Source organism: Lactuca saligna, chromosome 3, assembly GCF_052625555.1.
Source record: "Lactuca saligna cultivar CGN05327 chromosome 3, ASM5262555v1, whole genome shotgun sequence".
In the NCBI taxonomy this organism is placed as follows: domain Eukaryota; kingdom Viridiplantae; phylum Streptophyta; class Magnoliopsida; order Asterales; family Asteraceae; genus Lactuca; species Lactuca saligna.
In genome coordinates this window covers 199,528,822-199,600,910 of record NC_136419.1, presented here as the reverse complement: position 1 = coordinate 199,600,910, position 72,089 = coordinate 199,528,822, and the positions used below count along the sequence as shown (strand labels likewise).

General features: G+C 37.4%; 4 protein-coding genes across 4 annotated transcripts; 3 read left to right on the top strand and 1 right to left on the bottom strand.

Moving 5' to 3' along the window:
* The first annotated feature begins 27,253 nt into the window (after positions 1-27,253).
* On the top strand, positions 27,254-33,095 carry CHR24 (chromatin remodeling 24). The gene is made up of 24 exons (XM_078986435.1): positions 27,254-27,393; positions 27,550-27,624; positions 27,776-27,910; positions 28,171-28,299; positions 28,387-29,132; positions 29,217-29,347; positions 29,433-29,487; positions 29,563-29,682; positions 29,769-29,876; positions 29,983-30,038; positions 30,122-30,212; positions 30,331-30,468; positions 30,572-30,649; positions 30,744-30,953; positions 31,070-31,141; positions 31,230-31,310; positions 31,378-31,496; positions 31,612-31,723; positions 31,805-31,873; positions 31,974-32,068; positions 32,163-32,288; positions 32,379-32,444; positions 32,525-32,660; positions 32,749-33,095. Exons 1-24 carry the CDS (start codon positions 27,261-27,263, stop codon positions 32,896-32,898), a joined length of 3,231 nt encoding a protein of 1,076 aa, XP_078842561.1. The 5' UTR covers positions 27,254-27,260; the 3' UTR covers positions 32,899-33,095.
* A 1,434-nt stretch (positions 33,096-34,529) lies between these two features.
* LOC145037730 (pentatricopeptide repeat-containing protein At2g13420, mitochondrial-like) lies at positions 34,530-37,030 on the top strand. The gene has a single exon (XM_078986434.1). The coding sequence runs from the start codon at positions 34,970-34,972 to the stop codon at positions 36,566-36,568; it is 1,599 nt and encodes a 532-aa protein (XP_078842560.1). The 5' UTR covers positions 34,530-34,969; the 3' UTR covers positions 36,569-37,030.
* Positions 37,031-38,784: 1,754 nt separating this feature from the next.
* LOC145037728 (beta-1,3-galactosyltransferase 7-like) lies at positions 38,785-41,992 on the top strand. Its single transcript, XM_078986433.1, has 11 exons — positions 38,785-39,057; positions 39,246-39,336; positions 39,435-39,481; positions 39,671-39,882; positions 40,030-40,093; positions 40,395-40,467; positions 40,580-40,700; positions 40,791-40,878; positions 40,974-41,099; positions 41,318-41,427; positions 41,516-41,992. The coding sequence occupies exons 1-11, from the start codon at positions 38,960-38,962 to the stop codon at positions 41,668-41,670; spliced, it is 1,185 nt and encodes a 394-aa protein (XP_078842559.1). The 5' UTR covers positions 38,785-38,959; the 3' UTR covers positions 41,671-41,992.
* Positions 41,749-50,105, bottom strand: BGAL10 (beta-galactosidase 10). The gene is made up of 19 exons (XM_078986432.1): positions 49,819-50,105; positions 48,490-48,585; positions 47,925-48,037; positions 47,766-47,832; positions 47,533-47,625; positions 47,124-47,267; positions 46,650-46,738; positions 46,441-46,546; positions 46,247-46,334; positions 45,741-45,859; positions 45,092-45,256; positions 44,733-44,941; positions 44,545-44,654; positions 44,341-44,450; positions 44,129-44,236; positions 43,458-43,568; positions 43,002-43,210; positions 42,439-42,754; positions 41,749-42,067 (listed from the first exon to the last, which is right to left on the bottom strand). The coding sequence occupies exons 1-19, from the start codon at positions 49,999-50,001 to the stop codon at positions 41,957-41,959; spliced, it is 2,547 nt and encodes an 848-aa protein (XP_078842558.1). The 5' UTR covers positions 50,002-50,105; the 3' UTR covers positions 41,749-41,956.
* Between the last annotated feature and the right edge of the window lie 21,984 nt (positions 50,106-72,089).

The window sequence follows — 72,089 nt, the reverse complement described above, 5'->3', positions numbered from 1 at the left end:
TTCACAATATCATTCTCAGTAAACTTCTCATTCTACAAACTTAGATCTATTTCTCTCATTTCCCACAAGCACTAAATGAAATTAAGGTCTTATGATCTATGTATCTTTATATTATATTTCATTCTAGTTTCAAATATATTCACACACTATTTTGTGTTTTAAAACCATTAGGAACACGACATCTTTCCCGTAATCTAGTCTGAATGTCACCGTTTCTATTTTGTATTCAAAACCGTTACCACACATAAGGTAAGTTCATACCCCCAATATTTTTCTAAGCTTTTTCAATGTTTTAGGGGTGGGGGAGGGGGAATACAAGTGAAACACAAGAAATTGTGTGTTTAAAAGTATAATTTACTTATTATGTTTTCTTACCGTTAATTATGACTTCCGCCTTACTTCATGTTCCTTGTTTGGTTGTGGGCTTAGGGCAGATTCATACATTCAACTGTCTATTCAATATGTATTATATATAATTTTTATTCCCTAAATGATTGCAGAAGGAATAGACACGGTCATTGTCACAACTAGCATTTTAGCTAGGAAATTCTATTCTAGTGTAATCATCCAACTATTGTAAAACATATACTCTAAGTAAATATCACTCATTGCTCATTTAAATTCACCTCTCATGTTCAACAAAGAGTCTGAAACCCTAAGAACCCTGGTTTAAGTCCATTATGGACTAGAATTTTCTTATTGGGCCTAATGGACCAATAAGCATTTAATTCAACTATATTGGGCTTAGAAACCCTATTTGGATTCTAATTGGACCCAATTCATAAATCTATAATATTTTGGATCATTTGGGCCTAGAATGATTCATTCTAACCTGATGGGCCTTATTGGGCCATAAATGGATTAATTAGCCCTAATGGGCCATAAACTCATTCCTTTATACCATATTGGGCCGTGAACATCAATGAATGCCCAATGGGCCGAAAATTATTATTGGGCCTAGGAAATTCGAACAAAACCAAGAAATTAAGCCCAACACCATTTTTCCTTCATTCCATTAGGCCATTCTCGGCCCAAGCAAAAAAAAAGGAAAAAAAAGAGAAAAGAGAAAGGAAGGGGAGGATTTCTTAACCCTTTACACATAATCTTTATTTGTTGGGTATCCATGCAAGGGTGCATGTACCCATGCACCTATCACACCACCATTAATCAACTCCATATCTCTCCCCTCTCTTCTTCTACTCACGACTGAGAGCAAGAAACACACACACACACACACATCTTCAATATTTCTTTCAAAACTCTCTCAAACACTCAACAACACCCTCTTTCCTTCCATCCAAATTTTCGAGAATTCCAAGTGTTTCAAGAAGATCTTCACCAAAGATCATCAATCCTAGGTAAGTCATCGTCACATCCAAGCAAAGTAACTTCATTATTATGCTAGATCACTCCTTCTCAACATTTTTTTGTGATCATACTCTTAGAAAACCCCCTAAGTTCAAGATCTACTCAAGGAAGACTTGCTAGGGCCAAAACCTCCATCTTTTCTTCACCAAACCAAGAACAAACAAGCAAGGTGAGTTCATACCCCCTTGTTTTCGGTTTTCATATGATTTTTGGGCGAGAATGCAAGTAAAATGTGTAGATCTATGTGTTATATGCATCTATTGTGTGATTTCTTAGTTTATTTTGTAAAAATGTGTTAGATCTTAACAATCTCGATATTTTAAGTAACCTTGAGCAAAGATCCATGAACTAAGACACTTTATACATAATATTATTTCTCCTTCTTGTCTTATCTTGAAAATTTTGTCTCTTAGGTCTACCGGGTGTCAAAATTCCTTCACAAACGTGGAATATGATGTATATATTCCATTTGTAAAGTAATACCCAAACTTATATTCATGTACATTCACTGTGAAAGGAGCATCTGGTCGCTTTCCTGGCAAAATATCCTTGAATATTGGTTACTGATCAAGAACATTTACATCGTTGTTGGAACCTGCAACCCTAAAAAAAAGTATGCCAAATCCATAATTCTTGGGAAGTAATAACCTCTAATACCAACAAAGGCGTTCCATGATGATCACTTTATTATTGGCCTTTCCACACCATGGGACAATTTATCCATATCCACTTTGTGAAATCAATGCTTCCAAGAATACTTTGAAAACTCTGTCTTTGTTTGTGCGCCACATATAGTTGTTTCATATCATTCAATGGCGATTTGCGCAACTATTTATCATCAAAGGTTTCAACACCTCTTTACAATCTATACAAACTTTCTCAGGCAATTCTCTCGGAAACTCTCATATAATCGTTAAGTGAATCGGGTGACTCCCCCATATCCATAATCTTAATCGTCGAAACACATTTATGTAACCATGTGAAACCTCACTTACCTCTAGCATCGTACCTCATTTGGAAAAGTTCATACTTAAGCATATATTTAATAGGTAAAAATGTGTATTTATTTTATCAAAAAGCTACATTATAATTTACAAAACTTGAAAGAAACAATACCAGCTTTCCAATGTGTTGACTATCCGTTCAAACACATTTTTTCGCAAACAAACCTTCTTTTGAAATCGCTAGGTTGGCAGACACAATTATCCGAAAAATAATCGTTAACTAGACATCTATACCCTTCTTCATGATCTCAGTTTAACGTCGCACATCATGTAATTAGTGGAGCGTGATCTAGTTGTAGAATACAAGTACATCATAGTCGCAAAGATATTGACATCGTGGTTATCATCTTTAAACGTTTGAAAAGGATCAAATGGATCCATTTTTTATTTTGAATAATTGAAAGTTTATATGAAATAGAAAGAAAGAAAAGAAAGTGGTAAAAATTGGTATTGTTTTTATGTCTTTATATGTGAGTTAAATTGAAAAAAAAATTACTTTGTGATCGTTCCTCAACGGTCTAAATTGTGACCGATTGCAAGCCAATTTCAATTTGTTGCCTCTCGTTTCCACGAAAACACACAACATAAAGGCTAAAAATGCCCAAGTGGGCGATGTTGCACACTATAACGTCCACATATTCAGTTTAGTCAATTTAGAGACAATAAACGTCAAAAAATGACTTTTCAATGGAAGAATGCTAAAATCCGAGGTATAACGAAGAAGTTATGACCTGTCGAAGTTTTGCGGCAAAATCGGCACGACTCTGCATAACGTAAAAAGTGAGTTTTTGATAAATTACTTTTTAGCCTTATAAATCAAAACTAAAGTCGTAGTATACTTTAAACCGAGAACTTGCATAAAAACGTCTAAATCTAACTTCATATAAGGAAGTTAAGATCTCGAAGTCTATGTGTTATATGCATGTCTTGTGTGATTTCTTAGTTTATTTTGTAAAAATGTATTAGATCTTAACAATCTCGATATTTTAAGTAACCTTGATAACTATCTTGACTTCCGAATGCTTATCTTTCTGAATCCGTGACCAGACTCATCGAGTCAAGAGGCAACTCGACGAGTAGAAGCCTTTTATGGGTGTTTTCTTTCTTCTTTCCACTCTTGAGCTCCTAACCGCTTCTCTTGCTTCCTTTCGCTTCCGAGCTTCATCTTTGGACTGAAAAACATAATTTAACACTTTTAAGTACCTTTTGTCCATATCATGCAACAATTTAGCTAATATATGAATAATAAACTACACTTAATACACACTAAATATGCACATATCAAAATACCCCACACTTGTCTTTTGCTTGCCCTCAAGCAAAACTGAATTTTAACACATTAGAATCACATATAATAACTCCAATCCAACCCAGCCATTATGCCAAGACCGCAACGCATGCATTTGTGTCTAAAATTCCTAAAAACCCCCCATACTTCAAATACTCACAATCCTCATAAACATTCGCCCACTCACCCCGAACTATGCTCATTTTATGCAACCCTCCGAATCCATCCTCAGAAAACCTCTTTACCCTCAAGGTATTTTTAATTGAGCAACCCAAGCATACATAATCTAGAATTACAACTTCTCGATACCACTATAAAGCTCTTCGGAATTCTTCACTTCTTTGATAATTTGATCTTTAATATCTTTGAATTCACCACCTTTGTTGTTTGATTTTTGGTATCTTCAACTTTTTTGGATTCTTCGGAATTTTCGATCTTCATATTTGATATTTAACTTTGATGCTCCAAAAATTCTTCAAACTTTTTCTTGTAATTCTCTCTTTTTTTATTTATTACATGTATACCTCACTTTTTCTCACTCAAATCCCTACATGCTTAAGTAGGGGCGCTCAATCTCAACCTTTATTGGCTAATGATAAAAATCTTCCTGGATACATTTCAGGTTTAGGCTGCTAAACATATTGCATCCCTCAGGCTGAGCAAGGTCGTGTTTTTGTCTCATTATTTCACTGAAATAAGGAAGCCACAAATGCACTAGAACGTATATAGGCTCAACTAAACATTTGGGTTGTCATGCAATTATTAACACAATTCTAACATGGAATCCTAATTTTCACCAAAATTTCCTAAATTAAATCCTAAATAATCCTTTTGGTACGCAAAATTTTTAAAATTGACTATTATGTAACCAACCCCCTACCCCACACTTATGTGATGCAATGCCCTCATTGCATATTATGCATAGAAACAGAAAAATAAAGAGGGAATTGGAACAAACTCCCCTGGGATAGCAGTGGATAGGTTGATCACTCTCATCTAAGCTCCATCTTCAATAAATGTCATACATGGAAAAATCTCATCCATGCCTCGTGTGGGTCGCTCTAATATGCGAAAATCGGCATAAGATCTTCAAGAATGGATATGGAATTAGAAGGATGCAAGTGGTATAAGTATTAGCATCAAATCAGCAGTCGTTCGTCTCAAAAAATGAATGACTCGTCGAGTCTAATGATGGACTCGCCGAGTAGCAGCGCGCCGTCTCCAATTAGCTGGAAATACAAAGCGACTCGTCGAGTCAGCTTAGTGCACTCGACGAGTTGGCACCTGAATGAAAAATCTTGGGATGTGGCAACTGTTTTAGCCTCTCACAACTCCGTTAACCCTTCCTCACATGCGGACTCAATCGCTCATACCCCTAAGACCGGACTTGACACTTTGACGTTAAAAACTCGCTTCCTTGACTCGCTCTCACACGTAAAAACATCCATGCTTTACCTCATCCTAAGCAAGCAATCAAAATGCAATCCTGAAAATAACTAAAGCAAACAACTATTAAACAAAATAATATCTCAAAGCATACACACCAAAAACAAAACAAAATAAAAATTTCAAATTGTTTGAACACAAAAACACAAAAAATCAATCATCATCTTCCTCCTCATCATCGTTGGCTCCACTTCCCCCAGCTCCGCTTTGGCGTGCACTAATCCTCTCGTCCCACGATGGAATGTATGGATAATTCCCACCATCAATATGTGGAATATTGAAGTGGTCAAAAAGTCGTATGTGGGATTGGTTGCTAAAATTTAGCCCCCTAGCCATTTGGTCTTGCATCCGCCTCATCTCTATATTGTACCAATCCAATGGTACGTCTTCAGTCTCTACCGGAATCACTGGCGGCTCATCCTCCACATCCCTTTCCCTCCGCGATCTCACCCTCCTTCCCGGTGCTTCGGGACCTACAACTGGGTCATCATTTGGGATGGCATAATGGCCACCACCATAGTCTTCAATGATTCGTGCTCTGCGGAAAAGAATGGGATTAAATGGGGGTGTCGGGATCAATGTCATGAGGTTCCAGGCACCACGGTTCATCAACCCGAATGAATTAGCCAATCGAGTGACAAACATGCCTCCATTGATACGCGATGTTTTGCGATCTTTGACCGCACCCGCTGAGAGGTATGAAGCAATGCACCACGGGATGTTGCAAAAGACGTCGGGCGTGATAATGCTCCAAAGGTAGAAAACATCAAGGTTGGAAACCTTGTCATCGTCCTTCCTTTGGTTGATGGTGGAGGAAATAAGGCGGTGAATGAGGCGGTGGGTCGGGGATCGGATGCTCTCTTCCTGCGCGGACTTCGGGATATAAACTTTATTCCCTATAGTATTCCACCAACCCGTGCTAGTAACCCCATCGGGAAACACCATGTGAGTGGTTGCCAAAAAGGCCCGAAAGAGGTTTGTTGAAACCAAAGGTTGATCATAAATCCCTAGTCGGCAAGCAAGATCCACCACCGAGCATTGACGATACTCGCCCCCAAGACAAAAAGTGAAGCTTGTCGGATGATATACATCTACTCCACCGGTAAATGATACCGTGGAGAAAAACTCCAAGCAAAGCTCCAAATATACCGGCTCTTGTATGCGGAAGACCCGGCTCCAACCATCACATATCATTGACTCGCCGTCATGTTGAAACTCCTTTAAAAGGTATGGAGCTAATTCTTCTTCATATCGCACATTTTGCAACCATTCCCAATCAATTCTGTTCGGGACATAGACCTCCTTCTTTTTAATATCGGAAAGCTTCTTCTTCCACTTCCGCATTGTTGAAGCGGATTCGATTTGTGGGAAATTCAACCATGGAAATTCCCCTTGGCTACCACTTGAAGATTGTCCTCTTCTAAACATGATTCCTGGAAAACATATAAACCATACCCAGAAAACACAGAATGTAAAAAAAAAAAAACGAACTGTTTCTGCAAATCGACTGGACTCGTCGAGTCCATGCCCGACTCGGCGAGTCAGTCGACGGGTCTCACAAAATTGAACCATGTAACCTTTAAATTCTTGCAAGGGTTTTGTTCATGGACTTCCTACTAAGTAATAAGGCCACAATAAACGTTCAAAACAACAATATTCATCACAAAATCGAAAACCTAGAATTTAGTCACTATTTCAAAAACGGGTTTTTTTCATGAAATTGCAAGTGTAGATGACCTTATAATCACATTCTATCTAGAAATCAAGAAGAAAGTTGTTACCTTTTGAGTTTAAATCTTGAGAATTTGGAAGAAAGGTTGAAGAACACTTGAATGTTTGAGAGAGAGTTGTAGAGAGAGGAACCCAGCGAGTGTGGTGTGGAAACTAAGTTTTTAGGGTTAAAACCCTATTAGATGTAAAAGTAATTTCGAAAATGTTTATTTTTTTCTGTAAATAAAATCGACTCGTCGAGTCAGGGTCAGACTCGGCGAGTCCAATCGCGCAGTTAAAATTTTTTCTGAAATCAGTATATACTCGTCGAGTTAGGGTCAGACTCGGCGAGTCTCTTGTAAATCATTACTAATTTTTAAAATTTTGTTATTTATTCAAAATCTTTTCACCCCACTCTTAAGCTAGGCGCTCCCTTAAGCAGACAAGTCCGATGATTTGGAAGATTAAAATTGAAACACAAAACAAAAAAATAAAGAGTAAAAGAAAGCAAACTCTAACGACGGGTTGCCTCCCGCCAAGCGCTTCTTTTTGAGGAGTCATTAGCTAGACTCCTTCCCATTTACGTTTTGTCATCTTCAAGCATCGGGAATGTACGCCTCACTTTTTGTGGTTTATACTTAGTCTTGTAGGCGTGAATCTTTTTCTTGTAAGCCCTTTTTAATTCGTCTCTTCTCTTTTTCGCTGTATCATCCTCAGCTGTTTGGGCCTCTCTTTTCCTCTTCTTCTTTTTCAACCCATGCTTTTTCACCAACTTTTGAACCTCCTTTTCTTTAAATTTGATAACTTCATATTGCATAGCGGTCCGTGCTCTAGGTTTAGTAGTGAATTGGTGATCAGCTTCCGCTCTGCTTCCATTTATGTCCTCATCCTCTTTTATGCTCGACTCTTCTCCAATTGGCATTGTATCAAGGCATGCCACATCGGCGTGTTGGGCCTCCATTGCTTTTACTTCTTCTTGCTTGACCTCTGGATTAGCTTTAAACATCACCGACTCATCACCCACTTTTAATGTCAAGGTAGACTCACATATGTCAATTAGGGCACCTGCGGTGTTTAAGAATGTTCTTCCCAAAACAATTGGTATTTCGGGGTCTTCTTTCATCTCCACCACCACGAAGTCTACTGGGAAAATAAACTTGTCCACCTTGATAAGGAGATTTTCACATATGCCTTGTGGGTGAATTATTGTTTTATTTGCCAAATGGATTCTCATATTTACCGGCTTTGGTGCTGGTAAATTCAGCTTCTTAAAGAATGAATAGGGCATCAAATTAATGCTTGCCCCTGAATCAGCCAATGCTTGTGTAAAAACTTCATTACCAAATTGGCACGGAATTACTATGTTACCCGGATCACCCTTCTTCTCAGGCAGCTCACTCATCAATATCTCCGCGACTTCAGCAAGATCCTTCCTAGCAGCAAACAGGCCCTTAAGCTAGTTAAAGTATTTAGGAGTTTGGAGCATTGTGTCCACGAATGGCATATTGACTTGTAAAGCTTTAACATGCTCCATGAAGGTTCTATAGGCTTGAACTTTTTCTGAAGGCATGGCTCTGGATGGGTATGGCAAAGGCGGATTGTATGGCTTCAGAAAACTGGCATTTTCTTTATTCCCGACTGGACTCGTCGAGTCCATTTTGGTAACTCGGCGAGTCGGATCAAGTTTTTCTTGTTCTGGTTTTTCTTCCTTTTCTGCCTTCTTCTTGGAAACTCTTCGTGTTTCTGCCAATTCTTCTTCACTGCTGGAGGTTATTACGCTCACGTTCTCGTCTCTTGGATTGGGTTGGGTGTCACTCGGAAGTTGGCCCGGTCTTCTTTCGTTTACTTGATGTGCCAGTTGGCCCAGCTGTTTCTCAATGTTGAGAATAGAAGCTTGCTGATTCCTCAACATGTTTCTGGTTTCTTGCATTGCCACATCATGATCATTATGTCTTTTCTCGGACGCGGTTATGAATTTTGTAAGTATTTCTTCTAAATTCGTCTTCTTGTCCGTCACCGGTTCTTCCTTTTGATAATATCCCCTCTCCCTTTGTTTATATTTCTCTTCTTTAGCCTTTCTGTACTCTTCGTATGGGAGCCATTCCTTCTTCGGTTTCCTCCAGTCTTCATCGTATCTATCGCCGCTGGAGTAAAATACTTGAGCCTTTTTATTTCCATTCTCGTCTCGATCACATTCCTTGGTAAGATGGGGACCGCCACAATTTTCACATCTAACCCTAATAGCATGGATCGTTTGATCCATTTTTGTCATTCTTCGGTCTAGGCTATCGAGTTTAGCTATCACCGCCGCCATACCATCGTTTACCGAATTTACTACTCCTCGACTCACTTCATTCCTCGGGTTGTGGTATTCTCTTGAGTGCCTGGAGAATTCTTCAATTAACTCCTTTATTTCCGGAGGTGGCTTTCGGGTGAGTGGGCCTTGTGAATCGAGTAGTTTCCTCGTGGTGACATTTACTCCATCATAAAAGATAGAGACCTCTTGTTGGCTATTGAGATCGTGGTGTGGGCAATTCCGAAGTAGGCTCTTGTATCTTTCCCAAGCTTCATATAGGGATTCGCCGGGTTGTTGCTCGAAGTTGGCAATGGCTTTCTTTAGCTTGGCTATCTTGGAAGGTGGGCAGAAGTGATCTATGAATTCTTCTTTCATTTTGGCCCATGTGGTAACTGATCCGGGAGGGAGTGACTTCAACCAATCCTTTGCAGCTCCTTTAAATGTGACAGGAAGCATGCGTAGTAGCTGGATCTCGCGGGGCACATTAGGTACATTGAAGTAATCCGCCACGTCATTTACTTCATCTAAGTGCCTATAGGCGTCTTCGTGATCTCTCCCGTGAAATGGTATCTCCTTGAGTTGAGCGAGAATATGGCCCTTTAGTTCAAACGTAGTGGTAGCGGGGATTGCGGGTTGCACAAGTCCCGGGCCGGTGTCATCACGCATCCTTTTCTTCCACTCCCCCATGGGGATTTCGTCAATATTAGCCATAGCGGTGGCTAAGTCTTCTTCAAACTCGGATGTGTGCTCGCTTTCGTCTTCGGTCTCGTAGTCGGTGTCTTTTGGGATCGGATCTTCGGTTGTCAACGATGCACTGGATGCTCCTGCTTTGCTGCTCCTCTTCTTGCTAAAAACGGTGAGTTCTTTGAAGAAGCGGTTTCTCCAACGGTTTTGCCCTTGTTTCTTCTTAATGCGGTTTCCGGATCTTCAAGAGGGGGAACTAGAGGCGTAGCAGATTCTCGGGTCATGAACCAACTGCAAACTTAAAACAAAACAAAACGCGTAAAAGAGAACAAAAATTAAATTTGATTCAGCGTCAGACTCGGCGAGTCGGGGCGAATGCACTCGGCGAGTTCAAGTTAAAATCAGCGATTAATAATTTTTTTTTTTTTTATTAAAACTTAAACAAAAAATGAACAGAAATTGACTTTGTATAAGATGAATCTTACACAAAGGATCGATTGAATTAGAATTTTAATGCTAATTTTAGAACCGTTCCCCGGCAACGGCGCCAAAAACTTGATGTGTGTAAAACTCACTTAGTTTTAATCCTACTTTAATTATCAAATAACACACAAAAGGCAGTGAACCTATCAATTGTGGTATAGCTAAATAAGCAGGGTATCGAACACAGGGAACGGCAAATTAAATTAAAAACTAATTCTATCTAAGTTGATTAAGCAAATAAGGGTTTTTTCTCTAGTTTTACAAGACTAGAAACTTACTAACTAAAACTAATTCAAGACTAGAAAAGAACAAATTAACTAGATTCAATAATGGGAAAGAAACTTCTGTTTAGTTCAACTCGGTTAACTTTATGGTTGATTTTAAGGTAATAGTGCAATGGATTAATTCTTTCGTTGGTTACCGATTCAAGTGATTAAGTTTGTGTTCACTCCCCTAATCCTTAGCAAATAAACTAATTCAAACAGTGGCCAATTGCTTAACTTAATTATATTTACTAGATTAATTATTCGGGTTAAGTTAGACTTGCAATAGCTAATTAATTCGTTATTCTTAATTAACCTCTTGTTCGATGGTCATCTTACAAGCTTGTACATGAGTTTACTCAATTTCCTTATTAATCCTAGTTTCATATTCATTAATCCTAGACATATGATATAGTGGTCACATATCATATGAGGTTGATAATCAATAGATGTTCATGCTAATCAATTATCTTCCTATTAACAGAGAATTAATTATCATTCATACACAAGGTTCTTTAGCAAGCTAAAATAACAATTAATCACCAACTTGGAATTAATCCTACCAATCAATCAAATCATATTGTCAACTTTGTATCCCCAAACAGAAGTCTAAAGAAATTAGTTCATAACTAAGGTAAATAACAGCAAACAAATAAGTTCAAGTTGCTTAATCATGTTGACAAAACAAAAGAATTAAGTAGAATGGTGAAATTACGCCTTAATTACTCCCGGAATTGGATTCTAGCCTCTTTGGTCGACTTCTAGGGTTCTTCTGGCTTCTTATTCGCAGCTAAGAACTTCTGAAACTTCCCAGAATTTTCCCTTTCGCATTATAGAGTTATCTTTATATATGCGTTCCGACTCGTCGAGTCATATGGTGACTCGTCGAGTCCCTCTCACATTAGTCGTAACCTGATAACTATCTTGACTTCCGAATGCTTATCTTTCTGAATCCGCGACCAGCCTCGTCGAGTCAAGAGGCAACTCGACGAGTAGAAGCCTTTTATGGGTGTTTTCTTTCTTCTTTCCACTCTTGAGCTCCTAACCGCTTCTCTTGCTTCCTTTCGCTTCCGAGCTTCATCTTTGGACTGAAAAACATAATTTAACACTTTTAAGTACCTTTTGTCCATATCATGCAACAATTTAGCTAATATATGAATAATAAACTACACTTAATACACACTAAATATGCACATATCAAAATACCCCACACTTGTCTTTTGCTTGCCCTCAAGCAAAACTGAATTTTAACACATTAGAATCACATATAATAACTCCAATCCAACCCAGCCATTATGCCAAGACCGCAACGCATGCATTTGTGTCTAAAATTCCTAAAAACCCCCCATACTTCAAATACTCACAATCCTCATAAACATTCGCCCACTCACCCCGAACTATGCTCATTTTATGCAACCCTCCGAATCCATCCTCAGAAAACCTCTTTACCCTCAAGGTATTTTTAATTGAGCAACCCAAGCATACATAATCTAGAATTACAACTTCTCGATACCACTATAGAGCTCTTCGGAATTCTTCACTTCTTTGATAATTTGATCTTTAATATCTTTGAATTCACCACCTTTGTTGTTTGATTTTTGGTATCTTCAACTTTTTTGGATTCTTCGGAATTTTCGATCTTCATATTTGATATTTAACTTTGATGCTCCAAAAATTCTTCAAACTTTTTCTTGTAATTCTCTCTTTTTTTATTTATTACATGTATACCTCACTTTTTCTCACTCAAATCCCTACATGCTTAAGTAGGGGCGCTCAATCTCAACCTTTATTGGCTAATGATAAAAATCTTCCTGGATACATTTCAGGTTTAGGCTGCTAAACATATTGCATCCCTCAGGCTGAGCAAGGTCGTGTTTTTGTCTCATTATTTCACTGAAATAAGGAAGCCACAAATGCACTAGAACGTATATAGGCTCAACTAAACATTTGGGTTGTCATGCAATTATTAACACAATTCTAACATGGAATCCTAATTTTCACCAAAATTTCCTAAATTAAATCCTAAATAATCCTTTTGGTACGCAAAATTTTTAAAATTGACTACTATGTAACCAACCCCCTACCCCACACTTATGTGATGCAATGCCCTCATTGCATATTATGCATAGAAACAGAAAAATAAAGAGGGAATTGGAACAAACTCCCCTGGGATAGCAGTGGATAGGTTGATCACTCTCATCTAAGCTCCATCTTCAATAAATGTCATACATGGAAAAATCTCATCCATGCCTCGTGTGGGTCGCTCTAATATGCGAAAATCGGCATAAGATCTTCAAGAATGGATATGGAATTATAAGGATGCAAGTGGTATAAGTATTAGCATCAAATCAGCAGTCGTTCGTCTCAAAAAATGAATGACTCGTCCAGTCTAATGATGGACTCGCCGAGTAGCAGCGCGCCGTCTCCAATTAGCTGGAAATACAAAGCGACTCGTCGAGTCAGCTTAGTGCACTCGACGAGTTGGCACCTGAATGAAAAATCTTGGGATGTGGCAACTGTTTTAGCCTCTCACAACTCCGTTAACCCTTCCTCACATGCGGACTCAATCGCTCATACCCCTAAGACCGGACTTGACACTTTGACGTTAAAAACTCGCTTCCTTGACTCGCTCTCACACGTAAAAACATCCATGTTTTACCTCATCCTAAGCAAGCAATCAAAATGCAATCCTGAAAATAACTAAAGCAAACAACTATTAAACAAAATAATATCTCAAAGCATACACACCAAAAACAAAACAAAATAAAAATTTCAAATTGTTTGAACACAAAAACACAAAAAATCAATCATCATCTTCCTCCTCATCATCGTTGGCTCCACTTCCCCCAGCTCCGCTTTGGCGTGCACTAATCCTCTCGTCCCACGATGGAATGTATGGATAATTCTCACCATCAATATGTGGAATATTGAAGTGGTCAAAAAGTCGTATGTGGGATTGGTTGCTAAAATTTAGCCCCCTAGCCATTTGGTCTTGCATCCGCCTCATCTCTATATTGTACCAATCCAATGGTACGTCTTCAGTCTCTACCGGAATCACTGGCGGCTCATCCTCCACATCCCTTTCCCTCCGCGATCTCACCCTCCTTCCCGGTGCTTCGGGACCTACAACTGGGTCATCATTTGGGATGGCATAATGGCCACCACCATAGTCTTCAATGATTCGTGCTCTGCGGAAAAGAATGGGATTAAATGGGGGTGTCGGGATCAATGTCATGAGGTTCCAGGCACCACGGTTCATCAACCCGAATGAATTAGCCAATCGAGTGACAAACATGCCTCCATTGATACGCGATGTTTTGCGATCTTTGACCGCACCCGCTGAGAGGTATGAAGCAATGCACCACGGGATGTTGCAAAAGATGCCGGGCGTGATAATGCTCCAAAGGTAGAAAACATCAAGGTTGGAAACCTTGTCATCGTCCTTCCTTTGGTTGATGGTGGAGGAAATAAGGCGGTGAATGAGGCGGTGGGTCGGGGATCGGATGCTCCCTTCCTGCGCGGACTTCGGGATATAAAATTTATTCCCTATAGTATTCCACCAACCCGTGCTAGTAACCCCATCGGGAAACACCATGTGAGTGGTTGCCAAAAAGGCCCGAAAGAGGTTTGTTGAAACCAAAGGTTGATCATAAATCCCTAGTCGGCAAGCAAGATCCACCACCGAGCATTGACGATACTCGCCCCCAAGACAAAAAGTGAAGCTTGTCGGATGATATACATCTACTCCACCGGTAAATGATACCGTGGAGAAAAACTCCAAGCAAAGCTCCAAATATACCGGCTCTTGTATGCGGAAGACCCGGCTCCAACCATCACATATCATTGACTCGCCGTCATGTTGAAACTCCTTTAAAAGGTATGGAGCTAATTCTTCTTCATATCGCACATTTTGCAACCATTCCCAATCAATTCTGTTCGGGACATAGACCTCCTTCTTTTTAATATCGGAAAGCTTCTTCTTCCACTTCCGCATTGTTGAAGCGGATTCGATTTGTGGGAAATTCAACCATGGAAATTCCCCTTGGCTACCACTTGAAGATTGTCCTCTTCTAAACATGATTCCTGCAAAACATATAAACCATACCCAGAAAACACAGAATGTAAAAAAAAAAACGAACTGTTTCTGCAAATCGACTGGACTCGTCGAGTCCATGCCCGACTCGGCGAGTCGCACGACCTGTACGAGTCGGTCGACGGGTCTCACAAAATTGAACCATGTAACCTTTAAATTCTTGCAAGGGTTTTGTTCAGGGACTTCCTACTAAGTAATAAGGCCACAATAAACGTTCAAAACAACAATATTGATGACAAAATCGAAAACCTAGAATTTAGTCACTATTTCAAAAACGGGTTTTTTTTCATGAAATTGCAAGTGTAGATGACCTTATAATCACATTCTATCTAGAAATCAAGAAGAAAGTTGTTACCTTTTGAGTTTAAATCTTGAGAATTTGGAAGAAAGGTTGAAGAACACTTGAATGTTTGAGAGAGAGATGTAGAGAGAGGAACCCGGCGAGTGTGGTGTGGAAACTGAGTTTTTAGGGTTAAAACCCTATTAGATGTAAAAGTAATTTCGAAGATGTTTATTTTTTTCTGTAAATAAAATCGACTCGTCGAGTCAGGGTCAGACTCGGCGAGTCCAATCGCGTAATTAAAATTTTTTCTGAAATCAGTATATACTCGTCGAGTCAGGGTCAGACTCGGCGAGTCTCTTGTAAATCATTACTAATTTTTAAAATTTTGTTATTTATTCAAAATCTTTTCACCCCACTCTTAAGCTAGGCGCTCCCTTAAGCAGACAAGTCTGATGATTTGGAAGATTAAAATTGAAACACAAAATAAAAAAATAAAGAGTAAAAGAAAGCAAACTCTAACGACGGGTTGCCTCCCGCCAAGCGCTTCTTTTTGAGGAGTCATTAGCTAGACTCCTTCCCATTTACGTTTTGTCATCTTCAAGCATCGGGAATGTACGCCTCACTTTTTGTGGTTTATACTTAGTCTTGTAGGCGTGAATCTTTTTCTTGTAAGCCCTTTTTAATTCGTCTCTTCTCTTTTTCGTTGTATCATCCTCAGCTGTTTGGGCCTCTCTTTTCCTCTTCTTCTTTTTCAACCCATGCTTTTTCACCAACTTTTGAACCTCCTTTTCTTTAAATTTGATAACTTCATATTGCATAGCGGTCCGTGCTCTAGGTTTAGTAGTGAATTGGTGATCAGCTTCCGCTCTGCTTCCATTTATGTCCTCATCCTCTTTTATGCTCGACTCTTCTCCAATTGGCATTGTATCAAGGCATGCCACATCGGCGTGTTGGGCCTCCATTGCTTTTACTTCTTCTTGCTTGACCTCTGGATTAGCTTTAAACATCACCGACTCATCACCCACTTTTAATGTCAAGGTAGACTCACATATGTCAATTAGGGCACCTGCGGTGTTTAAGAATGTTCTTCCCAAAACAATTGGTATTTCGGGGTCTTCTTTCATCTCCACCACCACGAAGTCTACTGGGAAAATAAACTTGTCCACCTTGATAAGGAGATTTTCACATATGCCTTGTGGGTGAATTATTGTTTTATTTGCCAAATGGATTCTCATATTTACCGGCTTTGGTGCTGGTAAATTCAGCTTCTTAAAGAATGAATAGGGCATCAAATTAATGCTTGCCCCTGAATCAGCCAATGCTTGTGTAAAAACTTCATTACCAAATTGGCACGGAATTACTATGTTACCCGGATCACCCTTCTTCTCAGGCAGCTCACTCATCAATATCTCCGCGACTTCAGCAAGATCCTTCCTAGCAGCAAACAGGCCCTTAAGCAAGTTAAAGTATTTAGGAGTTTGGAGCATTGTGTCCACGAATGGCATATTGACTTGTAAAGCTTTAACATGCTCCATGAAGGTTCTATAGGCTTGAACTTTTTCTGAAGGCATGGCTCTGGATGGGTATGGCAAAGGCGGATTGTATGGCTTCAGAAAACTGGCATTTTCTTCATTCCCGACTGGACTCGTCGAGTCCATTTTGGTGACTCGGCGAGTCGGATCAAGTTTTTCTTGTTCTGGTTTTTCTTCCTTTTCTGCCTTCTTCTTGGAAACTCTTCGTGTTTCTGCCAATTCTTCTTCACTGCTGGAGGTTATTACGCTCACGTTCTCGTCTCTTGGATTGGGTTGGGTGTCACTCGGAAGTTGGCCCGGTCTTCTTTCGTTTACTTGATGTGCCAGTTGGCCCAGCTGTTTCTCAATGTTGAGAATAGAAGCTTGCTGATTCCTCAACATGTTTCTGGTTTCTTGCATTGCCACATCATGATCATTATGTCTTTTCTCGGACGCGGTTATGAATTTTGTAAGTATTTCTTCTAAATTCGTCTTCTTGTCCGTCACCGGTTCTTCCTTTTGATAATATCCCCTCTCCCTTTGTTTATATTTCTCTTCTTTAGCCTTTCTGTACTCTTCGTATGGGAGCCATTCCTTCTTCGGTTTCCTCCAGTCTTCATCGTATCTATCGCCGCTGGAGTAAAATACTTGAGCCTTTTTATTTCCATTCTCGTCTCGATCACATTCCTTGGTAAGATGGGGACCGCCACAATTTTCACATCCAACCCTAATAGCATGGATCGTTTGATCCATTTTTGTCATTCTTCGGTCTAGGCTATCGAGTTTAGCTATCACCGCCACCATACCATCGTTTACCGAATTTACTACTCCTCGACTCACTTCATTCCTCGGGTTGTGGTATTCTCTTGAGTGCCTGGAGAATTCTTCAATTAACTCCTTTATTTCCGGAGGTGGCTTTCGGGTGAGTGGGCCTTGTGAATCGAGTAGTTTCCTCGTGGTGACATTTACTCCATCATAAAAGATAGAGACCTCTTGTTGGCTATTGAGATCGTGGTGTGGGCAATTCCGAAGTAGGCTCTTGTATCTTTCCCAAGCTTCATATAGGGATTCGCCGGGTTGTTGCTCGAAGTTGGCAATGGCTTTCTTTAGCTTGGCTATCTTGGAAGGTGGGCAGAAGTGATCTATGAATTCTTCTTTCATTTTGGCCCATGTGGTAACTGATCCGGGAGGGAGTGACTTCAACCAATCCTTTGCAGCTCCTTTAAATGTGACAGGAAGCATGCGTAGTAGCTGGATCTCGCGGGGCACATTAGGTACATTGAAGTAATCCGCCACGTCATTTACTTCATCTAAGTGCCTATAGGCGTCTTCGTGATCTCTCCCGTGAAATGGTATCTCCTTGAGTTGAGCGAGAATATGGCCCTTTAGTTCAAACGTAGCGGTAGCGGGGATTGCGGGTTGCACAAGTCCCGGGCCGGTGTCATCACGCATCCTTTTCTTCCACTCCCCCATGGGGATTTCGTCAATATTAGCCATAGCGGTGGCTAAGTCTTCTTCAAACTCGGATGTGTGCTCGCTTTCGTCTTCGGTCTCGTAGTCGGTGTCTTTTGGGATCGGATCTTCGGTTGTCAACGATGCACTGGATGCTCCTGCTTTGCTGCTCCTCTTCTTGCTAAAAACGGTGAGTTCTTTGAAGAAGCGGTTTCTCCAACGGTTTTGCCCTTGTTTCTTCTTAATGCGGTTTCCGGATCTTCAAGAGGGGGAACTAGAGGCGTAGCAGATTCTCGGGTCATGAACCAACTGCAAACTTAAAACAAAACAAAACGCGTAAAAGAGAACAAAAATTAAATTTGATTCAGCGTCAGACTCGGCGAGTCGGGGCGAATGCACTCGGCGAGTTCAAGTTAAAATCAGCGATTAATAATTTTTTTTTTTTATTAAAACTTAAACAAAAAATGAACAGAAATTGACTTTGTATAAGATGAATCTTACACAAAGGATCGATTGAATTAGAATTTTAATGCTAATTTTAGAACCGTTCCCCGGCAACGGCGCCAAAAACTTGATGTGTGTAAAACTCACTTAGTTTTAATCCTACTTTAATTATCAAATAACACACAAAAGGCAGTGAACCTATCAATTGTGGTATAGCTAAATAAGCAGGGTATCGAACACAGGGAACGGCAAATTAAATTAAAAACTAATTCTATCTAAGTTGATTAAGCAAATAAGGGTTTTTTCTCTAGTTTTACAAGACTAGAAACTTACTAACTAAAACTAATTCAAGACTAGAAAAGAACAAATTAACTAGATTCAATAATGGGAAAGAAACTTCTGTTTAGTTCAACTCGGTTAACTTTATGGTTGATTTTAAGGTAATAGTGCAATGGATTAATTCTTTCGTTGGTTACCGATTCAAGTGATTAAGTTTGTGTTCACTCCCCTAATCCTTAGCAAATAAACTAATTCAAACAGTGGTCAATTGCTTAACTTAATTATATTTACTAGATTAATTATTCGGGTTAAGTTAGACTTGCAATAGCTAATTAATTCGTTATTCTTAATTAACCTCTTGTTCGATGGTCATCTTACAAGCTTGCACATGAGTTTACTCAATTTCCTTATTAATCCTAGTTTCATATTCATTAATCCTAGACATATGATATAGTGGTCACATATCATATGAGGTTGATAATCAATAGATGTTCATGCTAATCAATTATCTTCCTATTAACAGAGAATTAATTATCATTCATACACAAGGTTCTTTAGCAAGCTAAAATAACAATTAATCACCAACTTGGAATTAATCCTACCAATCAATCAAATCATATTGTCAACTTTGTATCCCCAAACAGAAGTCTAAAGAAATTAGTTCATAACTAAGGTAAATAACAGCAAACAAATAAGTTCAAGTTGCTTAATCATGTTGACAAAACAAAAGAATTAAGTAGAATGGTGAAATTACGCCTTAATTACTCCCGGAATTGGATTCTAGCCTCTTTGGTCGACTTCTAGGGTTCTTCTGGCTTCTTATTCGCAGCTAAGCACTTCTGAAACTTCCCAGAATTTTCCCTTTCGCATTATAGAGTTATCTTTATATATGCGTTCCGACTCGTCGAGTCCCTCTCACATTAGTCGTAACCTGATAACTATCTTGACTTCCGAATGCTTATCTTTCTGAATCCGCGACCAGACTCGTCGAGTCAAGAGGCAACTCGACGAGTAGAAGCCTTTTATGGGTGTTTTCTTTCTTCTTTCCACTCTTGAGCTCCTAACCGCTTCTCTTGCTTCCTTTCGCTTCCGAGCTTCATCTTTGGACTGAAAAACATAATTTAACACTTTTAAGTACCTTTTGTCCATATCATGCAACAATTTAGCTAATATATGAATAATAAACTACACTTAATACACACTAAATATGCACATATCACAACTCATCCCCGCAATAGTTAGACTCATATGAGAGCTGTACAGTATGGTCGAATCAATTACTTTGAGATTATTTAATCTAAGCTGCAAGTGACTTAACATACTTATCGAATAACATGCGACTCCACCCTTGAGTCCTAAATCACTAATACTGTCTCGACCCATCTTGATTCCCCTTAGCTGCTTTCCAAAAGCAGCCGAGACCTCCTAGGTCCCATCTTACATGCCGAATAACCGATTCACTGGATTTCCACCTGGTTACGGAGAAAATTAGTCTCACAAAGTCGCACCATGTGACTTCCAAACAAAGGCCTCATCTAATAACAATTTCCTTATCTATCTCGCCACTATGGTTCCAAAAACCTTTCTGATTCAACCAATTATCATAAGCCATCAAACTGACATCACCAAATCCAATGCTAAAAGTGAATGGTACATGGCCATCTGTAGTCTTATATCACAACCGACCTCATACGACCCACCAATTCCTTAATCCCAAAAATGATGTGTCGTTCACGGCCTCACATCCTAACCTACCCTGGTCTAATCCCCACCTGATGAAATCCTTAAGCCAAATCATAGATTTGTCATACCCTCGCAGCTACTCAAGAACCGGTGAATGCTACGGGCCACCCCGACAGTCTTATAACACTCCAATCTATCTGGCGCCCTAGTGAATGCTACGACCACCCTCCAGTCTTACAATACTCATATCTTTCCATGGCCAACATCTATGGTCTAACCGCTCATATCCTTAACGTTTGATTGAATCTTTAACTTGCTTTCATTTTCCAACCATTAATGTTAGTGGAGATGAAGTGTTGGCGTAAATAGAGAAGTCATGGTCACCTTATGATTGATTGGTCATTTGTTCCAACATTGGGTCATGCAGCCAACTGTTATGTTCAAACTTTTAAGGATTCATTTTAAGGTTTCTTAAAAAAAACCACAAAGAGAATTATTTAAACCTCCACCATCCTTTCAATCCTATAAACTTAGTAATTATAAAAAAAATTCTTTATTTTAATAAAGTTACTATATATTGTTTATAAAATTATTTTAAAATTTTAAAAATCAAATATTTAATTATCTAAAATCATATTTATATTTATTATTGTTTTTATTTATTTATTTTTATATTTCTGATTTATAATTTTTTAAATTTTTTTTACAATGTAGACAAATATGCTTCATTTAATATAGTATTATTTTTTTTTACGTTTGTTATGTTGATCATAGGATTAATCGGGTACCATTAATTCCTAATTTGTTGAATTATAAAAAATTAAATAAGACTAATATCATATCAAAGTTCGTAAATACCACTAATATGTAACGTCCGGGTTTTGAGGGCTAAGCATATTTTTCAATGTAATAGTGTAGGTCAACTCTTGTAACTCATTTTAAAGTAATAAAGGCGAAATATTTGAGTATTATGTGAATTATGTTTATTTATGTGCTTATTATTTAATTATAAATATATAATTAATAAAAGATAAAAATAAGCGTCAAAATTAAAGTGTGAGATAAGCCCGATATCTTTATATAAAGTTGTAGTGGTCGAAACAAGGATTCCGAGGATATAAAGAACGTCAAAATCCGAGTTATAACGAAGAAGTTATGACCTGTTGAAGTTTCGCGACGGAATCGACACGATACCAGGAAGCGTAAATAGTGAATTTACGATAGAGCAAGATTTAGCCTTAGCGATCTAAACGAAAGTTGTAGAATATGTTAAACTAAGAACATCGATAAAAAGAACGCCCAAATTTGACTTTGTACGAAGAAGTTATGATTTTTCGAAGTGTACAGCCCGAAATTCGAATATTAGATCGAGCGATTTTTAGCCAACACGACCTAAACGAGAATTTAATATCTCATTAAAAGTAGCGTAATGAGAAAAACATGGGCGAAAACGGACGTCGGATGAAGAAGCTATAAGAATTTAACGGACCAATCATGTCCCGGCCTGTTAATAATATAAAATTTAAAATCGAGTCCAAATTAGCCGACGGAGTCTAAATGAAAATTGTATAGTACATTCCCACCTTCGTGTGCATAAAAAGAACGTCGAAAACGGAGGTCGTACGCGAAAGTTACGAATTTTTGAAGTTGTAACTCGAATTTGCGAAGCTGGTGCAAAGGGGATGACGTGGCTCGATCAGGCCGTAGCTTGCGGATGACGGTCTGGTCTTCGGATTCAAACACCTGGCCTCGCTACGCCTCGCGTACGAGAGGAACGCCCCGCATCCGATGCGAAAGGTATTGGAATCGGGGCTTATGTCAAAATCGATTGTTTGATGCAAACAAAATCAGATTCGTAACTGGAATGCGCAATGGTCGAATTGTTGGTTAAAACGAAAAGTCAAATTTGTGACTGATTTGGAACGAATGTTCTTACCTGCAAAAATTATCGAATTCGTAGCTCCCTCAAACATCAAAAGAAACGAACTTGAGGTCGTTTGTTAGTGGTTGGAGCGAACGAAGGAAGGACCGAAAGCGAAAGGTGATTCGCCTGATGAAGCTTGGAACGGACCTGGAAGCGAATGTCTCAAATGGAAACGAATGGAACCGAACGTTCGGTTGGGTTCGCTTCGGGTGTATAATTGACAATCTTGGAACGAGCTTAGATTCAGTCGCTTGTGCTCGGAACGAAAGTAGATGAAACTAATTGGAGTTGTATTTGTAGGTTCGTCTGTGACCATTTGTTTCGTCTGTGACCATTTGTTTAAAATCACCATTCCAGCCGCATCCTTTTATCAGGTGTCAAATGAAGAAGATAACGCAAAGTTTCACACTTGGTCCTGCAACTTCAAGAACTTGACGATCTGGTCCCTATACTTTTCATGCCTTGGCAGTTTTGGACCATTTCCAGATTTTGTTACAAATAAAGGGGTATATTGATACTGTATTACAATTCCAGCCCCTGAGTTTCTGGAAAGTGACAGTTTCTGTCCTATATTTAGAAAAGTTTACAAATTTAAGGGCCGGTGAACAGTTTTGAATTCTTTAACGCACATATTTTTTCGTGAACAAAAAAATATGGATTCCATCAAGTCTTGGCGGTTCGGAAAGTCGTTTTTCGTGATAACGTCAAATTTTCACGGCTTTTTCCAGATTTTATACTTCATTGTGTATATCATTTTGTCGCGAGGGAGCTTAGTAAATTTTTATCCATTCAAGATTATTCTCATGACCATAAGAAGGCTTTATAATCACGTTTTCGATTATAAATCGGGGGAGAATTTGGTATGGCCATTCGAAATTGGATTTGTGACTTTTCAAAGTTGAAGATTTTTGATAAAGTTTGTGGTAGAATTATGAAGGTAGCTTTTACAGCGGAAGTTCTTCATCGAGCTCTGCTAAGGCTTTTACAAAGAAGTATCCTTTACAGCAGAAGTTCTTTATCGAGCTCTGCTAAGGACTTGTTATATCTCCGACTTCTTGTATTTTCTCGATCAAGTGGTGTTACGAATCATAAAGTTTGGGTTGTTACATGATATTTTTTGATGACTTATATCATTAGCTTATTTGAAGATCATTGTGACTTGGAGGGGGAGCTCTTCAAAGACAAGAAGTGATTCGGTTTCTTTGTTCTGAAATGGGTTTTTATGGCGGGTTTGGTTTTCATGAAGATTCTTTGGGATTACATTCGAAAATGAAGTTTAAAGACATTACTTCAGTGCCTGATTTATATATCCTAGATCCCGTGTTTGAAGACTATTGAAGAATCAAGATTCGTGGATTGCTTCATATATTCCTCGTTGCAGATCTTTTTATTTGCTAGATGCTGGTTTTGGAAGTCAAAGCATTGTCATCCATTCCATACTTTGAGGGGGAGATTATAGGGTTTCAAAGTACTCCATGGATGATGGCAATGGGCCCCTATGACGAATTCTAGGTTAAAAGCCCAAGACTTGTCTTTTCCCTATAAATAGTCATGTATTATTAACAATTAGGGTTAAGAGAGTGATGCAAAATGTAGCCGCCACATTGTGAGGTTTCTTGTAGAGTTAGATTCTTATTTTCTTAAGTGTAATTTGTTCCTCACAATTCAATAAATCGAGTGATCATTCGACATAATCTTCATATTTGTGTTTATTCTTATTTTCCGCATCTTGTTCATCAAATCTTAATTAAGGTTTTAATCCCAACACATTTTTTTTTCTAAACTTTCCAATTTGCCCGTGGGACTAACAATCCTTTTAACCATTTATAGATTAAGTGATTTCTCATGTGTTTATATCTAATTCAATATCAAAATATCATCTAATGATTATAAACATCATATACATCATAAAACATCAACAAACTATTTGTAGAAGCATGTAAATCACTACATATTCCCACATTCATATCCTAATCTGTCGATTTTCCCATTACTTTGAGTTTGTGCATTCCTTGAAGGATTATTACATCAAACTACTTTAACGGTCGTATAATCGTTTAACAAATAATTTGTCAACATTTAGATAGTCGTTAGAATTTAGGGTTTGTGGTGAGATTAACACTCAAACACCAAACCTATCAGAATAATGATAGATTTGAGTTTAAAGCCACATCAACCATCATATAAGTGTTGTAAAACAAAACCCTTACGATCAAATGATCATGAAATCATATTTGGTTTCCAACACATGATTATAGTTCGAATTCATTGTGAATCAGGGAAGATATTATAGCCAACACTAAATTCTTAACGTTCTTTACACAAATTGAGTTAAACTTGCATGGAGTCAATTTTAGAGGGTTTTTATACAAGAAATCTCCATCTTTAGGCCTCTCTATTTCCTCCCAATCAATTCCATAGACTTAAATGGAAAGGATGATGCATCTAATTAGCTAAGTTTTCACTATGTACCCTCTAATTCTCAAAGATTGATGATATTGGTCCTAACATCCAACTAGTGGGACTTAACTTTGAAAGTTAACTCATTTAGTCCCTCTCCATCTATTGCATGACTTAAATGGTCTAAAGTTGTTCAAGTGAGTCAACTACACTTTTAGTGTCTTTACATAATTAGTCTCAAACTTTCAAAAGTTGTAATTTCAATATCGATTCTTTTAATTCTTTTTGTATTAATTTAAAATGTTAAAATTTTGTTATTTAAGTTATTTTATTATTCATTTATTTCCTAATTAGTTAAACAAAAAATCATAACCATAAATTTTGGTTGTTACATGTACAAAGGTAGTGATCCGTACACAATAATTTTTAACGATGCACAACAATTTGTGCTTTACGAAGTTGTACAATACAAACATATAAAACACAAATTATTGTGTATAACTAAAAATTGTTCTGTACGGATCATCGCCCCATGTATAATAGTAAAACAATTTCAAATGTTTGCAATTATTTGTTTGTTCATTTTTAGGGATATTGTCCTTTTAATGTTCTAAAACACATCTCTTTTTTTTTTTTTTCGTTAGGTTACCTTTAAAAAAAAACTCAAGATCATAATTTTTACCCTATTTCTTTCTTTTTCATTTCTTGAATAATAAAAACTTGAGAACTTTAAGAACATTGCGTAAAAATTAAATGAAAAAGCTTTTCAATATGTACAAAACAATACCACAAAAGACCACTTTATCATTTCATCACTTTACCTATATCTACATTTAATGTTCATAAATATATATATATATTTTTTCTTTGCCTTGATCATTCATCAATTTTATAAAGGGAAATCTTCAGAAAAGTCCCAATATTTACGGAAAAGTTACACTTTAGTCCCAAGATTTTTTTTTTGAACGAAAAAGTCCTGAAAACCGGCAAAAATTTGCAGTTTGACCCTTTTTGACCGGTTGAAACCGGTACCAAACTAATTTGGGACTATTTCGTAAACTAATCCAAAATATTGGGATTTTTCAGTAAACAAAAAATATTAGGACTTTTCTGTAAACAAAAATATTAGGACTTTTCTATAAACAAAACCTTAATTATTATTATTGTTATTATTATAATTATTATTATTATTATTATTATTATTATTATCATCATCATCATCATCATCATCATCATCATCATCATCATTATTATTATTATTATTATTATTATTATTATTATTATTATTAAAAATATAAATAAGAATACTTTTTTTTGAACTTGTTATTATTAATATTGTTACTAATACATATAAATGTATTTAAATGAAAAAATAATATTAATGACATTGTTTAAGGGTGGAGGTGGAGGAGATGTTGCTGCCTTTAGCATTGAAATCATGCATGTTTGCTTGTATATTTTTACTTTTTATATGGCCATTTCACATTTGTTGTTATTGTTTTCAATTAAAAATAATAATACTTAACAATTTAAAAGAAGTTGCATATTTGTAAAATTCTTTATAAATAGTTTAAGTTAGAAGGATTTCTCACTTTGTATATAAAAATGTTTACAGTAGAAGGATTATTTTCCAAATCCAACAGATCCACTACAAACATCTACATAGGTAGCCCATATCAAAATTCAAAAATATTAATTACAATATCTTGTTCAATAAAAAGTAATAGGACATGTTTTTTGGATTAATACATTTGAATTTTGAATAATACTTTTGAATTATTCCTATTACTTTTTGTTAAACAAAATATTGTAATTAATACTTTCGAATTTTAATATAGGTTACTTATGTAGATGTTTGTAGTGGATTTGTTGGATTTGGAAAGTAATTCTTCAACCTTAAACAATTTTATATACAAAATGAGAAACTCTACTACCTTAAACTATTAATATGCAACTTCTTTCAAATTGTTAAATATTAATATTCTGAATTGAAAACAATAATAACAAATATGAAATGACCATATACAAAGTAAAAATATACAAGTAGACATTCACGATTTCAATACTAAAAACATCACCATCTCCTCCACCTCCACCCTTAAACAATGTTATTAATAATATTTTTTTCATTTAATGCATTTATATGTATTAGTAATAATATTAAAAATAACAAGTTCAAAAAATAGTATTCTTATTTATATTTTTAATAATAATAATAATAATAATAATAATAATAATAATAATAATAATAATAATAATAATAATAATTAAGGTTTTGTTTATAGAAAAGTCCTAATATTTTTGTTTACAGAAAAGTCCTAATATTTTTTGTTTACTGAAAAATCCCAATATTTTGGATTAGTTTACGAAATAGTCCCAAATTAGTTTGGTACCGGTTTCAACCGGTCAAAAAGGGTCAAACTGCAAATTTTTGCCGGTTTTCAGGACTTTTTCGTTCAAAAAAAAAATCTTGGGACTAAAGTGTAACTTTTCCGTAAATATTGGGACTTTTCTGAAGATTTCCCTTTTATAAAATGTTATTCATGATAAGTTTTTGTTGAACAAGGTAATTTTTTAGAATGGTAAAATTCAAAAACCTAAGCGGGAAAAAGAGTATTTAAACAATCAAAGGATCTCCTTCATAAACTCATGAAGCACCACACAGAGAAGAGAGAGATGGCTGATGCATCCTCCAAGAAGAAACCCATGGGTTTGAATCAGCTTCACAGTCGCTTCCTCACCCCTTCTCATTCAAAAGCTTCTCCTTATGATTTCCTATCTGGTATGTATATGTAATATGTACTTAATCTTTTCCATCATAACCATCACCCTAAACACTTGATTTTGACGTCTTTATGGCGCTTTCTGTGTGGGTTTCGTGTTGCAATTAAGATTACTAGTTCTTCTTATTTACTTTTCGAGTTCGATGCTGCTACAGAAATGAAGAATCGGGAGCGGCAGGAGGATTTCGATGCCCCTTCTTTTAATATCACCGACTTCGATTCTCCTTCTGGTAATACTATTTATGCCTCTTGAATCCATCTGATAAGCTGTATATCTAGAATTCTAGATGATTTTGTAAGCAGGAATTTGAAAATTCTTAAACCCTAATTTGACACCTGATTGCTTATTTGGGCTTCTTACTTTCTGAAATGCATCAACAGACACCCCACCAAAGGTCATGAACGATGATGAAAATTCGTATGTGGAACACGCGGATGATGGTAAAAATAGCGCCTTCCATGATGAATCCCTAAACCCTAAACTTGACATCACAGGGTCTAGTTCGTCTTCTTCTGGTACTTCTCTATCTCTTGAATTCCACCCATCTATTTCATTATCGTTTATGTATTTAGTTATTGTAGTGTTTCTCCGAACAGTTTACAGTGCTTGAAACATCTTAGAATACTTATTGTCTTATTGAGTTATTTCACTTTGTTTGCTGGATATGTTCTAGCAAAAGATATGAATTACATGATTTGAGAAGAACAATCGTATAATTCTACATGAGTTCTTTAGAAATACATGCAATCTTTTAATGTCTTATACTATCTTGTAGCTGTTTCACGTGGGGCAGAGAATATATCTATAAATGAAGATGAATTCCCAACTTCCAAACAATGTGAAAATAGTGTCTCTCTTGATGAATCTGATAGTTCCCTTGTGGATGACCTTACTTCTGAACATGGTAATCCATTTTCTTTCTAGTTTCTATACCTTGTAATATATGAACATTTTGTTTTTAGGTATTTTAGTGTATTTTTTGTGATAACAGATTCAGGAAAACATCAAAAAGTTAAAATCCAAGGACGTAGGAGGCTCTGCAAAATTGTGGTGAAAGATGATGAAGAAGAAGATGACAAATATCATGATGTTGAATCAGACTTTTCAGCTGGAGTTTCTGAGTTTGAATCACCTATTCCTGTAAAGACCACTGAAAACAAACATGATAGTGGTGATGAAATTAGAGATATTTTAAGCAATCTAAGCTCAAGGTTTGAGGTTCTATCAATTGAAAAAGGAAGACACCCCACTAAACACCTTCAAAGCTCCTCTAGTTTTGTAAACAATGAAAAAATTAATCAACAGAAGCCAGTTGAAATCTCTAGTGCCACTTCAAATGATATTAGTAAAAAAACTTACTATCCACCACCTGTCAGAAAAGATTATCACAGTGGCATACATGTAAAAAATGAGAAATATGAGGTCATAGGTGATGATGATGATGATGATGATGATGTTGATGATTGTGTGGTTACAAGTGGTCATAAGTTTGTACAAAAGGTGGAAAGCAAGCATGAGAAGGTGTATACATTGAATGATGACACAAATGATACAATTTCAGGAGTTGAAGGGGCGTTTTCTCTTAGTAATCCTAAATTCAATTTTTCATTACCTAGTAAGATTGCAACAATGCTATACCCTCATCAACGTGAAGGTTTGAAGTGGCTTTGGTCTCTACATTGTAAGGGCAAAGGTGGTATTTTGGGAGATGACATGGGCCTTGGGAAAACCATGCAGGTTTTGACATGTGTAATTGTGTTATCTTTTTTATAAACATGTAGAATGACATTAACTTTAACTTCAATCTTTCATGTCATTTAGATTTGTGGCTTTTTGGCTGGACTTTTTCATTCAAATTTGATAAAAAGGGTATTGGTTGTTGCTCCTAAAACACTATTACCTCATTGGATGAAAGAATTAGGGGTAGTTGGTCTTTCAAGAAAGACAAGAGAGTAAGTTTATATAAATAACTTACGTATTTTTTAGTCATTATTTGTTTATGTTTATAAAGATTGATTTTTTTCCTATATGTTTCAGATTCTTTGGTGCTTGTTCAAAAGCTCGACAATATGAGCTCCAGTATATACTCCAGGTATTCTTTTTCTCTTTGATTTGATCTTTTTAACTCAAAGATTGATATACATACTAATATTTATTTGATACATAGGATAAGGGTGTTCTTCTTACAACTTATGATATTGTACGCAATAATGTTAAATCTTTATCTGGTGATTATGATGAAATGGAGGAGGATGCTGTTACATGGGACTACATGGTTCTTGATGAGGTATGTATTTTTTTTTTTTTATAGATTTTATTTCATTTCATAAGAATTCTGAAAACATTTTTGTTATATTGAACATTAATATTCAGGGGCATCTCATAAAGAATCCCAGCACACAAAGGGCAAAAAGTTTGCTTGCAATACCATGTGGTCATCGTATAATAATAAGTGGCACTCCACTTCAAAATAACCTAAAAGTATGCATCTTTATATTATTTCATTTTGAATTTTGAATTCTACAATAATTTTATACTTTTATTGTTTTAAAACCCACTTTATTGATCTTCTTGTTGTATAATTCAGGAACTTTGGGCTTTGTTTAACTTCTGTTGTCCAGAGCTTTTGGGAGATAAGAAATGGTAAGATTTCATTTTCTTTTCTTCTTCTTCTTCTTCTTCTTATTGTTATGTTATTTACTTATTTATATTTATTTTCATTTCAGTTTTAAGGAAAAATATGAGTCAGCAATCCTACGTGGAAATGACAAAAATGCATCTGATCGAGATAAGCGCATTGGTTCAGCTGTTGCACAGGTTATTAGTTATATTTCCCTAAATGACGAAATTGTTCATAAATATTAATGGCAATAACCTTTTGTGATGATTAAAACTATATAAAAAAAAACTAACATTTATTCAATCTTACAAACAGGATTTAAGAAATTGCATTCAGCCCTATTTTCTCAGGCGTTTAAAAAGTGAAGTTTTTCGTGATGATGATGCTACAAACACAGCCAAGCTTTCTAAAAAGAATGAGATTATTGTTTGGTTAAGATTATCCAAATGTCAGGTACTTACATTACATTAATTGTTTTTATATTCTTTCTTTTATATAAACACCATGTTCAAAAAAATCCACTTACATTCTTTTTATCTTTTTTTATTATTTACAGAGACAACTATACGAAGCCTTTTTGAACAGCGAGATTGTTCTTTCAGCCTTTGATGGTTCACCTTTGGCTGCTCTCACGGTATGAGAAGGGCATTCTTGTCTTTTTGCACAGATGAAAGATAAAAGATTTTTGTTTAAGTGGAAAGTTAATGATTATGATTTACATTTAACAGATATTGAAAAAGATATGTGATCATCCATTGTTATTAACAAAAAGAGCTGCTGAAGATCTTCTAGAAGGAATGGAAACAGGGCTAAATGAGGAAGAACAAGGAATTGCTGAAAAATTAGCAATGCATATAGCAGATGCTGCAGAGGAATATGACATTGGGGAAACTCATGACAAACTTTCTTGCAAGATCTTCTTTATTATGTCTTTACTGGTTACAATATTACATAAATACCCTTATACTTTTTTTTTTTAATACTGTTTGGATACATGTTTAAAAAGATTTGAGAAAATCAAACTAAACTTATTTTTTTTAATCATCCGTTACAGGAAAAACTGATTCCAGAAGGACATAATGTTCTTATCTTTTCACAGACTCGCAAAATGCTTAATCTAATTCAGGTTTACTTTTTTTTTTTTTTTTTTTTTATTTTACAAATGCTCTTTTTTTATTCATATATATTTATTTTATAATTTCACTTTTTTTTAGGATACTCTTGATGTGAGAGGCTACAAGTTCTTGAGGATCGATGGGACTACCAAAGCCAGTGACAGATTAAAGATTGTTGATGTTAGTGACTTTTTTATTTTATTATAAAAAAACATGACTTTTATTAATAATTTATTAATAATAACAGGATTTTCAAGAGGGTATTGGAGCTCCGATATTTCTTTTAACTTCTCAAGTTGGTGGTTTGGGGCTTACCTTAACAAAAGCAGATCGGGTCATAGTAGTTGATCCAGCTTGGAATCCAAGGTTGCCTTTTTTTTTTTTTTTTTTTTTTTTTTTTAATTCTTATTTTGTAACACATCTTTTTTTTTTTTTATTATAATATAAATATTCTGAAACTAAATATATATATTTTTTGTAGTACTGATAATCAAAGTGTTGATCGTGCATATCGAATTGGACAAAAGAAGGATGTTATTGTTTACCGTTTGATGACTTGTGGTACAGTTGAGGAAAAGATATACAGAAAACAGGTTAAAAACATGATTTTATCTTCAAGGGCGTTCATGTCTTTTTACATTGATTTTTTTTAATAATAAAAATTTATGGTACAGATATACAAAGGGGGTTTATTCAGAAGTGCTACCGAACACAAAGAGCAAATTCGTTATTTCAGTCAACAAGTGAGTATTTTGTTATTATTATTATTATTTTTTTTTCTCGATTAATAAATTATGGAAAATGATATTTATTTATTTATTTGTTTGTGTTTTGTTGTTTCAGGATCTTAGGGAGCTTTTCAGTATCCCAAAACAGGGTTTTGATGTTTCTTTAACTCAACAACAGTTGCATGAAGAGCATGATTGCGAACACAAAATGTTCGTACTTTGTAATTCATTTAAAATATGTTTTTTTTTTAAACGTGATTTGATTTATTAAATTTCTTTAAAACATTTTTTTGTTTGTTTATAGGGATGCATCTCTTAAAGATCACACAAAGTTTTTGGAGTCTCTTGGCATAGCTGGAATCAGTAACCACAGTTTGCTTTTCTCAAAAACTGCTCCAGTCCCTGTTGTGCAAGATGAAGAGCTAACAAGGTGATATATCTATCCTTTTTTTTTGCCCTTCAAGGGCATTTTAGTAATTTCACATTATGAATCTAATGAGCTCTCTAAATTGTTTTTTAGGATTCGCCAATCAACTTACGTGGGAAACTCATCTTCTTACAACTCACGTGAACCAAACATGGATGCGTATGTCTTCTTAAAATCTCAATCTTCTTTTTACCTAAAAAAAGATATATTTTTTATTTTATTTTAAATTTCATTAATAGGGGAGCTCAATTTGCTATCAATCCAAAGGATGTGGTGGTGAAAAGGAAGAATGTCTCCCCTTCTGTCTCCAACAAACTAACAGAATCAGAAATCAAAGACCAAATCAAACGGCTATCGAATGTTTTTGCAAACAGGGTAATGACTATTTTACCCTTACATTTAAAGAAAACAAATGTTGGAGTATGAAAAGCTGTTGTGATATTTGTTTGTGTGATTGATTCAGGCAATGGTGGAAAGGTTATCGGATAAAGGGGAGAAGATAAGGAAACAAATTTCTGAGTTGAATTTAGAGCTTGCAAAGCTTCGTGGGGAAACAGAAACCATTGATTTGGATGATGTTGTTGATGATTTCAACAGGGTCATGAATGTTTAAATAAATGATTTTAGTGAAATTGTTGCGGAAATTAATCGCTATTTTTGAAGTTTTGTCATGAATCATTTTGTGTTTGATTCATGTTCCACTGTACAGAATGGGGTTATGGTGTTATAAAGATCATGGTTTAATTGATCTTTTATAAGTATATGCTAATTTTGAATGCTTTTGTTTTATGGATTTATGCAGTTATCTTATTTTGTTTTTTTGCTATCTTTTTAACTAGTTTTCCACTTATCTTTCAAAATTCGTTCATACTCAAACATGTTGCATCAGTTTTTATAATTATTTTCACATCAATACAATACCACCAAACTGTGACCTGTATAATTAAATGTGTTGTTTGGATAGTTGTATTTTTATCTGTGACTTGTCAATCCGAACATAATATGATTGTCATCTTCTATCTCTACTGTCACATCAATAATTATTTTATCTATTTTATCATATATATTAAATATTAAATATTAATATTTACTTAATAATAAATAAACATAAATTTAATTATTTGTAATTAAAAGAATATTTTTTAATATAAAATAACAACATAACAATAAATTTTAAATTTACACATTATTAAATATTTAAATAAAAGCGTTACAAAAACATGAATCACAAAACGAATGTTATAATATTAATCATCGTTTTGTGCGTCTCCAAATCCTTACTGTATACTATCCTATTTTACAGAGAAATAGTATAATGATAACTGTTTCATATAATTTGACTGTGAAAAAGTATACTGATAACTTATCTATGATGCACACACCTAAATTTTTGAGCATTTAGTTTAGAATATATAGACATATATAGAAATACAATCCACACTCCTTTAATTCAAGGATCCAAAAAGCCTCAATTTAACCTATTTTTAAAAAAAATTCTCTTAAGAATCATCTTATATCCCAACTAATAATACTCAAGACACAAATCCTCTTACTTTAGTATATAACAATCCAATGATGAATCCTAGTTTTCAAAAGCCTTCTAGTATCGGTTTTGGTCCACTTAATTTCAAATGCCGTTTTACCCACATAAACAAAATTTTCAACCACATCTGATGCAAGAGAAACCAAACAATAGTAAAAAAAACTATGCAAACAAGAAAGAATAGTCGATAGACGACGCAAGATGACATATTGCTATATAGCTCGTGGCTTAACGTAGACAAATACGTAACAATCGGTACTGATCAACATAGATCAAACTTCTGGCGTTGTGTAGCCAAATATTACGATATATATCATAATAATATACCTAAACGGAGAGAAACAGTCAGACGCTTCAAAATCATTGGAGCACCTGAATCATGCTATTCTAAGTTTGTTGGGTGTTAACAAATTCAACATAGTAGTCAAAGTGAGTTAAATGAAGAAGACAAATAAAATAAAATAAGGCTCTAGCATTATATATTTCATCTTCATTTTTTCATTATGGGAAACTTTTTTTTCCCGCTATGAAAATAGGTTTTGAAGATCACCGCAATAAAAAAAAATATACTATTTTTTTTTCCTCTATAAATTTTTTTCCGCAAAAATATGAACTTTACAAAAGCAAAACCGGCATCACAAAATTGACAGTTATTTACTTATTTATGAAAAAAATTATTTTATTATTTTTTAGCGATTTCAGTAACAAATTAAAACATAACTTGCTGCGCGAATAAACCTCACCCTCGCTCCGCCGACCGCCGCCGTTGTTCTCATTTCCCGTCGGTATTTCTTCGTTCGATTAAGGTTAAGCACTGTCATTGTTTTCCCATAATTTACATAAATTTGTTTCATCACTTCATGAGTTCCATAGATTTTACATCCCTAAATGAACGAATTAAGTAGGTTTATCAAATGATTCGAAGTAACACAACTCTCGATCAAACTTGAACTTCTTTTCTAGGGTTTACCATTGTCTGTAGCTGTTTGGTATTCCAATTTCGGTCATATACGGAGACACACTCAGCTTATGATTCGAAAAGAGTAGAATCGACATGAAAGTTGTAGCCTTTAAATGCCATTGATGTTTTCTTCATTCTTCTAATTGAACAGCTTTTCTTGTTTGTTTATTCCAAATTCCAATGGCACTGCGTTTCAGCCACTCTCGCATTATGTCCAGTTTGTTTCAATTCCGCTCATTTTCTTCATTCGATTCTCCCATTTTTGAACACAAGGAAATCGTACTAGACACTGTCACAAAACCTACACTTCCTTCTCTCAAACCATCAAATGATGCTGATTTAATTTCTCAAATTCTCATCCAACACCATAACCCATTCCACACCATGGAATCCTCTCTACAACTCAACGGAATCAAGATTTCCCCAATTCTTGTCCACCAAACCCTAATTCGTCTCAAAAACATCTCCAAGATCGCCTTAGCTTTCTTCTCATGGGCTAAAGAACAATCCCTCTACTCTCACGACTCCCATTCGTACAACCTCATGATCGACATATTGGGTAAAGTTAGACAATTCGATGTTGCTTGGCAATTGATCATAGAAATGGATCAAAATGGTGTAAACCCAACTTCCACCACTTTCTATGTCCTGATCCGGAGGCTTATATCCGCGGGTCTAACCCGCCAAGCTATCCGTGCATTTGATGATATGGGTTGTTTTGTGGTAAACGATACTGAAGAAGAAGAACAACAACAACCCATTCATGACTTCTATTTTCTTTTTGATACCCTTTGTAAATATGGCTACCCGAAAGTTGCTACAGAGATGTTCAACAAATGGAAAAACTGGAGATTTGAACCTGATGCAAAGATTTACACGATTCTGATATATGGGTGGTGTAAAATGAACAAACCCAAGATGGCTGATAAGTTTTTCAAAGAGATGGTGAGTAATGGAATCGAACCTAATGTTGTTACTTACAATGTTTTGTTAAATGGAATATGTCGGAAGTCAAGTTTACACCCTGAAGATCGTTTCATAAGGACAATTCAAGCTGCAGAGAACCTGCTCGATGAAATGCCACAAAGAGGTGTTGACCCTGATGTTACTAGCTATTCAATTATCCTACATGTTTATAGCCGTGCACATAAGCCAGATCTCACACTTCAAAAGTTAAAGATCATGAAAGATAAAGGGATTCATCCAACTTTAGCAACCTACACATCTGTTGTAAAGTGTCTTTGTTCATGTGGGCATCTTGAAGATGCTGAGATTTTGCTTGATGAAATGGTGTCCAATGGGGTTACGCCATCTGGCGTGACGTATAATTGTTTCTTTAAGGAATATAGAGGTAGGAAAGATATCGATGGTGCTTTGAGATTGTACACGAAAATTAAAAAAGATAGTGTTTTTTTACACGATACGCATACGTATAACATACTTATGGGGATGTTTATGGATTTGAATCGTTTTGATCTTGTGAAAGAGATTTGGGATGATATGAAAGGTAGTGTTTGTGGGCCTGATTTGGATTCATACACATTGTTGGTTCATGGATTGTGTGAAAAGGAAAAGTGGAGAGATGCGTGTGGGTATTTTGTTGAAATGATTGAAAAAGGGATTTTGCCACAAAAGGTTACGTTTGAGACGTTGTATAGAGGGTTGATTCAATCGGATATGTTGAGGACATGGAGGAGATTGAAGAAAAAACTTGATGATGAGTCGATTTCTTTTTCTTCAGAATTTGAAAAGTATCATGTTAAACCTTATAAAAGATGAAAGTATGTTGCTATGATGTATAAGTGAGATTAGGGTTATCGATTTCATGTAAAGTTTTCACTTTTTAGGTATTAAATAGTGAAGTTTCTATACTTAGAGATCTTGAAAGGGTTGTAGATATGCATTTATGCAACAACGTTTCATCCTTTTCTTGATTTATGTGATAACTAGACAAATGCCCGTGCTTTGACCAAATAAAATTATGTGGTTAAACTTTTGGCAAATATATGTTATTGAAAATAAGGGCTAATTGGACTTCTTCCAACATTGCGGCTGATTCATCCTTGAAAACGTAACTGATTAAAGAAGAAACAGAGCTAGCGAGATTCGGACTCGAGTTGACAAACTCATTATATGAATGCAAGTTAGACTTTTTATATATAATGTGCAACACTTTTTATATATAATGTGTAACATTGATAATTACTAATATTATTACTTTGGTTATTTTGATTTTGCTTATTTCTATTATATATTTTTATGAATGTGTGTGGTGTGTGTATATAGATATAATTATAAAGATAAAAAAAAAACTTTTTAAAGGTATAAATATATTTTAAAGGTATGTATAGGTTTAAAAACATATTTATATATTTAAATACGTATTTATATATTTGAAAGAATATTTATATTTTAAAAACATATTTATACATTTAAAAGCGGGAAAAATTTGTGAAATGATCAAAAAAGTGGTGGTGTTTTTAAAAAAAAAATAATCACGAAATGACATTTTCATTAAATGACCAAGGTTTCCGTAGAGAGGGGCTCTGTGTAAAACCACATAAAAAAAAAATTGCATTGTGGATTCGAAAAGCTTTGCTGTGGAAAAAGAAGAAACGAACGGGAAGAAACATATTCTCAATCGATCGAAAAGCTTAGCCAACGAACTCGCAATCGTTTGATTTTAATCCTTGTGAGTTTTTTTTTTTTTTTTTTTTTTTTTTTTTTTTTTTTGCAAAAAACTAAAAAATTGAGGGTTTATTTAGAAGCATTTAGAAAGTTTGGATATTTTCATAAAAAAAACAGTTATTTTTTGGAAAAAAAAAATACAAAATTGAGGGTTTTTTCAGAAAAAATGAAAAAATATTTTCAGAAAAAAATAAAGTTGACATTTAATCCAGAAAAAACACACAAAATACAAGGTATTTTATGAGATTAACCCTATTGTAAGTTGTATTTATGTAGAAATGAACAAATGGTGCAATATTGAAATACTTATAAACACTCTATAATAATCTAGTTACATATTCAAACTCAGTCTTCTTCTTTTAAAACTTTTATCGAAAGCAAAAAATTCTTAATACAAAAAGTACTTAAGGAAACTTTGAGAAGGTTTAGCTTTTATGTTTCGACATTTTACGTCTTTCAAAATATTATAATTACATTTGTTAAATTTGCACATAGATAAAAGTTACAGTTTCTGGCTATTAATTATTAGTTATAAAGGCAACTATTAGGTAATTTTGTGTAACATACCTAGATTTAAGGCTATTGGGTATGGGCTCGGACGTTGAGATCCTATACGTCATGTCATAATAGCGTTATAACACCATGAACACCGCACCATCTTCATTTTAGGCGTTGGTGTCATAACATGTTGAAATAGGAGTACTCTCTCTCTCTCTCTCTCTCTCTCTCTCTCTCTCTCTCAACACTATATTATAATATAATATGAGAACACCACTCTCACTTCAAATTATAACATGTTGGAATGTGAGATGACAAGATTTCAATGTTATAACATTTACCTTGTAGCCTAAAACTTAGTTGTGTATCCGTAGTGTAGCCAAGCTCTCAAAAACCAAGAAAACTAATTTGCAATGTACCATGGGCTAAACACGAAAGAAAATAATTTCTTAAACAACTAATATACGTCTGCATTGCATCATACATATACGATGATGAAACGTAAACAATGTAATAAATTTTGAAACACACATTAATAACGTAAAGTTCATGTTGATCTAATATGAATTTCAAGTTGTTAATATGTATTTCATCTTATACAATATGAATATCACATATATTCCAACATTCCATGTTATTTAATATGAATTTCATGTTATAAAACGAAAATTTAACATAATTAATCCTTCTATAACGTTAAAATCGCATCAATATTTTGCAATTATTTACAATAAAAAAATATTAAAAAAATAAAAACCCACAAGTTGTTTGCATGACTATATCTATTTGTTATTTTCTAAAAATCGATTTTAATAGAACATGAACAAATATTGTGTGCAAAGCCATGATTTTGCGAGAATCAGTTACCACAAAAATGGATTCATTCACGATGCAGATCGAAACATTTATGCGTAATCATCTCACACACACGAAACTTTTCATAGTTGGATCTGTTTCTTCCACTTCGCGCGCGAAACGAAGAAGATGAAGAACACGCGATGCACTGGACGCAAAGTGTCACCCAAATGGATACTCATTTTCAGCACCTTCAGCTTCGCATTCGGCATGTTCTTCACCAACAGGTCTGTTTACAGATCATCAATCAATAACTGAAATCGAGGTTTCTTAACGACTTTGCAAATCCCACTTGATCATATGCGATCAATTGTTTGATTGATTTTCTCAAATCAGAAGCCTGGAGTGTCTGAGTTAGTCGCATTTGATCACGAATCAGAACTGAAATTGGGGGTTATTGTAATGATGATTGTAGGGTGTGGGCTCCGCTTGATTCCGATGGGAAGGTTATGCGGCGACGTGAACAGGAAATCAAAATTATTTCCGATGATTGCATAACAAATAAGGTTAAACTGTTCTTCAAAAACACCTACATAATGAAATTGGATTTTATCGTTCTCTTCGTCACCATTTTTTTGATGGGATTTCGATGGGTTTGATTCAGGATTCTGATATACTCGGAGCAATTCATAAATCTGATGAAGCAATCCGGTGAATACTTCCAATCTTCCATATCAATACACTCTTTGCATACATGATTTTTTATCAATCTATATTTCACTCTATATAGTGATTACTGAACGCGTTACATACTGAAAAATCAAACATAATTGTATGTTCTTTACAAATATATCGATCTAATGGTAAAGACTAATGTATCATTAATTGGAGGGCTATCAGATCACTTGGAAACTCGCTTTCAAAGCTGCGAATGGAGCTTCCTATCGCTGAAAGTTCACCTGAGAAACTTAACCATGGAAGTTTACAAGCAAACAAAACTGTTTCTGAAAAAGACTCAAGAAGGAAAAAAGCATTTGTGGTTATTGGGATTAATACTGCGTTTAGTAGCAGAAGAAGACGTGATTCGGTTAGAGAAACATGGATGCCTAGGGGTACGTTTGTCATTTACATGATTGTTGATCAAATTTTATGCATTTTAAAGTGCATTATCTCAAAACATCATTTATATAATTGCCTACCATATATTGTGTTGTGAGATTGTAATAACTAATAACATATAAATCTTTGTTCTTGACTAGGTGAAAAGTTAATTCAGCTCGAGAAGGAAAAGGGTATTGTTGTCCGTTTCATAATTGGTCATAGGTGATGCGATCTTTCATTTCTTTTTCAGTGTATGTTTGTGTTTAATAATTGGTCAAATATTAGTATTTCTCCAATATATATATATATGCAAAAATGTCTTTCTTTAGCACTACATATTCTGTAAAATACCTCAAACAACTTGGTATCATATTTCAAGAAAGTGATCAACTTTTGGATGATTCTTTAAAAATGCTTTAAAAAGAGAGTAGTTTACAAAAATAAACGAATTTGAATCTGTTTAAGAACGATGGTTTGTTTGCAAAAAGACAAAATGACCAAACTAACCTTCCATTTTTTGTAGTGCAACATCTAAAAGCATTTTGGATCGAGCCATAGATTCTGAGGAATCACAACATAAAGACTTTCTGAGGCTTGTAAGATCAAACACACATATTTACTAAATATATATTTTTTTACCCTTGAGATCAATCAATATCTGATTTTTTTTTTTTTTTTTTTTTTTTTTATTATTATCAATCACCTCAGAAACATGTTGAAGGGTATCACGAATTAACAGCCAAAACAAGAACATTCTTTGCCACTGCATACGCCAATTGGGATGCAAAATTTTATGTCAAAGTGGACGACGATGTTCATGTCAATTTGGGTATTATATTATATATATTAAAAAAAACAAAAAAAATCTTTTTGGGGTTTTTCAAAAGCTAAAATTACTTATTTGCCCTTTTATGATCAGGCATGTTAGCTTCAACCCTCCATAGGCATCAAACAAAGCCTAGAGTCTATATGGGCTGCATGAAATCAGGACCTGTTCTTTCTCAAAAGTAAAATCTCCATTCTTTTACTATGAATTGCAATTATTTTAACAATGAAATACAGAAATTGTTACAAAGGGTATATTTGACTTTTTGTTATTTAGGAATGTCAAGTACCATGAACCAGAATATTGGAAATTTGGAGAGGAAGGAAATAGATATTTTCGGCATGCAACTGGACAAATTTATGCTATTTCAAGTGATCTTGCTGCATATATCTCCACCAATCAGTAATTATTCTTAAGCTATTTGCTTTCTTATTTAAAAAAAATGACTACATACTTTTTTGAAAACAAAATTAAAAAAAAAAAAAAAAAAAACAACTTTTTTTTCTTAAAAAGTTAGAACTTGATAGGGAAAAACCTCTCGTTCCTAATTTCTTATTTTAAATCGTTCTTTCTTTATTAAGTAAAAAAAACACTGATATACAGCTTATCTGACTGATTAGGGAAATACTGCATAAGTATGCAAACGAAGATGTGTCACTCGGTGCTTGGTTTATTGGTCTTGATGTAGAGCACATTGATGATCGGAACATGTGTTGTGGGACCCCTCCTGGTGCATATCATCCTAATTTTATTTTTTAATCAAAAAGTCAACATTTTGACTTTTTAAAGTGTCAATTAATTTTGACTTTGTTATACAGAGTGCGAGTGGAAAGCAGAAACGGGCAATGTGTGCATTGCTTCATTCGATTGGAGTTGCAGTGGTATTTGCAAATCGGTAGAAAGAATGAAACAAGTTCACAAAAAATGTGGCGAAAATCGTGCCATTTTTGGAACAACCAATTTTGAAGCTTGATTTGTTATAAGTTAAAAAGACGTTTTCGCCCAAAATATAGAAAACCCTTAAAAACCATCACAAGATAGAGAAAAAACATTTAGTTAAGTTTTATTCTCATAGAATATGAAAATGAATATAAGGCCTCCAAAGATTTTTCTTGTAGAGTTTACAAACACATTGCAAGATTTTGAAAAAAAGAAAAAAACATGTTTAAATTCGAATCCTATGTAGAAATTAGAAAACGACTCATAGTGATATAAAACATTTAATCGAACGTATTTAATTGATGTAAAAATGGTTGGATTCAACTGCATGTTGCTTGTACTGCAAGTTTCTTCGTTGTTCCGGGGCAAAGTTCGGTCTTGAAATTTTCTTTGGTTAATTCTATGATGCATGCGGTCTTGTTTAAGCATCGCTGTATAAACAATGAAATGGAATCACGTAAGGAATGGAATTTGTCAAATGAGTTTAAATATTTTTTGTTTATTGTAAATGTAGATAATTGAAAGTTTTGTTTTCTTTTACTTCAATTTAATATATAATGAGGGTATTTTGGTCTTTTCATAAAAAGGAGAATGGAAATGAATTCGTTCCACCTTCCTCTAGAAACGTTGAAATCGAAACATATAATTTTGAAGAATCCCGATGGAATTCAACTCCATCCATTTGCCAACTAAACACACGCCATGGAATGGACTCACAAATTCCGATTCAGTAAAAAAATTGCAAACCACACACGACCAAACATTGAAATATTAGTCTATAATGGATCGGAAAAGCAATTACCTTTTCAACAATGAAAGTGGAATCGGGATCATGGCAATCGCCAAAGGAATAGGAATCACAAGTCCCCGTAGGAGTTCCATAGCTAGCAAACTTGAAAGCCGAAATGTGCATGTTCATTGGGCATTTTATTTCCAAACTTGCGATGTTTTTTTGTAAGTTGTTGGTGGAAAAAGAAGGGTGATCTTCGGATACATGAGCACAAAGACTTGTTAATTTTCGTCTTGAAAACCTAATTTGAGTAGGGTCTCCACCTTTCTCCTCAAATATCACCAAAACATTGCCCGATGGCTTGAACCAAGATCTTGGAACATGATACCTATGTTTGTATTAATGCATAATGACAATGTCCTTAGAGATTATCTTTTTATCATATCTAAGCACTCAGGGTTAAATTCAAGAAATAGCAATGTACTTTCACTTTTTTCTTTTCTTACTAGGATATTTTACTATGAAAAATCTACTCGATTATGGCATTACTTGGTATTGAGATGCTATAAAAAAAGTACATTGCTATTTCTTATACTTTAAACCTTATTATGTGATGGGTTGAAGGGGGATTTTACCATCTTTGGCTCGGTTGTCCACACCCCATATTGCATTTATCAGGGTTAAACTTGCCTCTATAGTCACAAGTTTTAACACATTTATCATTTGGAGCTTTACGTGGCCAATATCTTCCAATTTGCTCCCCATTTAGCCATGCCAACCCCTTTCCCATGTGAACCATATCAAGCCCAATGGGCTCGTTTCCCCGTGGGGGGTCCACAATAGCCTACAAGATTTAATAATTACTCATTCATTCTTAAAAAAAACAAAATGAGACTTAAAAATGCTCAAAATGGTGGAAGTTATTGGTAACCCAACCCCACCCCGCAAGTTAAAGGCTTAGGGGCTCATGATTCTCACATGGCTAAAACAAATGAAGTAAATATAAATAGAAAATAAAATATTATATGAAAATGTATTTTACAAGTAATAATAACAATATGAAGTATAAAAGTCCCTTTGAGTTTACATACCTTATACCATGTCAATGGTTGTTTTTTTGGTGGTGTTGAAACTGAGGTCCAATTTGTGTGTTTTGAACCATCAAAATCATATAGACCAAGATGCTCTCCTTCTACCCCGATCTGTAAAAAGCCAAAATATTGAGGTAGTGTTTTGGTATGATGGAATTGGGGAAGGAATGGAATGACTCATTCCATTCGAAGGAACAAAAGGTTGTTTTTTTGTTGGATGGAATGGAATGGGCAACTCTTGTAGGAATATGATTCCTTCCATTTTGTTAATTTTCATTATTTAGTTAGTGGGTGTTTCTTTTCCATTGCATTATGGATGGAAAATTGCAATATAACCTCATTTGGATTCTAATGAGCTTTTAATATGTTTAACTTTTTGGTTTATTGAAATAAAAAGTCGACGCAATCCAACCCAGACTCATTCCATTACCTTATCAATTCCATTCTTTTGTTAATTCTATTCCATCCAAACCAAATAGACACTTAAAGAGTCAAACATAGTGCTTTCCATATCCAAAATCAACATAGGTTTTCAAATTCTTCCATTTTCCAAAAGTTCTTATTCAAATTAAATACCATTGAGGATTATTTTACTAACTTTTATACATCCTATAAAATCGAAAAATTTAACCAATAAAAGTCAAAACATCAACAAATAAAGGAGAGAGCACCTTGTAGGTCCATGTGGTGTTTGACAAGTCAACGATTCCACTCTTCAAACCTTTAATTTTCACACTCGTTAATCCCGCTCCAACCCATTCATAAAATGACCCTGCATTCTATTAAACGGGACCCACAATTCAATCACATAAATATTTCTATTCATTGAATATAAACAAGATACATAAAAAGAAAAAATATTGAACAAAAAAAGGTAACTCACTTGAAGGCCTACAGTCATGCTTAAAATAGCAATTTCATTATTCCCGGCCTTCAATGAAACCGAACTCTTAAACTTAAAGGGCGAAACCGTACCATTTCCCGATCCACTAGCTGCAAAACACATGTACAAAAAACAATATAATGAGCAAAAAAAAAAGTCAAATCACGGTTTGACTTTTTCAATAATGTATCTTGACCATAGAACCTTGAAGTATGCCATTGACAAAGGCATGAAGAGCATGCCCCTTTGACTCGATCAACAACGTTGGTTTGTTTCCCTTCTTTAGAAATTCTTCATTCTCATCAACATTTAATCTACAACGGTCATGGAGGGTATTTTAGTCATTTGACACATAGTTAATTTTATTAAGTGCTTTTGAATTAGAGACAAACCTAGTTGTATACCAAAGGTAATCGGTTGTATCTTTTGTTGTATTGATATGATCCACAAAACCATTTTTAGTAAAATCAGCTTCTCCCCAAATCCCTGGTTTTTCAACATATATTTCCCAACTAAGTGGTTTCAAATCTTTATGTGGTGAAGATGATGAAGGTTGCAATTGCTCTGGGATCATTTCAATGGTGGAAGCTTGAGATCCAACCTATTTGCAAGAAAATGCAATGTACTTTCAATGATTTGTTTTTTTATAGCATCCTACTTTTATATAATTGGGTAGATTTTTCAAAGTAGAATGCTTTAATAGGAAAAGGATGAAAGTAGGATGCTTTTATAAACAAATAAATGAAGTTACCTTTGCAGTGTTGTAGACTACATTTTTGCAATCTGGAAGAATGCTGACCGACCATGCTGGAAGTGTGTATGAAGTATTCCGAAATTGTACTGTTTTTTCATTTTTGTCATCTAAGTTTGCAATAAAGGCAGAACAAGTCCCTGATTCATCTTCATAGACATCAGCCTAATAAAAAGAAAAAAGTCGCATCAAATATGATAAGATGGTAAGAAATTGGGGATTCTTGTGAATTAAATCTGAAAGTTTAAGGTTCAAAACATGAGTTGTTAGATTTACAAACGAAAATTTATAAAATTATGTATAGGGGCTTTCTTTTTTACTAGATGCAGAAAGAAAGAACGAGTTTATTGAGAAAGAAGGCTTTCCCCATAAAAGTCCTAACTTTTTACAAATTTACCCTTCCGTTGCTTAGTTTTTTCATTCCATTTCCCCAAGTGTGTCGTTACTCAAGTATTATATAACGTATAAACATCATTAATCTAGACAACGCTTATTGAGAAAAAAGGAATACGGAAAGATTAGCAGAAGCATCAATATGTTGTAATAGTGAGAAAGGGCAAATAGGTAATTTTAGCTTTGGAAAATAAAAACATTGTGATTTTCATGAGATGAGTGAGCATGAATGAAAAAAGGGATGATAAAAATCCACCTCTTGTTGAGATCCAAGATGAACCAAAGTCGGTTTATTGTTCAATAATGCTTGTTCACACAACTTTATAGCTCTATGAAGCTCCTTAAGATGCCCATATTTTGGATACCTTGGTAACCCTAAATCCATCCAAAAAAAAAAAAAATTTAGAACTTATTCAGAAACTTTATAAAGTGAAAATCACATAAAATAGGAATGTAATCTATTTTTCTTTATTAATAATAGCAATCTCAAGCACTATACTTGCATTCTTTACCAATAATAGCAATCTAAACTTTTTAAATGTACTTTGTTTTTTACCCATAATAACAACTACTTACATTTCTTTACCTATACTCACAACATACTTATAAAGTACATTTTGCATATTACTATATTAATAATGAAATGTAAGTAGGTTGCTATTATTGAGAAAAAAAGCATAACAACATTCCTATTATGGATTGAAAATAAAGTACATTGCTATTATGGGAGAAAATTAAAAAAGAAAAGATTAATGGGCTAACCATATTCATCAATTGGTGCATCATAATCATAACTTGTGGTGATAAATGGCCCACCAGAAGTACGTCCAAAATTCGTCCCACCATGATACTAAAAAAAAAAAAAAAACAATAAACTTAACACATGGAGAAGTTACAAATGCTATATATTTTTAACATTTATAAAAAGGAAAAAAAAAAAAAAAAAAAAAGAATACCATATAATAATTATGAACACTTCCTCCTTTTTGGAAAAATCGAGCAACAGAATAAGCAACATCTTCAGCTGGCCTATGAGGATCTCTTCCTCCAAATGTCTTAAACCTATCACACAAATATATATAAGTAATTTTGTTATTATTGGTAAAAAAAATATATAAATATGTTGCTATTATTGATTAAAAAAAAGTATGGGTAGAAAACATACCATCCAGGCCAATTCTCAGTCCAGATTTTGGGCATTGTTGGGTAGCTTGGTTTGAAATCATCACAATAAAATGAATTGCATGTATTAATCTGTAATAAAAATATTACAAACAAGTCTTTTTAATCATTATTAGCTAAATTGATCAAAATATAATAAATCCAGTGGTTAAATCGATAAAATGGTAAAAGTCTGATGTATGAAAACCGGATAACCAACAACAACAAAAAAAAATTAATGGTATTTTGCATAATTATTTATTCTAATAATCATTACTACAAAATAGAATCATTTTTATTACATGTTGAATCATGACTACTTTCGGGTCATATACACAAGGCCAATTGTTATAATAAAAGAGTAAACTGTCAATTTTGGTCCCTAAGGTAATGATTTTCTTCAGTTTTGGTCCAAAAAAGAATCTTTTTTTTTTTCGTTTTTGGTCCCTATTTTCATGTTTGAAATTCAAATCCTCACCACAGGATCTGGAGCATCCCATTGTTGACACATAATCCAAGGTACACCTGTATTTTGTGAAAGAGCCATTTTAGCTGCCCATTGTGTATATGATTTGCCTCCTTCACCATATGCAGCTTCATAGTATCCATACTCATTTTCCACCTATAAAATATTAAATCACTTATTATTGTATCATTTGATCACATATTCACATATGATGTTAAAAGTTTTGCAAATTGATGTATCTTTATGATATGTGTGTGTGTTAGAAGTTTTGTATAAATGTTAAATATGTCTTTTATAAGCAAATGAAACCAGAGTTGCTTGAAAGTTTGTGGTATGCTAAAACCAATTTCAAGATGATTGATTTTTTTTAAGAAAAAGTAAAAAAGAATTTAAAAAAAAAAAATAAAAAAGTTTTACTTACCTGAGCTAAGATGATGGGACCTCCTTGTGAAGCAAAAAACTTTTCTTTTTTCATCATATTCACAATCAGTGTTGTGAAGTTCTGCATGTAATGCTGCATTTTACACAAATAATATGTGTTTACATTGCTGTTTCTTGCATTCAACCAAAAAATGAATGTAAAAATGACCAATCTACCCCTAATTTCAAATCACATTAATCACTTTAGACGATAATATTAACCGTTTTTCTCACCTTAAAAGGTTCATTGTCTGTTCTGAAAACTGTCCCTGGCACATAATGCAACCAAACAGGTATACCACTGTATAGGAATTATATATAAAAAAAAAAAATTAAATCATTATACTAAACATATAAATAATTAAATTTAGAAGTAAATTGTCATTGACTTGCCCAAAATTCCATTCTGCAGCAACAAATGGCCCAATTCTGAGAATCAAAAGCATGCCAGCATCTTGAACGATCTTCACAAATTTTGCTAAATCATATCTTCCACCAAAATAGTACTAAAAAAAACCTCATCAAGAAAAAAAAAATAAAGAATAATAATCAATTAGTCACCATTTTGGAATAAAACAAGACTATGTTTCTTTTCGATTTGATATAGAAAGTAAGGGAAATCCCATTAAGTCCTAACTATGTTTCTTTTTCCTACGTGCCATTGATATTTAAGTATTTGATTCATTCACTTAAAACAAAAAAGGTGATTTGACTTTTATACCCCTTGTTTTAATTGAATACAAAGAATCATGACGAGGTGTATAAAAGCCAACACTTTTTTTTTTCTTTTCTTAAGTGAATGAATCAAAAACATAAGTGGAATTACAATTACGGAATTGCCACCTCCCATTATTTTCTCAAATATATATAAACATCATTTATCCATACAACACTTTATTCAGATATGTATTGTTTGAAAAGTCAAATGAAAGATCTATTTATAAAATAAGACACTCACATTGCCTCGTGAAGGTTCATGTCCATTCCAAAATACATACGTCTCAATCACATCTATGCCTCCTTCTTTTGCTGTTTTCACCAATCCAGGCCACATCTATCACAAAAAGAAAAGAAAAAAAAAGTCATATGCTTATGTCAAATTAATCAAAAATAAAGTAAATTTGTCATTTTTGGTGAGAATTGTATTGTTTTGGAAGAATTTGATATAAAGATGTTAACTTTCCCTATCACACAATGCAAACTAAGGCTATGTTTTGGAGACTAGTTGATAGCTGAAAAACTAGCTGTTAGCTAAAAAGATAGATGCTAGACTATAAGCTAGATTACAAAAAATGACGTTTGGTAAAAATTAGCTGATAAGCTAGCTGAAAGATATAAAATGACATTTAAAAGTATATGTTTTTTATAATTAATTAAGGTTATATTCAGAAAATTTTGAAAAGCTCCTGAAATGCTAGTTTAAGTAGCTTTTTAATAAGTTAGCTTATAAGCTACTATTTGGCTTGCCAAACGTGTCAATTTTAAAAAGCTTGAAATATAAGCTAGCTTATCGGCTAGCCTAAATTATTGTAATCTTTTATTCACGAAGGGGTAACAAGTTGCCCATTGTTATAATTGGGTAGATAGAATTTTTAAAACTTTGTCCTAATAACAAAGAATTTGAATGTAACATGTTGTAAAATACAAAGAAATGAATGTATAATGCTACAATATAAAAAATATATCTGAAAGTAAATTGATATATATATATATATATATATATATATATATATATATATATATATATATATATATATATTCTTTTTTTTTTGCATTTAGCCCTTTATTTCCTCTTACGCCTAAAGATGAACACTTCATATAAGTTAGCCTAATAACCTCGGGATAACTTGAAAAGTGATAAAAAAAAAAAAAGTTATAGATTTATATCATGTCTCCAGTAAAACGAAGAAATAAAGATTAATAAATTAGCTTTAAACCCTTATTAATAGCATTATGGTTAATTGGTTATTATGTTCACTTTCCTATAGCAGTAATATTTCAAACAAATCAACCAATTTCATTACTTTCCATTATTTCCTCACAATATAGTACTATTACCATTTTTAGATTTTTAGCCTAATTAACCCTAACAACATACATTTCCTTAATACACTGTTTCAGTAATAAACATTAGTAGTATTTCAAATGATAATAATTCAAGAATATCAAAACTCAAATAAGCAACATAAAAAAAAATCAAGAAACCCAAATCCATTTAGCTAAAACCCAAGATCTTTCTTGAAAATTAAACTAAAATCATAACTTTGAAATTCGTGGGTAGTCTTACAGCAGGAACACTACGAGGGTAGTGAATGGCAGCTGAGATAAGAAGCTTTCTTTCACCATCGACGAACAGCGATCGACTATCGTAACTCACATTGCTAGCTGCTTCTGCAAATGGCGAAATGTAAAAGCACAGAAAACAGCTGAAGAAGATGAATACAACCAGAGTACAAGAAGTGGTAGCCATTGATGAAAGCTTCCCTCTTCTACTTCTTCTGTTTCGCTTAAAGCTTTTTACATGGGTTTATGTAATCGAAAGATCTGATACACCCTCACATGTTATTGTCCTTTTTTTTTATATATAATAATAATTCTCCTGTTTTCCTCATTTGAGGATAAAATTAGAATAAAGAAAAGAAAATTTGGGATATAGGGACACGTATTTTGATCTGAGAAGGTACGATAAAGTGGGGTCTGAAGAACAGACCAAAGGGCAACTGCATTTATCGCCATTTACTGTGTGTTTTTGTGTGAGGGAGAGGGAAATGGGTATTCTCAGATTCGCAAGCGGATTCGTGGGATACAGAAAGATTATTTAAAGAAACAGCTCATTTTGTTTTCAGAGATTGAATCCATGACGGTGGTCGTCAGAGTTCTTTGCTGATTTTGTGGGAAAGATTTAGGAAAAAAAATACTTATATATTCTTTGGTTATTGATAATTGTACTACACATTTTATTGTTTGATGATGGTATAAAAAAGGTATAATGATTTGAAAGGGTAAACCGGTTATAAGGGTAAAATGTGAACAATTTCAATAGTTTAATGGTAAATAAATAACGAAAAAAATTTAGTAACTAAATATGAACAAAATCGAAAGTTCGTTTCCCTCTAAAATGTTCAATAACTAAATGTGAAAAAATTTCCTTTTGTATTATGTTTTAGTAATTTATTTATTTTTGTTAAATTGTAGCAACATTTGTTGATGAATAAATCTATGAAATTAAAAAAAAAAACCTGAAAATATATTTAAAAAAAAACAAAAAACCAAAACCGAAATACAAAACCAATGGTTTGACATTTTCCAAAATAAAAAATCAAAATTTCCAATCTGATATTGGTTTTACAAAAAAATGAACCATTTTCATTGATGTGAATTATGACCATTGGTTTGGCATGCGAAATTTGTGACATCTCATGAATATGTAGTTACAACATCATCTGAACTCGTAATTCATAGTAAGGGGTTAGAGTATCATCGCACGAATACGTAGTTACAACATCGCCTGAACTCGTAATTCATCACCTACAGGTTATGGGCCTGCTGGTGTTTCCATTGGGTTGTCTAAAATAGTCTGTGGTCGCCATCTATACTCTGGTAGATGACTACATCGCCACATTGCTGGTTAAGGTTATAGTATCTCCTTTCATCCTACATCACATATTCATCATCATCTATATACCTAATTATCATCACTTTTCTATCATCACACATCTCTCATCATTTTATTTCATCACACACCAACTATTTCATCTACCCATGTTTCATCTGCAACATATTTGTAGATATAAAATAAATATACCGTTTAAATCTTTTAAAACATGTATAAAATCGTTTATCCAGCATAGACAACAAGTATTCAAATAATATGCACACATAACACGTAATTTATATAAAATACTTCATGTCTATGTGTAAGATGAAAGTAACTATATCTACCATAAAAATCCCATAAATGCTTCCTAACTTCGAACCCCAAGGTTTACTCTACTAAAGCTTCATATTCTCGGCTCTCTGAACCTAGAAGGGTCCAGATCTATTACACCAAAAAGCTCAAGATAGCTCTTCCTCTCACTCTACACACTCAAGCTCGCTAGGGTTCTCACTTATGGAAAAGGTAGTCGCAATTGAAGGCCATAAGTGCCTTTAAATATGGCTTGGGCCTAAAAATTTAGGGTTTATGCCAATAGCGCAGACTCGTCGAGTCGCCTCACCGACTTGTCGAGTCCATTCATTAGTCTGAGTCATCAGTTGCGACCTTACTCGACGAGTTGCGGCGTCAACTCGTTGAGTCTCTCTTCATAACTCAAAAGAAAAATACTTAAATTATGATACTTGGAAATCCAGATGTTGCATTTTGTTTTTTTATTTCATAGATTTCTCCATCAACAAATGTTGCTACAATTAAACAAAACTAAATAATTTTGCTAAAACATAATACAATATGAAGTTTGTTCACATTTAGTCATTGAACTTTTTAGAGGGAAACGAACTTTCGATTTTGTTCACATTTAGCACTAAATTTTTTTTCGTTATCTATTCGCCACTAAACTATTGAAACTGTTCACATTTTACCCTTATGACCGGTAACAGCCGGTCATAAGGATAAAATGTGAACATTTTCAATAGTTCAATGGCAAATAGATAATGAAAAAAAGTTTAGTGACTAAATGTGACAAAAATCGAAAGTTCGTTACCCTTGCAAGTCATTATCCCAAAAAAAAAAATCTAATTGTTTTATTATTTTGTATTTTTGTTATCCTATAATTCTTTTGGTTTAGTAAAAATATAGATGATTTCTAAAATCTTTCCAATGAAATTTTTTGATTTGCATGAAGTTTAAATTTTTTTGTGGATTTGATCCATAGATTTAACTATGCACTCTACGAGGGCATTTTTAGTTTTTCACATCTTTCTTTTTTTTTCTAACATTTGAGACAATTAGAAGGCTTTTGCCTATATTATCCCCAAATATCATATGATTATTTGTATTTCATCTCCCACCTTTAATAACCCTTAAATATCATATGGTTATTTGTATTCCATCTCCCACATTTAATAACGTGACATAAAAAATCCTACCACCTTTAATAACGTGATATAAAAAATCCTAATAAAAAACTCATTTTTTACGGCAAGCTCCTATATTTGACCAAGTTGACAACTTTTCAAATTTTAATTGCCATTACATGCGTCGAGGTCTCGTTCGCCTGGCGCTTCAATTTCGGCGACGTGACCGCTCATCCTTTCTGGCGGTTACGTCACTTGTGTCAGAGATTTGAAAAGTTTTGCCCCTTATCGCATTCCCTATAGTCTGGAAAACCCCTCTACCTATTCTACTTTTTTTCTACATTTTATATTCTTTCTCTGTTTCTGGTAATTTTCTGCTATGGCGACTTCGATGGGTCTTGTTCCAAATCCTTCCGAGTTCGAGGCCTTGCAAGAAACATACGATCTTTCTACGGTTGACGGAGTGGATTTTCCGGCTTCTGGTGTCGTGATCACTTCGCCTCCTTTTGGGAAGATTGTCGTTTATCTAAAGACGCTCGACGTCGGTCTCTGCCTCCCTCTGACTAACTTCCAGGATGAGCTCCTTCGTCGCAATGTGTGTAACATCCAAATGTTGACCCCTAACGCGGTTCACAAGATTGTAGCTTTCGAGATGATCTGCCGGGCCAATGATATCATCCTAGACTTCTTCTTCAGGTACTTTTTCTGGTTTGGGGCCATCAGCGACAAATATACATTCTTCGCCTGGAGGTCATAACCTTGTTTCTGATAGCAAGACGCCGAAAAATGGCAAGAGGAGTGGTTGTGGGTCAACCAGGAGCTATTCGGTCGGGAGCACCACCGGACGAATACTTTTTCGAACGTTACCTCGAAACTGTTTCCTCACAATCAGGTCAGTGTCGACGTCTTGAGGACTTTTTAGGTGGACGTCGATGAGTATTCAGAGGTTTTGCTTGCCGGAGTCGGGATGAGTCCGGGTTGGTGTGCTTGTGGTGAAATGTCGGTTTTCTTCACCGTATCCAACAGTAATATTGGTATTTCCTTATTCCCCTCCTTTTCCTTTAAAATAAACGTATGACTGGTTATCATGCTTGCAGGTATTGATTGTTCTGTTTCCATGGATTCTGTCCTCTGGAAACGGTACCATGGGAAGTTGGAGCATCGTGTGGTGGATCTGCATGAAACCCTTCCTCTGCCTCGTCGTCTCATCCTACCACTGACTTTGGTAGTGCGACCGATGGGGAGTTCCTCTACGATAGAGAGTGGGCCGACTCTGAATGTCCCCTTGTCCACTGCTCTAGTCTCATGACCTTTTGAGGAGCCCTCAAATGAGATGGTGGAAGACAACAAAGTTGGAATCTTTTCGACTGTCCGTCGTGTCATGGCGAAACGGAAAGTTGTCCAGGCTATGAGTGAGCCTTCTCCGGGGAGTGGTTCTAGCCAGATCGGGAGACACATCATGCAAACACATAGATTTCCACGCTTGATTTCTTTGATCTCTTCCGATCATGGCGGTGTAGTAGTGATACTCGATGACGACGTGCAAAGGTCTAAGGGTTATCAAGGGGCGTCGAAGCAACCTATTGTACCGGTGACTGCCCTTTTCTGAATTTCATTCTCGCCCTTGCTTATCAGGGGGTGGTGCAAAGTTTTTGCACCGTGAGCCTTCTTCTGTGGGGGCTCACATGGGCTTGCTAGTCATACTGCTTCTCCTTTTATCCTAGGGTGGAATCTTTGCATTGATTCTCGGCAATCTGTTCGTTCCAATGCTCTAGAGCTTTCACATCATGCGTTTCCTCTGGCTATGATGACTGATATGGATGCCATGGGCAGCTCTACCCTTTTTCGGAATATGGCCTGTGATGCTGCTCATACCATGTTTTACCTGGTTGTCAGTTCCTAGCGGGTTCAACATTTTAACGATCTTGAACGAGCCCATTTGTAAAATCCCAATTTTCAAAAAAAAAATTAAACTTTTAATTTCATAAACATTATCCAAAGAAGTACAAAAATCCCATAACATATCCACATTATTTTAGAATTCAGAGTACAAAAAGCTAAATCTGAAAACACTGGAGAATGCACGCGACGCCATCAAGTCGGACCCTTGCCCTTATTAATAGAATTATCTTAAACATTCAATAAAATTGTAAGCACAAGCTTAGTGAGTTTCCCAAACACACAAATCATATAATCACATAATTCCATGTACACACATATGCATACAAACTTGCCATGGACTCCCTCCATGGTCTTTAGTGGAATGTCGTGGGCTACCCCCATGGTCTTGTATCTCTGTGCCATGGGCTCCTCCCATGGTCTTGCCAAGTGCCATGGTCTCCCCCATGGTCTGCACATAAGACCACATATAATTCCACTAACAAACAATTATATATTCCCATACAAACATTTCATAATCAGTAATAGGCCGAACTTGGTGCCTTCGACCCATGAGTGTCGTGAGAAGACTCACCTCAATACTGAACGGTAGTTGACTAGATCGAGACTCCAAATATCCGCTCTACACAAACCCTATAATAGAAACAGTTCCTTAAATACAACTCAAAATGCCCCAAAACCACTTAAAGGTCAAACTTGGTCAAATACTAAGGTCAAAAGTCAAAGTCAACGGCCTGAGTTGACCCAACTCGCCGAGTTATCCCTCAACTTGCCGAGTTTCTCCATCATCCGTATAGATCGAGAAAAATCCCATCAACTCGTCGATTTAACTAGAAATCCAACCTCTTAATGCATTAAGCTGATTCCATTGAATCCAAAGACTCCAAATCTCAGATCTTTTCCAAAATGATGTCTAGAAAGGTAAGGTTTCCAACTTTTCCCTTAATAACCGTCCATAATGATTCAAACCCAAACTCTAGGTTCATTAGAGTGAGTCTTAATCCATTAAGCCCTTAAACTTTCACAACATAGTCCCAAAACACAAATCTGGTGTCCAAAGGTTGGAAGATCACGTAAAGTTTCCAACTTTACATCCATGCAAGCTAAAATACACTCTAGGGCTTAATGAAGACTTAATGAGGGACTTATTGCATGAATGAAACTTAGAAACCAATAAACTTTGCAACTTTATGTAACATCCCGAGTACAGGGGTGCAAAGTTCAGGGTTTAAAGTGAAAATGTGAAAGATCAACTCGGCGAGTCCATGGGTAGACTCGGCGAGTAGGGTCGCGATCCTGGTCGCGTGTCTAGTGGCCAACTCGGCGAGTCGGTGGCTGGACTCGGCGAGTTGGTGCTGTGTGGAGAAAACCCTAATCCCAGGGATTTGGCCCTATATAAAGAACATGATTCCCTCTCCCTAGCCTTTTTGCTCCCCCTTGAAGTCCAGAAACCCTAATATTTATTGTGAGGTAATTAGAGAACATTTGGATCTTGAAGGAATGTTTGTTGAAGAGATCTTTGAAGATTAAGAGGCTTGGAGCAAGGGGCTTTTCAAGGTCTTGACTTATTCTTCTGTTGGAGCCTTCTTTTGAGGTAATGATTCGTTGCTTGAGCTGTTATCCATCTAGATCTATCATTTGTGGGATTTTTGGGTGTATATCTAGTGCTATCTTGAGTTTGGAGGTTAGATCTGAGGTTGCTACCTTAGATCTAGAATAGTGATGATCCAAAAGAGCATAAAGTCCCTGTTCAAGAGCTGTTGATGAAGTCTTTTAGCCCCAAACCTTAGTCTAATAGTGTATTATGCTTAGATCTCCTTAGATTCACGTAAAGTGGCAAGGAGGGTTGGCTTTGACTGATGAATTTGACTTTGACCAAGAGTTTACCAGTTGACTTCCAGGGGTATTTTGGTTGTTATTAATAATTATTGGTTTCGATGATTCAGTGGTGGAGTTCGTGATGGTGGTCGGAGCAGTGTGATCTTGTTCTTCTGTTGGCAGTAGCAGGTGAGTCTTCTCACTATACTTTACCTAGAGTGGTAATAGAGTTATGTGACAAAGTTATTGTATGCTATCTATGCTATGTGTGGCACTGCATTATTTCTATGTGATTTATGTTGTGTGTATATCATAGTTAGGACCGGAAGGTCCACAGAGCTAGGACCAGAGGATCTACAAAGTTAGGTTTAGAGTTATGTGCCAGTGTAATTGTATGCTATTTATTTTATGAGATTTATTGTGATATGTGATATGCATGATTCTGAGTTCTCAGAGTTAGGACCTTTAGGTCCATAGAGTTAGGACCAGAGGGTCCATAGAGAGTTGGGACTGGAGGGTCCCACTAAGATACACAGACCAGAGGGTCAACAAAGTTATAGCCTTGAGTGGCTAATATGTGTTAGAGTGGTATTTTGGAGAACTCACTAAGCTTCGTGCTTACAGTGTTTTGTGTTATGTGTTTCAGGTTTCTCAGGTTCACGGGACGGCACCGGCTCGATTGTACACACCAGGGGAAACGTTTGTTTGAGGATCCTGGTTTATTAATTGATTGAACAAAAGAGTTATGTATTGTAAGTTAAACAAATGGGATTTTTATGAAAAGCGTTAAAGAGATAAACTATTTTAATTTTCAAAAAAAAAAATTGTTTGAAAAATTACGGTGTTACAAGTTGGTATCAGAGCCTTGGTTTGAGGGATTCGGATGCACCTTCGGGTAAATCTGGACTCAAGCTGAGGAAGTATGAAAATGTTCAAAAGAAATGATTTTCTAAAAGTGAATAAGAGTTCAAAGAGGAAGCGAGAAAGAGCAGTGTGTACAATCAGCCAGAGCCCGAATGGTGATTTCCCAAAATACCATTACTTTTGTGTTATGAGATATTTATGATACATTTATAAGATATTATGCATGCTAGAGATAGGTTAGGTATTCCATATCTTAGGACTAGAGTGGCCTGATTTGTGATGCCTTAGTCTAGGAGTTGCTGTTATATGTGATGTGCTTTTGAGTATGAGTGAGAGTATTCAGTTGGAATCCTTTTAGGGGATTTGAGTAGAAGAGTAATCTAGAAGAGACGCCTAGATGAGTATTGTGGTGTTTATCGAAGAATAGTTAGAACCCGCGAGGGGCAGAGTTGCAGAGTTCAGTGGTACCTTGAGAATGAGCAGAGCAAGCGGAGTTATCATCCAGAGTGAGATCTATGTATTCTTCGATGCCCGAATACTGCTTGCTTCGTGCTTTGTGGAACTCTCGATGATGGGAATCAGCTACCAAGTGAATATGACGATATTCAGGAGGTAGATGACTGGCATCATTAGGAGCTCTTCAGCAGCTGATGGCGGAGAAGTAGGAGTGACCTTAGCCAGATGAGTACACTGGTATAGTAGAGCATTTCGCTGAGGAGCAAGCACGCATGGTAGAATTGGTGAACGAGAAGGTTGAGGAGCTACTTAGGAGATCTGGTAAGGTCCGTGTGGAAAGTATGGGTAGATGTGGCAGGTAGTTTGGGCTCGTACTACCGAAAGCAGAGGACCCATACTCGATACAGGGAGTATTCTGAAGGTTCTAAGTATCATATTGAGGAGTGATGTCATGGTTCGAGTACCATACATCATAGCAGATTGAGGAGTGATGTCATGGTTCGAGTATCATACATCGTAGCAGATTGAGGAGTGATGTCATGGTTCGAGTACCATACATTGTAGCAGATTGAGAAGAGATGTCAGGGGCTGAGTACCATGGTTCTTAGCAATTGATGCTTGTGATTCTCCAGTTGTTCGATCAGGATTGATTGGTAGAGTTTGGACGCGATGGAGTTTTAGGCCTGAGGGCCATGATTGAGTCCGTAAAGGCATCCCTTGAGAGGTAGGTCGGGAGCATTTCATAGTATTATTGGTAAGATGTCAGATGTAGTCGCAAGACTCAGGAATTTGTAGAGAAGGCATTTATGGGGGATTGCAGCCTGAGTGAGCGATCAGTCAATGGAGGAGATGTCACCTTCTGTGACCTGATGGGTGCTATTTATGTCTCTGTGGGAAACCGGAGAAACGTGAGATTTCAGTTTTGGGGTATAGGAGTAAAACCCTGCGGGTTGACATTGATGTCGATTTTTCCACCAGAGTATCAGGTAGCATGTCCCCCGCGTGGAAATGATCTACCATGAGCAGGTAGTCAGTGGGGATTGAGATGGTCAAGGACCACATTACACCCTAATTGAGTATAGTAGGGCGTGTAGTGGCGGTATCAGCGGGTAATCCAGTCGAGTATATCAGGGCGGCGACTCTTTCGTCTATGATGGGTATTGAGTATGGGAGTGGAGACCCTGTTCTTGTGATGATTCAGGTGTTGGAATCTGGGTTGAGAAGTCGAGGTTGAGGAGTACAATGATTTATTGTTTCAGTCTAAGAGTCAGTGATAGTACTGGACAGTCGAGATGTTCGGTATTGGGATGGTATGAGACTTTGAACAACTAGAGTCAGTCGTGATGAAAAGTTCCTAAGGATTTATCCTGAGATTCAAGGTATTTGAGGTTGCTTGATCTCTTTAAAGGAGCTTATCAGGCATTGCGTAGCATCTGTAACATCACAAAATACGACCCAAAAATTTTTGTTTAATAATTACTAAAAACACCATATTAATATCACAAAGTAAAACTCATACGTCAATATCTTAAACAATAGAAAGCTGTATCAAGATTGTATCAAATCACATCCATGAAAACTAAAGAACACAACTCCCAGGACAACTGAAGCGGTGGTGTGTGCGATGCCATCAACGCGAGCTCTTCCCTTTACTTGCGGAAGTACCTGAAACCAAAACGAAAACTGTAAGCACAAAGCTTTGTGAGCTCCCTCAAACTACCACATACCATACAATAACATATAACACATACTGGACCTTGCCCACTGCATCGGACCATAGTCCGGAACTGAGTGGGACCTTGTCCCCTGCATCGAACCGATGTACGAAACTAGCTGCATCAGACCGAAGTCCGGAATTGACTGCATCGGACCGAAGTCTGGAACTAACTGATCATAGCATAGCATAAACACATATCAACTAGCATAACACACATGGTCATAAACTCATATCCTGCATACTACGCTAGGCCGTAGCCCATAACACATAACACACAAATCCTGTCTGAGCCACGAAGACATCAAACACACTAACAACTGCATCGGACCGTAGTCTGGAAACTACTACTAAACAAGGCAGCATTGTGGCCTTAGACCCATTCCTACTGGAAGGAAACTCACCTCGTAGCCTAGCTGCTAAAAGGACTGCTCCGGAATCTGTCTGTTGCGTCTCCGGTTTCACCCCGGCTACAATATCCATGAGCACCATCAATCAAATACTGATAATAATAATACTGAGGGTAAAATGACTCTCCTACCCCTGGTCCAAGTCAACCTAACTGTCAAATTCAACATTCAGTTGACCTGACTCATCGAGTTGGGCCACCAACTTGTCGAGTCCTTACTCTTACTTCCTTGATTCCACTCGCTACTACTCGTCGATTTTTGGCGCAAACTCGGCGAGTTCCTATTCGCTACTATCACTCCGACAATCTGCATCCGACTCGCTGAGTTGTATGAACAACTTGTCGAGTTCTTCTTCATCAGATGATCATTCTAGCTGTGACTCGCCGAGTTGTATGAACAACTCGTCGAGTCTGTTCTTGAAGTATGAAGATGGCCTTGGACTCGCCGAGTCAGGGCATTGACTCGCCGAGTTCTTCTACGAATGAGTCTAACCCTCTAGCTCACCGAGTCCACTTCTCACTCACTGGTTCCACTCGGCATAACTCGAAAAAGGAAACATAGGGGACTCGCGACTCGACTCGCCGAGTCGTATGCATGCAAATACTATACACTCGATTCTGCTTGAAACTAATCCATGCTACTAATAGATATGGGTTCCTGGGACTTGATTTACACGTAAAGTTTCCAACTTTACGTGTAAATAGCATCAAATGAAGGTTTTGAGGTTAAAAGCACATTGTAATAGTAGATCTAGAGCTTTCATGAAAAATGGATCCATAAAGGTGCTAGATCTAAGCTCCTGGAAATCAAATCTAGCTAGATCTGAAGGTTAATCAACCCCATGAATCCTCTATGTTACTACAAAGCTAAGAAATGGATCAAGAATGGCTTCACAAAGGAGATTAAGCATAGAAACAGAAAAGGGCCAAGATATACCTTACTTTCTTCTGAAATTCCTCAAGGATCTAGGATCTCCTTCTTCTCTTCTTGATCTTCCTTCCTTTAACTCTCAAAATCTTCAAAGAACACACCAAAATCACACAAAATGCAAAGAGGGCTCTAGATTTCGAGTATGATGCTCTGAGGGGTGATGGGGGCTGACTTGAGGCCCCCAAAAGTTGTTTATATAGGGTGCAAACCCTTGAAATTAGGGTTTCATCCAGCCTGGCGGACTCGCCGAGTTCGGGATATGGACTCGCCGAGTCGCCAACTTAAACGTGCTCGAAATTGGGATCCAACTTGACGAGTCCGGCTACTAACTCGTCGAGTTCCCCTTAACACTTGAAGAAAAAATAACAATAAATAACAATATAAATATCATACCAGAATTGGGGTGTTACAACCCTCCCCCACTTGTCTCGGACTTCGTCCTCGAAGTCTGCTGCTGCTGAATCTAAGAACAACTCGGGGTAATGCCCCCTCATCTCCTCCTCGGACACACACGTCCACTCAGAACCGTTCCAGTGTTGCCACTGTACCTTTACCAACTGAATCACCTTGTTCCTCAAGGTCTTCACCTTTTGATCCAAGATCGCAACTGGCTTCTCGACATAATTCAGGCTGCTATCAATCTGAATATCCTCAATGGGCACTATTTCCGACTCGTCCACCAAACACTTCCTCAACTGAGAAACATGGAAAGTGTTGTGGATCTGGCTTAGCTCTGATGGAAGATCCAACGGATAAGCAACCCGACCCACCAGGGCCAAAACCCTAAAAGGACCAATGAACCTGGGGCCCAGCTTGCCCCTCTTCTGAAACCTGATAACACCCTTCCAGGGCGATACCTTCAGGAGGACCATATCGCCCACCTAGAACTCCAAATCTGAACGCCTCCTATCGGCGTAACTCTTCTGCCGACTCTGAGCAGTCTGCAGTCTGCCACGAACCTGCTGGATCAATTCTATCATCTTGAGCACCACCTCGGTGCTTCCAATGACTCGCTGACCGACCTCGCCCCAACAAATCGGGGTCCTGCACTTCCTCCCATAGAGAATTTCGAAAGGAGGTCGATCGATACTCGCGTGGTAATTGTTGTTATACGAAAATTCCGCTAACGGAAGGTACGTATCCTAACTGCCACCGAAGTTTAGAACACATGCCCGCAGCATGTCCTCGAGTGTCTGAATCGTTCTCGTGCTCTGTCCGTCCGTCTGAGGATGGAAAGCGGTGCTAAAATGGAGATGAGTAACCATCTCGTCTTGAAACCGCTTCTAGAATTTGGAAGTGAAACAGACATCTCGGTCTGACACCACTGAAACAGGCACTCCATGACGTACCACCACCTCCCTCACATAAATATCAGCTAACTTTTCTGCTGATATGCTCTCCTGGATCGGTATAAAATGAGCACTCTTCGTTAACCGATCCACAATAACCCATATAGAATCCACTCCACGCGCAGTCCTGGGAAGCTTTGTGATGAAATCCATGGTAATGTCTTCCCATTTCCACACCGGAATGTCTAACGGCTGCATCTTATCGTGAGGTCTCTGGTGTTCTGCCTTAACCTTCCTGCAGGTCAGGCACCTTTCCACATACCAGGCCACATCCCGTTTCATGCAGGGCCACCAATAATCGGGTCTAAGATCTCTGTACATCTTTGTTGCCCCTGGATGGATGGAGAATCGAGACTTATGAGCCTCGTCCATCAGCACTTGCCGTACTCCGCCCCAGTACGGTACCCAAACCCTCCCATGAAGGGTCAACAATCCTCGACTATCATAGTCAAAGGAAGCTACTCGGCCTACGATCCTTTCACACTTCTGCCTCTCCTCATTGAGGCCCTCGGCTTGCGCCTCCTTAATTTGCTCCAGCAATGGAGTAATCACCGTCATCCTCAAACAAATGTCTCTAATTGGTGCTGCTACTGCCTTGCGGCTCAGGGCGTCGGCCACCACGTTAGCCTTCCCTGGGTGATAAAGGATCTCACAGTCGTAATCCTTCAGCACATCTAACCATCGCCTCTGCTTCATGTTCAGGTTCGGCTGGTCCATGAGGTACCTCAAGCTCTTGTGATCCGTGTAAATGGTGTAACGGACCCCATAGAGGTAATATCTCCAAATCTTGAGGGCAAACACCACTGCCCCAACTCTAAATCGTGCGTAGGATAGTTAGCCTCGTGAGGCTTCAACTATCTCAAGGCGTAAGCTATCACACGACCCTGTTGCATCAACACTGCTCCCATACCTGCGATCGAAGCATCACAGTAGACTACAAAATCCTCCACTCCCTCTGGCAGGGTAAGAATCGGTGCCTCGCACAATTTCTGCCTGAGGGTCTCAAATGTTGCCTGCTGCTCAGGCCCCCAGCGAAACACCACCGACTTCTTGGTCAGTCGGGTGAGCGATATTGCTATCTTGGAGAAATCCTAGATGAATCTCATGTAGTATCCTACCAAACCTAGGAAGCTCCAGATTTGAGATGGAGATCTCGGGACCTCCCACTGCATTGCGACCTCTATCTTGGCCGGATCTACCAAAATACCCTTCTGGTTGACGAGATGCCCAAGGAATTGCACCTCGCGCAACCAGAACTCGCACTTGGAGAACTTGGTGAAAAGTTTCTCCCTCCTAAAAATCTTTAGCACCTCTCTCAGATGCTCCTCATGCTGCTCCTGAGTCTTGGAGTACACTAAAATATCATCTATGAATACTATTACAGACCGATCCAGCATCGGCCTGCACACGCGGTTCATGAGATCCATGAACGCTGCTGGAGCATTGGTGAGCCCAAACGGCATCACTACAAACTCATAATGACCATACCAGGTCCTGAAAGCAGTCTTCTGCACATCCTCACCTCTGACTCTCATCTGATGATACCCGGAGTGTAAATCGATCTTGGAAAACCAAGATGCTCCCTGCAGCTGATCAAACAAATCATCTATCCTCGGAAGTGGGTAACGGTTCTTTACTGTTACCTTATTCAGTTCCCGGTAATCTATACACATACGGTGCAACCCGTCCTTTTTCTTCACAAACAAAATCGGTGCACCCCAGGGCGAACTGCTCGGCTTGATGAAACCCTTGTCTAGCAGCTCTTGTAGCTACGTAGATAACTCATGCATCTCTGGGGGAGCCAATCGATACGGTGCTTTGGCTATCGGAGCCGCATCAGGAATTAGGTCAATCCTAAACTCAACCTGTCTCTCGGGAGGTATTCCAGACAATTCCTCTGGAAATACATCCGGGTAGTATCGCACTACCGAAACATCATCAATCGTCATCCTGCCCTTCTCCCGAGCATCTATAACATAAGCAACATAACCGTCGCAACCCTACTGGAAATAGCGTCTCGCCCTGGCCACTGAACATAAAACTGGCCCATGTTGTGGTCTCTCACCCTGAATCACTAACTCTCCCCCAGTGGGAGTGCGAACCTTCACCAACTGCAGCTCACAATCTATCACTACCCCATTGGGGCTCAACCAATCCATGCCCACTATGACTTTATTCCCTCGTAAGGGAATAGGGACCAAGTCCACTGGAAACTGCTCATCGAACAACTGTAAAGAACATCCTCTGTGCACCCTTGCAACTCTAATGGTCCTATCAGCTGCTATCTCAACCTCAAGTGGACAATCTAGCTCTCCAGGAGTTCTGCTGAACCTCTTGCTAAGTGCAAGAGAGACGAATGATCGGGTAGCCCCTGAATCAAACAATACTGAAGCTGAAATGCCGTTCATTGAGAATGAACCTATACAAAACATATAACCATAAGAAACAATCAATAATAAATGCAGAGATAAGGGAAAAATACATACCTGTCACCACATCAGGAGTCTCCCGAGCCTCCTCTGTCATCAGCTGGAAAGCCCTACTCTTCGCCACCGGCGTCTCAGCTCGACCCTGACAGCCATCCGTAATCCTCAAGGTAGCAGGAGCAGGTGGTGACACCTTTCCTGCGGCAACTAAACTCGGACACTGGGACTTTTTATGTCCCCTCTGATTGCAATGGAAGCAAATCAGATCTGATGTTGTAACGGCGGCAGTAGTGGCTGTACAATCTCTGCTCATATGTCTAGTCCGACCGCACTTGTAGCAGCCGGCACTCCCTGCCTTGCACGCCCCATCGTGCAATCTCCCACACTTGCCACACCGAGCGTGGCTCTGCTGACTCCTAGCTCTGTGATCTGAACCCTTGGGCTTCTTGCCCGCATTCCCTGTACCTGGAGCCGCCTCTGGCTTCCTCTTTCTCTACATCTCAAGATCAATCTCTCTCTCAAGCCCTAGCAATCATGTCATCCAGCGTTTTACAGCTGGACCGGCTCACGAACTGGCAAATATCACTCCGCAACATCTCATGATAACGAGCCTTCTTCATTTCCTCATCAGCCGCGTACTGAGGAACAAGAAGAGCCCTCTCCCTGAACTTGGCGGTAATCTCCGCCACTGTCTCTGTAGTCTGGGTAAGATCCTAGAACTCACGTGCTAACTGCTGCACCTCTATAACCGGTGCGAACTTGGCTCTGAATCTGGTAGTAAAGTCTGCCCAAGTCATGGCATCCAAGGCTGCGTCATCCCCGATGGCATGACCAATCTCCTCCCACCAATCCCGTGCCCTGTCCTTCAGAAGACAGGACGCCAATCTGACCTTGTCCCCCTCGCGACATCTGCTAGTGCAGAAGGCGTTGGCCACGTCTGCCAACCATCTAGTGCTCGCTATGGGTCCCGTGCCCCGTGATAATTCGGAGCCCCGCATGCCCGAAACTCCCTGAAAGTGAGCGTGCGCGACCCCACCATGGCCGCCACCTCAGCACGGAAGGTGCTCAACTTCTCATCCATCATCTCTAAGATACCCTCCTTTATCGAACCGAAGATCACAGGAGTCTGCTTAAGTATGGTGCGAGTAATCTCTGAAGATAGAAACTCCCTAGTCTACTCATCCAACTGCCCAGCCTCCGAGCCTGATCCTGATCCCCCTCTGGCACCTGAACTGCCGACTGCTGGTCTAGGGCATAATACCACCATTCTGAAACACAACATTATAAACGTCTAGAACACTGATAATTCTCAAGGAATCACTACTTTCACAAGTTTCCTGGTCTTATCTCAGCTTTCCTTGATTCGAGTACGGATCCTCTGCTTCCAGTAGTACGGGCCCATACTACCTTCCACATTTATCCGTACTTTCCTCAAGTACTTGCCTTGACTCCACCAAGTCACTAATACTGCTAATAATCTCTGCTATTCCCATCCTAGGCTTGCCCTAGGGGATTCTAGGACTATACCCGATCCAGTCCTCAATTACTGAAGGCCTCCTTGTGATGCCAACTAGCCGTTACCTGAATATCATCTCATGCGGCGAGGCTCAGATAATCCTTCAAATAAAAGACTCGTCCCTACAATGGTTAGACTCAAACAAGAGCTGTGCAATAGGGATAAGTCTAGCACTCTGAGATTATCCAACCCTATTCACATGTGACGTGACGTATTCACCTAATGGCTAACTCCCATCACTTAGAGTCCCACAAAGCACGAAGCAAGCGACATTCATACATAGGAGACTACTCAATCAATTCTATCCTCTTTAATGGGAAACTGTACTAACATGCAATGCTAAGCTCCTACTATCAAGCATAACCTAAATAGGCTATCATTCTGTTGTATACTCAAAACTAGCATGCAATTATCATAAAGTTGAAACACATATAGTAGGCACATAAGGCATCCTCCTAGGTCCTTAGTCCTATTTTAGCATGTTGTTCTACTGGAACTGAAATAGATAATCATAATATAAATTGTATGGTAATTTGGGAGTACTTACTTGAGCTCGGTTGATCGCATACACCACACCCCTTTCCTTTTTATAAAACCCTTCTTCTTTCTAAGTTCTTTTTCAAAAATCATTTTCGAAAACATTTTTCTTTTGAAAATCTTTACCGTTTCCTTAGTTTGAGTTCAGACACACCCGAAAGTGTATCCGAATCCCTCAAACCAAGGCTCTGATACCAACTTGTAACATCCCAAAATACGACCCAAAAATTTTTGTTTAATAATTACTAAAAACACCATATTAATATCACAAAGTAAAACTCATACGTTAATATCTTAAACAATAGAAAGTTGTATCAAGATTGTATCAAATCACATCCATGAAAACTAAAGAACACAACTCCCAGGACAACTGAAGCAGTGGTGTGTGCGATGCCATCAACCCGAGTTCTTCCCTTTACTTGCGGAAGTACCTGAAACCAAAACTAAAACTGTAAGCACAAAGCTTAGTGAGCTCCCCCAAACTACCACATACCATACAATAACATATAACATGTACTGGGCCTTGCCCACTGCATCGGGCCGAAGCCCGGAAACTGCATGGGACCATAGTCCGGAACTGGCTGGGACCTTGTCCCCTGCATCGGACCGATGTCCGGAACTAGCTGCATCAGACCGAAGTCCAGAACTGACTGCATCGGACCGAAGTCTGGAACTAATTGATCATAGCATAACATAAACACATATCAACTAGCATAACACACATGGTCATAAACTCATATCCTGCATACTACGCCAAGCCGTAGCCCATAACACATAACACACAAATTCTGTCTGAGCTATGAACACATCAAACACACTAACAACTGCATCGGACCGTAGTCTGGAAACTACTACTAAACGGGCCGACATTGTGGCCTTAGACCCGTTCCTACTGGAAGGAAACTCACCTCGTAGCCTAGCTGCTGAAAGGACTGCTCCGAAATTTGTCTGTTGCGTCTACGGTTTCACCCCGGCTACAATATCCATGAGCACCATCAATCAAATACTGATAATAATAATAATAATGAGGGTAAAATGACTCTCCTACCCCTGGTCCAAGTCAACCTAACTGTCAAAGTCAACATTCAGTTGACCTGACTCATCGAGTTGGACTGCCAACTTGTCGAGTCCTTACTCTTACTTCCTTGATTCCACTCGCTACTACTCGTTGAGTTTTGGCGCAAACTCGGCGAGTTCCTATTCGCTACTATCACTCCGACAATCTGCATCCGACTCGCTGAGTTGTATGAACAACTCGTCGAGTTCTTCTTCATCAGATGATCATTCTAGCTGTGACTCGCCGAGTTGTATGAACAACTCGTCGAGTCTGTTCTTGAAGTATGAAGATGGCCTTGGACTCGCCGAGTCAGGGCATTAACTCGCCGAGTTCTTCTACGAATGAGTCTAACCCTCTAGCTCACCGAGTCCACTTCTCACTCACTGGTTCCACTCGGCATAACTCGAAAAAGGAAACATAGGGGACTCGCGACTCGACTCGCCGAGTCGTATGCATGCAAATACTATACACTCGATTCTGCTTGAAACTAATCCATGCTACTAATAGATATGGGTTACTGGGACTTGATTTACATGTAAAGTTTCCAACTTTACGTGTAAATAGCATCAAATGAAGGTTTTGAGGTTAAAGCAGATTGTAATAGTAGATCTAGAGCTTTCATGCAAAATGGATCCATAAAGGTGCTAGATCTAAGCTCCTGGAAATCAAATCTAGCTAGATCTGAAGGTTAATCAACCCCATGAATCCTCTATGTTACTACCAAGCTAAGAAATGGATCAAGAATGGCTTCACAAAGGAGATTAAGCATAGAAACAGAAAAGGGCCAAGATATACCTTACTTTCTTCTGAAATTCCTCAAGGATCTAGGATCTCCTTCTTCTCTTCTTGATCTTCCTTCCTTTAACTCTCAAAATCTTCAAAGAACACACCAAAATCACACAAAATGCAAAGAGGGCTCTAGGTTTCGAGTATGATGCTCTGAGGGGTGATGGGGGCTGACTTGAGGCCCCCAAAAGTTGTTTATATAGGGTGCAAACCCTTGAAATTAGGGTTTCATCCAGCCTGGCGGACTCGCCGAGTCCGGGATATGGACTCGCCGAGTCGCCAACTTAAACGTGCTCGAAATCGCGACCCAAACTGACTCGTCGAGTTCCCCTTAACACTTGAAGAAAAAATAACAATAAATAACAATATAAATATCATACCAGAATTAGGGTGTTACAACACCTTCCAAGGGCAGGTGCGATATTGCTAGTGGAAACAATTTGTGGGATGGTGTGTGCGTCAATTGGTGATGGTTAGAACCCTAAGTGGGGGGAGAACCGGGTATTTTATTGAGGGAACTAGAGATTTGTGCAAGAGAGGGTAGGGGTTGGTTACAGAAATCTGCAGCTCGAATTCATGAGGACAGTGGCACTGGTGATCAAAGAAAGGTGCAGAGCGAGATAATGCATGTGGTATGTGTCTGAGGAAGGATGGGTGTCTCCTCAGAAGTTGGCCAATGGTCAGGAATCCGGTGGTGGCCATGGCTGTTTCAAAGGGAAGACTCGTATCGGTGGTATGGGCAGTCGAGGACTTCTGGGTCGAAGTATGGATTATTTATGCCCTTTTTAGGGTGGATAGAATATTATCAAGCAGCCAAATCCCGGGCCGGTATGTGTATACTTGCTTGGATTTTGAGCAGTAGGGGAAAGGGTTTCAGAGGATCATCAGCGTGTTCTAAAGCGTTAGCACCTTCTTTGTATTCCAATTGAGTGTTTGAATACACTGAAGTTGCGTATTGGGTAAAATGAGGAATTATTTATGGAGTTAAGAGGAAATGTGTTGTTGTATCTATATGGTGCTGGGAGTAGGGGATCAGTGGTTAAGGCAGGACATTGCGATGTTCTGTAACGGTGTTCCGTGGTGACCGGGTATAATGTTCTACTTTCGGAGTTATTTAGAATCTTGAGTTGGGACGACTAGTGGTGTATCATGTATTTTCAGTTCCAGTGGGATCCCTTCGGGTATTGGCATCAAGAGGGATTATTTAAGAAAGTGGATCTCTGTAGAGGTAGTTGTTTTGTTGTAGCGGTTGCCGCAGGAGTCTGTGATGCATATGTGGGGCAAGTATGTGTAGCTATCTATGACAGTCTACGGAGCATGAGTTAGTGGGCATAGTGTGTCGTTGGAATGAGAATGAGAGCATGGGGTGAAGCTACGGGGAGTCGTAGTATTCACTAGTCAAAGGGTGTTGTGATGCTACGGGGAGCCGTAGTACTCACAAGTCAGAGAGAGGGAGTCGTGGTACTATGGGGAGCCGTAGTACTCACTAGTCAGAGGTTGTCATGTTATTGCGGAGAGCCGTAATACTCACTAGACGGAAAAAGAGTGTGATGTTTTAATGTACCCCAATCAGGGTACGATGCAAAAGAGTTTTAGGCTTGAGTAGCCTTAGTATAAGTTTTTGGAGCCTAGTAGTTGAACCAAGGGCGAAAATGGAGGTCAGAGTTGAGTCGATCCTCGGTTGGATTGTATTTTTTCGTATAACGAAAAGAGAATTTTGTGACTTGTGAGTCACTAGGCCGGGATAGTGGTCACGGGAAGGAAGCTAGTGAGATATTTTGGATCATGTAATAGATGATCTTTGGTGGTTCAACTATGGAATCCAAAAGCTGACCTGATACTCATTATCGAAGTGGGATATGAGAAATGAGCTAGAGTTTATCATGGTGATGTCTGAGGACACTTCAGGGCGAGCGGACGATTTAGACGCTCGAGGACATGCTTCGGGCATGTGTATTAGATTTCGGAGGGAGTTGGGACATGCAGTTACTCTTGGCTGAGTTTTCATATACAACAACCATCATTCAAGCATTGGTATGCCACCCTTTGCGTTGTTGTATAGGAGGAGGTGTCGGACCCCCAATTGCTGGGAAGAGGTGGTGCATGGACCCGAGAGTCCTTGCGAGCAGATTCAGAGCATGTACGATACATGGAGTAGTGGTTACTCTACGAGGGATAGTGTAGAGTGGGGTATGAGCACCGTGGCACTTGTCTGAAGTGGCAAGGTTGACAAGTAGATTTCCTTGGGTAAGGAAAGAGAAAGGTAGGTAACTTCGGGAGGAGTGTTGGTTCACGGAAGTGAAGGCAGTAGTGAAAATGGATGATTAATAGTAGGGTGGTTGAACACTGGTCTGTGCCAGTGGTATGGAAGCGCATCCGAGTTGGGTGTCTGTTGAGGTTGCGGAAGAATCCCCGATGGTTTAGAACCAGAAGAGTTCGGAAGAAATGAAAGGATAGAGCCTTGGAATTAAGTATGTTTGTGATTAGAAGGTTATGTATATAGTGGTAATTCATCCTGGGGATGTTTGATGGTATCGCCAGTATGTCGGGTTTTTCCAACCCGAGGATGTAGAACAGGCTCAGCATGTGTATGCGATTACAGAGGAGAGCTCAGGAGAGAGTTGTTCAGGAGCTGAGGGATGGGTTATCCTATCAACACGGAAAGAAAAGAGTTGGATTCGGATTGAAAGCAGGATGAGTCCCGGGAGTGAATTCAATAAAGGTTATGCTAATCAAGGAAAGGGATAGCATTTTGGTACCGGGTCAGGACCCGATGGTCTGGGGTGATGTCTAGCTGTGTAAGGGTCAAGCGATCGTTGTGATTTGGAGCGAGTGAAGTATCATGGAGTGGTACTCGGTTGATAAGTGTGGGTATCAAAGGATGGGGCGGTGGTCAGGACACCGCAGGGGAAGAGTTAGGTTGTGGGTTTCGGCGGTAATGTTTTGAGGAACCTGGTTTGGTTAATGCCAGGTGGTGCATTGCGAGAGTAGTTTCTAGAGTTGTGTTACTGCAGGCTTCGAGGATGAAGCCTAATTTAAGTGGGGGAGAATTGTAACATCCCGAGTTCAGGGGTGCAAAGTTCAGGGTTTAAAGTGAAAATGTGAATGATCAACTCGGCGAGTCCATGGATAGACTCGGCGAGTAGGGTCGCGATTCTAGTCGTGTGTCTAGTGACTAACTCGGTGAGTCGGTGGCTGGACTCGGCGAGTTGGTGCTGTGTGGAGAAAACCCTAATCCCAGGGATTTGGCCCTATATAAAGAACATAATACCCTCTCCCTAGCCTTTTTGCTCTCCCTTGAAGTCCAGAAACCCTAATATTCATTGTGAGATAATTAGAGAACATTTGGATCTTGAAGGAGTATTTGTTGAAGAGATCTTTGAAGATTAAGAGGCTTGGAGCAAGGGGCTTTTCAAGGTCTTGACTTATTCTTCTTTTGGAGCCTTCTTTTGAGGTAATGATTCGTTGCTTGAGCTGTTATCCATCTAGATCTATCATTTGTGGGATTTTTGGGTGTATATCTAGTGTTATCTTGAGTTTGGAGGTTAGATCTGAGGTTGCTACCTCAGATCTAGAATAGTGATGATCCAAAAGAGCATAAAGTCCATGTTCAAGAGCTGTTGATGAAGTCTTTTAGCCCCAAACCTTAGCCCAATAGTGTATTATGCTTAGATCTCCTTGGATTCACGTAAAGTTTTCCACTTTACGTGATGGATGGCTTGTATAAGAGTAGATCTATGGATTGGAGACCTTTCATGGCTTGGAAAGCCTCTGTATGGGTTA

What these genes read in the sequence shown, in the direction of transcription:
- CHR24 (XM_078986435.1), top strand. Translation starts at nt 27,261, where the DNA reads ATGAAGCACCACACAGAGAAGAGAGAGATGGCTGATGCATCCTCCAAG. An exon ending in ACTACATGGTTCTTGATGAG is followed by an intron (nt 29,683 to 29,768) that starts GTATGTATTTTT and finishes ATTAATATTCAG; the next exon opens with GGGCATCTCATAAAGAATCC. An exon ending in GATCCAGCTTGGAATCCAAG is followed by an intron (nt 31,497 to 31,611) that starts GTTGCCTTTTTT and finishes TATTTTTTGTAG; the next exon opens with TACTGATAATCAAAGTGTTG.
- LOC145037730 (XM_078986434.1), top strand. Translation starts at nt 34,970, where the DNA reads ATGGCACTGCGTTTCAGCCACTCTCGCATTATGTCCAGTTTGTTTCAA.
- LOC145037728 (XM_078986433.1), top strand. Translation starts at nt 38,960, where the DNA reads ATGAAGAACACGCGATGCACTGGACGCAAAGTGTCACCCAAATGGATA. An exon ending in GGCATGTTCTTCACCAACAG is followed by an intron (nt 39,058 to 39,245) that starts GTCTGTTTACAG and finishes TGATGATTGTAG; the next exon opens with GGTGTGGGCTCCGCTTGATT. An exon ending in ATAAAGACTTTCTGAGGCTT is followed by an intron (nt 40,468 to 40,579) that starts GTAAGATCAAAC and finishes CAATCACCTCAG; the next exon opens with AAACATGTTGAAGGGTATCA.
- BGAL10 (XM_078986432.1), bottom strand. Translation starts at nt 50,001, where the DNA reads ATGGCTACCACTTCTTGTACTCTGGTTGTATTCATCTTCTTCAGCTGT. An exon ending in ATCTTGGATCTCAACAAGAG is followed by an intron (nt 45,257 to 45,740) that starts GTGGATTTTTAT and finishes TCTTTTTATTAG; the next exon opens with GCTGATGTCTATGAAGATGA. An exon ending in TAGTCTACAACACTGCAAAG is followed by an intron (nt 44,942 to 45,091) that starts GTAACTTCATTT and finishes TCTTGCAAATAG; the next exon opens with GTTGGATCTCAAGCTTCCAC.